This window comes from Chenopodium quinoa, unplaced genomic scaffold (genome assembly GCF_001683475.1).
Source record: "Chenopodium quinoa cultivar QQ74 unplaced genomic scaffold, ASM168347v1, whole genome shotgun sequence".
NCBI lineage: Eukaryota > Viridiplantae > Streptophyta > Magnoliopsida > Caryophyllales > Amaranthaceae > Chenopodium > Chenopodium quinoa.
This window is the reverse complement of record NW_018743070.1, coordinates 390,610-462,698: the sequence shown is the minus strand read 5'-3', so window position 1 is coordinate 462,698 and position 72,089 is coordinate 390,610. Positions and strand designations below refer to the sequence as shown.

At 39.2% G+C, this 72,089-nt stretch overlaps 2 protein-coding genes across 2 annotated transcripts; one reads left to right on the top strand and one right to left on the bottom strand.

The window, feature by feature from the left end:
- Positions 1–15,159: 15,159 nt before the first annotated feature.
- Positions 15,160–17,504, bottom strand: LOC110731432. Its single transcript, XM_021911294.1, has 3 exons — positions 17,354–17,504; positions 16,030–17,204; positions 15,160–15,633 (listed from the first exon to the last, which is right to left on the bottom strand). Exons 1-3 carry the CDS (start codon positions 17,502–17,504, stop codon positions 15,160–15,162), a joined length of 1,800 nt encoding a protein of 599 aa, XP_021766986.1.
- Positions 17,505–37,815: 20,311 nt separating this feature from the next.
- LOC110731431 lies at positions 37,816–39,447 on the top strand. The gene is made up of 3 exons (XM_021911293.1): positions 37,816–38,422; positions 38,528–38,715; positions 38,800–39,447. The coding sequence occupies exons 1-3, from the start codon at positions 37,816–37,818 to the stop codon at positions 39,445–39,447; spliced, it is 1,443 nt and encodes a 480-aa protein (XP_021766985.1).
- The last annotated feature ends 32,642 nt before the right edge of the window (positions 39,448–72,089 follow it).

Here is a 72,089-nt window from a genome sequence, read left to right as displayed (position 1 = left end):
CACGTAGCCCAAGAATGTTGTACATGTCGTGCAACATGATCGTAATCTCCCCAAATGGCATATGAAATGTGTTTGTATATGGCTGCCATCTCTCAACAAAAGCAGAAATCAACGACCAATCAAGTTTTTTAAACATCTTCCCGGGCAAGTGAGACAACCAACTACCATCAATCAACTGGAGGTTCTCCACTAATTGACGACCTCGCCACGTAATCAAGTTAGAACACAACTTTGACCAACACACCGCAAAACACTTCGCTCCTGTTCGATCCATATATATCGTGCCACGTGACCACCAAAACTAGGGATAATTGTCCCATTCTCAGGACCACCCGACATCGGCTCTTGCACTAACCATGCCTCTACAGAGCTGGTAGTAGGCTGACTCGATCCACTACCAACAAATCTCCCATACTGACCCCTATATACCATATGATAATCTTGAGGGCTCGATTCTTCATCCCGGTCACCAGCATGACTAGCCGAGACTTCCTCCTCGCCAGGTGGAGTACACCCGTATTGCTGCTTCCTGAATTTTGGTCTCCCGACCAACCACTAGTAGACCCGTATTGCTGATTGGGATGAAACGGTGCTGAACGAGATGACTGTCTCCTAAGAGACGCATTCAAACGTCGTGATATTGCATGTCGAGCACATAAACCCTCGATCTACATAAAATAAGTGCAAAATCCAATTTCAGTAATAATTACAAAAAATACTACTTGTTTAAAGTTGGACTACAAAAAATAATATTCAAATTAATTCTATTCAAATTATGATCAAAATCTAAAATGAAACTTGCTCTAAAAAACTCCCTCCCCTAAAAATCGGGCTACAAAGATATATAGGAGGAGCGAACAAAATCCAAGCAAGACAGATGCCCAGAGAGGAGCGGCCATGCAATAAAGGAGGCGCGCCCACGCACGCACATGGCGCACCCGCGCTGATATGGGTTTCTTCGATTCTTCTCGCGGCTTCGTGCGTTCGCTAAGGTCTTCGAATGAACGCGCAACATGATGATGATGAACACTAAGAGTGGCAGTTCCAAAAGCACTTGATTGTGGGTTCAACACCCCATCTTCATGAGAGCACGGCTTGAGAGCGCAAGAGCTAGAACTTGGAGCTCATTACTCTCTTCCAACATTTTCACCAATTCTATTTGGCTTCTCATAATCTCCAAAAGTTTCATCTTAATTGGTTCCAAATTAGAATTCATCTCTAATTCTCTCAATGAACCACGAATTTGATTATAAGGAGACTCAAAGCTAGACCCTAAAGATTGGAAAGATGAAGAGCATTGAGGAGCATCATAAGGGAAAGAATTATGTGCAAGCATGCAAGGATCAACATTAGAGATAAGAGTGGCATCATCAAAATTTGGTATGGGGGCACAAGAAGGCATGCAAGATTCATTATTCATGGAACATGCACCATAACAATCATCAATAGAAGCATTTGAATAACCATGACCACGATCATAACTATCTCTAGCAAACCATACATAAAAGTCCCAAGCATCATTGATTGAAAATGCTTGAAATCTACCATTAAACATGCTTTCAACAATGTCTCTAGTTTGCTTACTCAAATTATGATAACAAATCCCACAAGCCTCCTAAAGATCATAACCATGGTAACTAATGAAGTCTCTAGTTTATTAAAGTACACCCAAAATGGCTCATTCTTAAATTGAGGAAATGAGGTATTTCTCATTTTTATACAAAACAAACAAAAATCAAATAAAAGAAAAGTTTATACAAAGACCTAGACTCAAGCAATCAAAACACTCAAACATAGACACCGTTCCCCGGCAACGACGCCATTTTGACGAGGGGTGGAACTAGGTCATTGAAACTAATCCTCCCCCGGTCAAACTAAATTTATAAACACTTAACCAACCTAAATACTAGTATAGAGGCAAGTTAAGGGTCGAACCCAAAGGAACGGTAATGTTCAAGCGCTCTCAATTATGCGTCTAAGCTGGGTCGAAGTCTAAGGAAAAATGGTAAACACTAACCAACTAATAAAATGAAGAACCAAACAAATAAACACTAGGAACGATGATCAACAAGTAATCATGACAATTGTAGCAACTCGGGAATAATATGCAAATCAATGGTTGTGAAGACTAACGGCAAGATCAATCAAAAGAGTCAACAAGCAATCTCCTAGAGGTCAAACTAGCACCAACTACGAGAGACTCTAACTAGGAGCATCACTAATCAAGCTCAATCGACAATTGCAATTCCTAAATCAATGGTCCGTATCATTAGACACTACAATACAATCTAGAATAATTCTCAAGGCCTAATCGAATTACACACATGCCAACTTCCATTAATCACTTTAATCTCAACAATTAATTAACACAATCCCCAAATTAAGCACAATCAATCAATCATACAAATTTCACCATTCCCTAGCCAAACATCTACTTAAACATCATCATCTAGTCACTAACAACTAAAGAAATCACGACTCAACAATATATGAAGAACAACTACACTAATCAACAATCAAACATCAAAATCAAACCAAACAAATATGAAATCAAACAAAGCAATAAAATGAGATAGAATTAAGAATGCTCATTGATAATAATGAAGATCTTCAATACAATTGTCACATTGAATCTTCAATCTCTCAATCACCATTGAAATTCCTCACTTTCTCTCTCTAAAATCTACTTCTAAACTAACCCTAAAACTAGAGAGAGAAGATCTCAACTAAGCTAAAATTATGATCAAAATCTGAAATGAAACTTGCTCTAAAAAACTCCCTCCCCCAAAAATCGGGCTACAAAGATATATAGGAGGCGCGAACAAAATCCAAGCAAGACAGATGCCCAGAGAGGAGCGGCCATGCAGGAAAGGAGGCGCGTCCACGCACGCACATGGCGCACCCGCGCTGATATGGGTTTCTTCGATTCTTCTCGCGGCTTCTTGCGTTTGCTAAGGTCTTCGAATGAATGCGCAACATGATGATGATGAACACTAAGAGTGGAAGTCCCAAAAAGCACTTGATTGTGGGTTCAACACCCCATCTTCATGAGAGCACATCTTGAGAGCGCAAGAGATAGAACTTGGAGAATCCACTTCCTTGTATCTTGAGCTTTCCAATTGCCATGAGCTTGCTCCAAAAGCATCTTCTACCTTAATAAATCACCAATATCAAGACCTGGACCTTGTACAATACCTAAAACCACGAAAATAGATCAAGTAAAGGAGAAAAGAGTAGAAAAACCAACAAAATGCACAAAAGATACAAATTAAGAGAGGAAAGGTAAAACCAAGACCAAATGCATAAAACTAAGCATTTATTGAGCAGGAAAGCTATGAAAAGAAGGTTAAAATAACCTAAATGATCATCAAATGGGTGCCATTTATGAAACCCATCAGGGGGTGAGGAGGTAACCCCCCTAGGGCTACATTCTCCGCTTATGGCCTTAGCTTTGAGAAGCTTAGAGGTAGTAGGCCGTGTGGATTTACTTTGCTTAGTTGCTCATTTTTTGTCTAAGTTTCTAAATCTGTTATTGTATTGTGCAGACAAAGCAATGTCAAAGGTTCCATCTCATAGGAAGCCGGTTGCACACTTTGCAGCCTTCTATCGTTCGTTCGTTTTGGGCAAACGGACGAATGAGGAGTAGCTGCCAGGCAGAACTCCTAAGGTGAAATATATTTCTCTCTTCTTGAATTGAAAATTTTTGAGGACACAATTAACATGTGAATTATTTGTAGGATGGCTCATCCAAGCCTTGTCCCTCTAAACAGCCGGACCCTAACCGGAAGCACATCGCCACCAAACCAAAGCAAAGCCTCCATGGGGGAGGAGGAAGTTACTATCATTTGGCCAAGCTCCCATTTATTTGATCGAATAACACTTGCCACAAAGGGAACCGGTTCTTCAGAATTTTTACTTAACTTATATTGCTTGATTTGACAGAGGTTCTGAAGAGGCCGAATGTCTTTCTGATGGCCAAACGAATACTCAGGACGATTGATCCTGATGACAAGGCGTCTGTCATGGGGGTCGGAACCCTCGACCTGGACACCATTCTGGCACTTCTTTGCGAGGTAAGACTTGTAATTTTTCATTTGAGTAATTGCTAGGCCACTTAATATTGAATTTTTTCTTCTATTTAGGCCGAATATAGGCTATGCTGCGCGTGAGTGGGCTTAGGAAGCCACTTAGCGACAAGTCCAAAGAGGTAAAGGCAGCTAATGCTCGGGCTGCCTCCTCCTTAGACAAAGCTCAATTTAAGATTGCCCAAAATGAGATTTCGACTGTTGATATGATGTATTCCCACGCGTCGGCCAATCTGCAAGTCCAACAAAATTTGGATACGATGAGGGGGCGGATCACCGAGCTCCAAAATGAGGTTCAGAGTTTCAAAGAAAAGCTGGAGCCGCTCAAGGATGCGTAAGACAAAGATGGCCACCTGGAGGGTTAGGTTTAGAAACTCAAGGGCCGGCTGTAAAATCAAGAAACTCAGCTCAAGGCCAAGTACAAGTCCTTGGTCGAGGAGGAGAAAATAACCCTAGTCAAACAAATGATGGTGGATTATGAGTTCATCATGCGAATGGCCTGGGGATCATTGAAGCCGTCCTTTGATTATCAAATTTGGAAGACCAAGTTTGCTGAGGCGAACACTGACTTTAAAAACCGGCTCCTGAGGGAAGCAAAGGAGGCGGCAGCCAAGGGCAATGAGGAGTCTGGGTCCTTGGATGAGTCGTCCTCAGGGAATGACGAGGATCACGAGGAGGGGGAGAAAAATGAGGAGCAGTCGCTGAGCGATGAGGCGGTTGCCAATGCTGAAGACCTCTCCTGATCTTTTTAAGCTTAATGGTAGTTTCTGCGGCCGGTTAGCCAAGTGCTTTGCTTTTCCTTCTTGCGTGCCAAGTAATTATGTCTTTTACAGACCAAGGGGTCGACTAAATCAACAATTTCTGGCTCAGCCAGATGACTTTTGCAGTCGTCACTTTTGACGGCTGTTTATTTATGTTAATAAAGCATTCAGTCATTTTGACCATTTTGTTTATATTGGTGTTATTCTTTAAAATTTTTAAAGCTTTCAATTTTATATGCATAGATTTTTTGGCTAAGTATTATATTTAACCTGTATACTATGCGAATGTCCTTGCTCCTGGCCGGATATCGGTTGGTTTTTTTTTAAAAAAATGGATTGATTGACTTAGAAATTATTGATACTTTTAGGAGTATGCGTGGTTTCTAAGTCAATCAATCACTATGGTGATTGCCCTAAACCAAACGACAGACGACCATGTAGAGCAAACAATTAATGGCTTAAGAGAATCCGGCCTAAGGCCTCTTGAGATCTATTAAAGCCACTAAGTTTTTGGACATAGCTTATATTTCACAAGAATAATCTGTAATCCTGGATTGCCTCAAAGCAATAACAGGCGGTAGAATTTATATATCATAGCCTCTAAAATGAAACTGTATCCGCTTTTTTTCTGTACTAGAACAGTCCGAAAAACTCAATGCTTTTTAAATTTAATGTTAGATTAAATCAAACGACTGCAAACATTGCCTTAACGCAGATAGTAGGGCCGCTTGTTTTTCATAGAGCAATGTGCCACCCAAATGGGAGATTATCTCTTCAACAAATTCGTAAATGAACGTCGCCGGTTATCTGACTCATGTTGGAGCAGAAAGTCGTACTCATGTTGGGGCAGACGACTGTTTAAATAGACTATATTTATCCTTATGCCTCTTGTTTAATAAAGAATAGATAGCTTATATGTCTTTGGGACTTAACTTTTTAACGGTGAGTAGTATTAGGACGAATGCTCTTGTGCAGTCGTCGCTTTTTGGTAAGATTTGAGAAGTCTGCTATTGGGGTAGACGGTCCCGTTGTGAGACATTTCAACGAAATGGTAGGTGAATAAGGCCACCTGCATATTGTGCAGGCAATACCTTATAGAATTCGAACAAGGTCTGCCTGCATATTGTGCAGGCGATGTTCTACTATTTCGAGATTTTTAAGCTTGGTCCGTCGGCACATTGTGCAGGCGGTGCTCTATGAAATCTTGAGCTTGGCCTATCTGCACATTGTGCATTCGGCGCTCTTATAAAATCTTGATCTTGGTCCGTCTGCACATTGCGCAGGCGACGCTCTGTAAATTTTAAAAGACAATTTTGGAAATGAAGGCAGATTTTCATTAACAACTAAGAAATTACAAAATTTTAGAAGTAGTACTTTTTCAAGTTATCTACATCCAAGTTCTGGGTAGCTGCCTACCGTCTGGTGTCTCTAGACGGTAGGTGTCGCCTCTTACTTCTTCATGGATTCGGTAGGGACCTTCCCAACTTGGGGCTAGCTTCCTTTGCTCATTCGCCCTAGCGCCTGCCTCCATTATCTGTAGCAAAAAATCCCCAACCTTCAGAGGGCACTTGTGTACTCTCTTGTTATAGGCGCAAGTCATTCTCCAACGGTAGATCTCATGGCGTAAGGGGGCATTGCCCCTGCGCTCAAGAAGTGAGTCCAATGCCAATCGCATGGCCTCCCATTTTTCCTTTTCATAATACAAAATGATTTGAAGAGTCGGCTCGTAGTGTTCAATGGGCAAGACGACCTCTCCACCGTACACCATGAGAAATGGGGTTTCTCCAGTCACCCCTTTTGCTGTTGTTCTGATGGCCCAAGGGCGTTTGGTAACTCATCCGCCCATAGGCTGCCAGCTCTTTCAATCTTCTTTTCTATGCCGTCTAAGATTAACTTGTTGAAGGCTTCAACCTGGCCGTTTGCTTGAGGTCGGCCTACTGATGCAAAATAGCTTAAGATCTGACAAAGGGTATTTTAGGTCGTTACTAAGACACCTCTATCAAATGATATTTGTGGTCCTAAACATGCAACTAAACGAGTATAGAGGCAAGTCAAGGGTCGAACACGGGGAAACGATTAAGCACTGCTATCTATCTCCTAAAGTTAATCTAGTTCGGTCAAGGAAAATAGTGGATGAATTAATGACTAAAGAGTATGTAAAATTAGTTAAAATAAATGCTAGGGGTAGGGGTCGAACATGCTATGAAGTTAAAGGAGCTAGGCTTAGGGAAGTAGGTTTACATGCAAACCAAGCAACTCATACAAGGCAAAGTCAAGAGTACTCTCTAATCACCTATCGGGATTAAGAGCTTTCCTAGTTAACATGCACTTACACTATCGTCATAAGGCATGCAATACTAAGGTTAGACAATAACTAATCACCCAACGACTATTCCTAAATCACACTATTGTCATGATTTAATTCAAGTCACTCAACCACAACATGCATATGGCCATAAACATGGAGTAGCAAAAAAGTATAGGCGCAAGGAAGATTTAATTGCAAGTATTCCAAACTAGCCTAGCCTATCATACATCAAATTCAAAGCATGTCTCCACCAAACCCCTAGCAATAAGAAAACTACTCACAATCCATAACCCTAACTACAATTACACTAATCAACAAAGTAATTAAGAAATTAATGAGAGCGATGATAATTTCACCAATTAAACCAACAAAGATGGGAACTTTAAGCATATAACAAAAGAATAAAAAGAAGATTACAGATAGTTTCATTCAATACCAAGTGAGATGACAAACACCAATAAAGTTCCAAAATGTTCCTCAAAATACCCAAAGTAGCTAAAATTGATAAATTGAAGATCTACACTAAGATCTATGGAAGAATTTCCAATACAAGAAAGCTAAAATCTATGCTAAGAATGTTCCTCTAAAGAGTATGCTGAAAGTTTCAATATGTGAATAATGAATGCTGCCTTCTCTCTCCTCTTCTCAGCTTTTTAAATCTGATTTCAGGTTACGGACCGCAGCAGACAGGCGTGCCCGCGCGCTAGATGGTGACGCGGCCGCTCCTCAAGAAGCGCGCCCGCTCAAAAATGGGTGTCACAGGATTGGGCCAGCTCAGAGCGCGCCCGCGCCAGGAAGTCGAGCGGCCGCGCCAAAGGTGGCGCGCCCGCGACTATAGTTGCGTGCCCGCTCCAAATTGCTGGTTCAATGCTTCGATCCTTGCTCTGGCTCTTTGTCAATTCGAACCGCAATCAATCTGCAATTACAAAATAGGAAGGCGAAGCGTAATACAACGAAGAGGGAGGGGAGCAAAGCCTACCTAAACCAAATAAAAACACATTACGCAACACATAGGTAGACTGCTTAAATTAGGCAAAACATAATAAAATCACACTAGGATGAACCGAATTATTGCTAAAACTACTAGAAAGAACTACCCTAGGAGTGACATAAACATCACTCATCAAATTCCCCCAAGCTAAACCTTTGCTCGTCCTCAAGAAAAGCTAAAGACAAAGAAGAATAAGACACAATCATTCAAACATGAGAAAGTAGGAAAGAAGGGGAAGGGGAATACACTAACTCACTTTTGTAGGAATCACGGTTGTTTTTAGCATAAACAACAAGCCATTTAAACCCCAAAGTCGCCGATGAGGACGAGTATGCTCTCGTGAGGGTTTCCAAAGAGTTTAACCCGCAACTCTTGGCAACATGCTCAAAACAATTACTAAACAAGGGAGCAAATAAAGAGGAAACTCAACTATAAACACGGAACAAAACATGGAGATGAAGAGCATATTGAAAAGAAAAAAAACATAGATGGATGTCAATCTTTCTAAGCAATAAGAGTAAGCACATTTTTTGATGTTAATGGTTGATTGAAAGATAAGTTATGCTAAGCATAGAGAACTCTAACATGCTCCGCTCCACCCGCATTTTCCATACATTCTTACCGCGTTCCCTCATCTAGTTTCAAATTCACCCTACTAGGTAGCACCTCATGACTCCACGAAGAAGCCGGGACAAAGATAAGACAATGAAATCAAGGGGAACCTGACATCTTACCAAGACATGCTCTCTCCATATGCTTGAAATCTAGCTCCCTCCACCGACTAGTGACTCAACCAATTCTAAGTCAAAAGGACTTCAAAAAGGGTTGTAACGCAGGCTGGGAGGTAAAGGTGAGGGAAAATTTGAAAAATTTGGTAGTTAATCCTAATTGTGAAGAAAAGAATGAGGCCAATTCTCAAAACAACGTAGAATATCTCCAAATTTCCAAACAAAATTACATCTCCCCCAAGCTTATTTAACACAAACTCACCATACTATATACAAGACGCGTAGAGCCTCTCCCCCAAGCTTGAGTGGAGCATTGTCCTCAATGCTTAGACGAGTGGGGTAAATGACATCACTTTTTTATTTATTTATTTTTTACTATTTAAGGTTTTTTTTTCCTTGAATACACACGTGCTTTCCATTTTTAACCATTACCTTCCATCTTTTCAAACCAAAAGCACAATAAACTCTCATGGCTCAAACTTCACAAGTCTAAGGTTAAGAAAAGAAATAGATGGACCATGGGGTTTTTAATGTGCTATAAACAAGGAAGATGGGGCTCAACATGGCTAGCAAGGGGCAAATGCAAATAAAATTACAAGAAAGCAACAAAAGAAGAGAGAAGCCTAGAAAAGCAAAATAGTCACCGAAGAAAATGCCTTTGTCCTCCCTAGATTAGTTAGGTCGCGATCTCGGGTAGCTAGAAATCAAGTTCTCGATTTAAGCATGCCTTGGTAGGGATCCTATGCCGCTCATACAAGAAGTGCTGGAGGCCTGAACAATATAACTCACATCGGGTTACAAAAACGACCTTTAGGGCTTCAAATCCCCTAATGAGGGCAACACCTTCTTACCACAAACAAGTGAATTTGGGTTCGATGGGCCTTACGAGTTCTAGCACAACTACCTTAGCATAGAAATATCCTAGAGTCAACCAATGGCAATCCAAGAGCGCGAAAACTCTTAAACCTTAGGAAGAAAGACGTTCAAGAATGCAAATCCATCAATTATTGCTCAACAATAGACAAAATATACAACAACCACATGGTTTGTTTTGAGCAAAAGAAAAATCCTAAACAAAACAAAAGAGCATAAAGGTAAAAGGCATGCAAGCAAATAAATCCCAATCGTCAAACAAAGATCGTTCGGCATCAATACCAACGATCACCAGATTCCGAAGAATCAAGAGCATACATCCTCGAACCATTCAACTCCAATCTAAACTAAAGCTATCCTAAAGCACACCAAAGAAAAATAAAATGAAAGAAAAGAAAGAAAAGTTAGAAAGATCTCACCGAAATAACGCCCAAGTGAGCATATCCAAAGGGAAAGCATGCGCCCTAAAAGTGGTGAGAATCCAAATAGAAGGAAAACAAACTATATACACAAAAGGGTTAGTCCGGATGGACGAGAAAGAAATAAAATGCAACTCCCATTCGGCGTTTTTTTTATTTTTTTTTTGGGTAGAATATAGTTTTATTTTTGCTTCACTACTCCCAATTCAACATTACCTTACCAATCATCGAACCATATATACACACACCGGTCAATCGCCATGTCCGCGAATATCAGTAATTATCGTCATCATCATAGACACATCAAAAACTCAACAGCCATAGCAGTGAACAGGGGCAAAAACAACCAAACAAACAGTCATGCAATCCAGCAGAATCAGCAGCATCAAGGTACGAGTAAAACAATGAAAGACCGACAGGCACGCAGGTAAGAATCTCAGCCAAGTCACTCCCTACCAAGAGTATATCTCCTTCTCATCAAAATAAACATGCAAAACAGGGGAGATATATACTCTAGGGACGTAGCCTACTGGCCACTAGAGCTAGGCTCACTAGGTGAGTCATGCTGAGGTGGCGGCTCGTCATAGCTGAAGCCACTAGGTGGGCCGAAAAGGCCCCAGCCACCGTCAAAGCCCGGTGGCCAACCGTAGTGACCCCTGAAAAGATCCTCTTGCCAGCTGGGCAAAGGATCGGAGGGAGTGTCCTCAGACTGGGAATACAGAGGGGCGGGGTGATCAGGATGCACATAGGCGTAAGAAGGGTCCCCTCTAAAGTCACACCCGTCGGGCACACGATAATCGTACTGCCCGTCCTCTGGGAAGCTGCGGAGCTCCCTAATAGGCTTGGAAGGACCTTGCCAGTAGGGGTAAGTGGGGAGATTGTTCCCCCCCCCCCCCCCAAGAAGGAACAGGGCCGTGCTGAGGCGGCCAATTAGGGTAGTTCACGGGGGGAGCAATCTCTCCTCTGTCCACAGCTAAGTCATAGAGGGCCTGCTGCTGCCGATGGTGGCCCTGTTGTGACTCATAGATTGCCTGCAATTGCCTAGCTATGTCAGATAGCTGGAATGTACCTGTGGGCTGCTGTGCGTTCGCCTGCTGCTGCTGCTGCTGCTGAACCTCCTCCTCTACCTCCTCCTCATCACCTACCCCTCCCTCATCATCCCCATCAAGCTCGGGCACTTGCCCGTTATCTCTCAAAACTCTCCATATATAATCGGTGGCACGGGTGATGGAGGTAAGGTGGGGTTTGGGAAGAAAGCAATGGTGTCTCCCTCTCACAAGCCAGCTGTAGTAGGCAGGGTTAGCGGTCAGCAAGGTAAAGTCAGACCTACGAAGCTGTTCTAGGTCAAGGTTACCAGCTGTTGTGCAGAGAGGTAACATATCAGTGTGCCCCAACTTAATGGCCAACCTAGTGACCATTGCTCCGCAGTGTATGTCTCCAGACCTCTTACCCTTTGCGATAGCTACACAGGTGGTCATGAAGAGAAAACCTAAGTTAAGCTTACGAGGCTGCTCTCTCCTAGAAGCGATCCACAGAATACACACTTCCTCTTTAGTCAACTTCCCTAGGTCTTGCTTGCTAATAATAGAATATCCTAACAAACGGTGTAGGACCCTAAGGGCTGGGTGGAACATCTCACTAGCTATAGATTTCCTCGTGGTGAATTCATCTCTGCCAGAAATGTGACGCCACCAACTAGTCTCGTGGTATTCTCTAAAGTTTTCGTAAAGAGGGCGGTAGATATCTGCTTCTGGGAGGAAGTCTAAGGCTTGGTTGAATTGCCCTAAGGTTAGCTCATGCTGGGTGTTAAGGAGTTGGAATTTGATCTTATATACATCATTATCAAGATCCAAGGTGTCCACAGAGAAGGAGGAGAAGAATTCCAAGCAGGGTTCTACGTAAGTCGTGAATGAGGAGTTAACAAAAGATTCCATCCTCAAATTCTCAAACAGAAACCACAAGTCGTCATTTATTCCCAATTTCTCCATGTCCTCTCTATGGTAATGCCTTGAGGGTCTGAATTTTCTTTTTTTCATATCATTATAGACGGAGGCATGGTTTTTGTTAATGAATTTCAAAGTAGGAAGAGTATTTGTTGTATTGGGGTTAGGGTTTTGGGACGATTGTCCCGAGTTAGCAGTTTTCCTCTTTTTCCCAATCCTTAACGAACTCATGACTACTCTTTCTTTTTTTTTTCAAACACAAGCCAACTCCGGCTAATTCCAACCACACCCCCACAAACTACAATGTACATGTTCTATAACAATAGTAATTCAACAACAACCAAGTATGTCCACAATTTTGACACCAATTTTCACTGAATCAATAAGAATATCCAGCAATGATTTCAACAATAATCAATTGAATCTCAAAATGAATCTAAGATAATCAAATTCCTTGCTTAAAAATCAATCAAAGGAGAATAATTAACAAAGGAAATTGAATACCTTTACCCTTATGCGAGTGAATTGCTGTTTGGTGTCGAATTGTTGAAGGGAAGAAGATGAACTTTAGTGTGATGGTGAGAAGCGCTGCGGTGGTAATGATGGAGGAAAATGACCTTGAAGGTTGCGTGAAGATGGAGTAAGTGGATTTGAAGGATGGGAAAGTTAGGGTTTGTGATTTTTAGAGAGAGAGAGTGAGTGAGAAGAGTGTTTTCTGTTTTTGAGAGTGAATGGAGAAGTAAGGGGGTTTCGGTGTTGAGGAGTCCTTCACTCGTTTTTTTTTTTCTGAAATCGCAACAGGCGCGCCCGCTCCCGATAGAGAAACACCCGCTCCGGATAGAGACGCGCCCGCTCCTTAACGACACGCGCCCGCGCCTAAGCTGAGGGATTTTTGAATAACTTTTTCAGATCAGACGGCGCGCCCGCTCCTCTTCCGCGCTCAAATTGCGCCCCTTACTGGCGTTTCTAAAGATTTGGGCATCAGATATGGCGCGCTCGCTACGTAATCAGCGTGCCCGCGCCACCTTCAGATGCGCGATCTCTCTTCATTCGCACACAAATCGCGCACCTTACTGACTTTTTCCTCCAATTTCAGCCCCTAGATGATGCGCGCCCGCTCTTGATTTGGCGCGCCCACTCCGAAACTGAGGCGCGGCCTTTCCTCTTCCGCGCTCAAACCGCGGACCCTTCTGTTTTTTCTCATTCAATTTGAGCCCCTAGATGAGGCGCGCCTGCTCCTGGTTAGGCGCGCCCGCGCCACCTTGCAGCGCGACCTCTCCTCTCAATATATCGCTTTTGCTTCAAATCTTCTCTTTTCTCTAAAACACTTCCCAGAACACCTACATCACATTATACAAGAAAAGAGTTAGAGAGATTATACTAAGCGGTTTAAAAGAAAAAAGAATCAAAAAGGTTGGAAACCGGGTTGCCTCCCGTAAGCGCTTCTTTAACGTCACTAGCTTGACGTACTTCACACCAAATCACGGCGACTTAAAAACATCAATGAGATAAATGCTCTGGCTTCTCAATTAGTTGACCCTCATAGTATGTCTTGAGACGGTGCCCATCCACTTTGAACGGAGGGTACTTGTCATTGAATATCTCAACCGAGCCATAAGGAAAGGCTTTGGAAACTTGAAATGGCCCACTCCATCTAGACCTCAATTTCCCGGGGAAGAGCTTGAGTCTTGAATTGTAGAGTAGGACCTTTTGTCCTTCCACAAATTCCTTCTTGGAAATTTGAGCGTCGTGCCACGCCTTGGTTCTTGCTTTGTAGAGGCTTGCACTATCATATGCGTTCATTCTCAACTCTTCCAACTCATGAAGCTCTAGAAGCCTTTGTTCACCCGCACTATGGAGATCAAAGTTGATTCGCTTGATTGCCCAATGCGTTCGGTGTTCCATTTCTACGGGTAAATGGCAATTCTTCCCATAAACAAGTTTATATGGAGTGGTCCCTATAGGAGTCTTGAAGGCGGTCCTATAAGCCCACAAAGAGTCAATGAGTTTGGAGGACCAATCCTTTCTCGTTCTTGCCACCGTCTTTTCCAAAATGATCTTAAGCTCCCTATTAGTTACCTCCGCTTGACCACTCGTTTGAGGGTGGTAGGAGAGCCCTCGCTTATGGGATACACCATACTTATCAATAAGTCTAGCAAAAGTGTGATGCTTGAAATGTGACCCTCCATCACTAATGATAGCCCTAGGGACACCAAACCTCGGAAAGATCACCCTTTTGAATAAGTTCACAACCACCTTGGAATCATTTGTAGGAGAAGCCACGACTTCTGCCCATTTGGAGACGTAATCTACGACTACCAAGATGTATTTGTTCCCATTAGAAGAAATGAAGGGCCCCATGAAGTCTACTGCCCATAAATTAAAAACTTCAAGCTCAAGGATGGGGTTTTGAGGCATTTCATCCCTCCTAGAGATGTATGAGTGGCACATTGAGAGCACATCTTGGAACTCTTCATTAGGAACACATCTTCTCAAAAGTCCATCTACCCCTCTCTTCAACAACATAGGGTCATCCCATATATACTTCTTTGCTTCATGCTTGAGCCTTCGATGTTGTTGAGGAGTGAAATCCGGGGGTACGGCACTACAAGCCAAGTAGTTCACAATATCCGCATACCAAGGCTCCGATTTTGCCTCAAGAGCATATAAGACATCATCCATTAGGGCATCTTCAATTGGCAAACCATCCTCGTATATTCTTGCACCTCCCAACCTAGAAAGGTGGTCCGCCACCACGTTCTCGGCCCCCTTCTTATCTCTCATTTCGTAATCAAAGTCTTGAAGGACCAAGACCCATCTCAACAACCTCGGTTTGGCCTCCTTCTTGCTTATCAAATATTTGAGAGCCGAGTGATCGGTATACACTATTGTCCTAGAACCAATGAGGTAGGTTCTAAACTTCTCAAATGAATGAATAACCGCCAAGAACTCTTTCTCGGTAGTTGTATAATTCCGTTGAGCATCGTTGAGAGTCTTGGACAAATAGTATATAACATGAAGTTTCCCATCCTTTCTTTGTCCTAGAACCGGTCAAATGGCCTCGTCGCTTGCATCACACATTAGCTCGAATGGTAAAGACCAATCCGGTCCTTGGACTATGGGGGCGGTGCAAAGAGCCTTTTTCAACCTACAAAATGACTCATGGCAAGCTTCATCAAATACAAAATCTTTATCTTGCTGCAAGAGAGATGTGAGTGGCTTAGCAATTAAAGAAAAATCTTTTATAAAACGACGATAGAACCCGGCGTGGCCAAGAAATGACCTCACTTCCCTTACATTGGTAGGGGGTGGGAGTTTCTCTATGACCTCCACCTTGGCTCTATCCACCTCGATGCCGGCATGGGAAATTTTGTGCCCAAGAACAATCCCATTCTCTACCATGAAATGGCATTTTTCCCAATTCAACACGAGATTAGCCATCTCACATCTTTCCAAACAACGAGATAAGTTAGACAGACAATTTTCATAGGTGGTCCCTCCAACGGAGAAATCATCCATGAAAACCTATATTTCATCCTCAATCATATCACTAAAGATAGACATCATACATCTTTGAAATGTAGCGGGAGCGTTACAAAGCCCAAAAGGCATCCTACGGTACGCAAAGGTACCATAGGGACAAGTAAATGTTGTCTTCTCTTGAACCTTGGGATCAATCGGGATTTGGAAAAATCCCGAATATCCATCAAGAAAGCAATAGAAGGCATGCTTTGTAAGCCTCTCAAGCATTTGATCAATAAACGGTAATGGAAAATGGTCTTTGGAAGTGTTGGCATTCAATTGGCGGTAATCAATACACATACGCCAACCCGTAACAAGCCGGGTTGGGACTAATTGTTGCTTATCATTGACCATTACCGTCATACCTCTTTTTTTCGGCACTACTTGAACCGGGGATACCCAATCACTATGAGCAGTTGGATAGATGATCCCTGCTTCAAGTAGCTTGGAAACCTCTTTCCTCACAACCTCTTGCATGGAAGGATTAAGCTTCCTTTGTCGTTGCCTACACGGCTTAGCACCCTCCTCTAAATCGATTTTATGCATCCATAGGGAGGGGCTTATACCCTTAAGATCATCAAGAGTATAACCCAAAGCCTTCCTATGCTTTTTCAAGACATTTAGCAATGAGGAGGTTTGCTCTTCCGTGAGGTTAGCATTGACAATAACCGGGGAAGTATCATTAGCATCCAAAATGACATACCTCAAGCCCGAAGGTAGAGGTTTCAATTCTACCTTCGGAGCTCCCTTACCATTGGAGATCTCCTCCTTCTCTACCTTGAAGATTTCATGTGTTTGGAGCATCTCTTGGTCGGTGATTGTCTTCTCTTTCTCATCAAGTATTTCTTCATACAATTGCATCTCCTTTTGATCGCCTACTTCATTCTCATTCAACAAAACATTCTCAAGTAGATCATTAGAAGCATGCATATGAGGGTATCTAAACTCATTCATCAAATTTTCAATTGTATCTATTCTAAAGCATTCATTACTAGAGGAGGGTTGTCTCATTACCTTATTCAAGTCAAATTCAATAGAATCATTGTCAACCTTCAAGGCCATCTTACCTTCTTTGACATCGATGATCGCTTTAGAAGTAGCTAGGAATGGCCTACCCAAAATTATAGGAATTCTTTCATCTTCATCCATCTCAAGGACATAAAAACCCACCGGAAAGGTGAACTTACCAACTCTAAGGGGGATGTCCTCTACTTTCCCTATAGGCAATTTTGTGGACCTATCCGCTAGTTGGAGAGTGATGTTTGTAGGTGAAAGGCTTCCCACATTGAGCTTTTGGTAGACCGAGAAGGGCATTAAACTCACACTAGCACCTAGGTCACACAAAGCCTTCCCCAAATAGATCTCATTGATAGAACAAGGAATGGAAAAACTACCGGGGTCTTGCAATTTGGTTGGTAGCTTACTAGAGAGAATGGCACTACATTTTGCGGTTAGATTAACGGTCTCAACTCCTCTCTTTCCATTCAAAAGGTCTTTTAGAAATTTAGAGTAGTGAGGCATCTCCTTCATAGCATCCACAAAGGGTATAGAAACATGCAAGCCTTTAACTACTTCTAAAAACTTTTCGAATTGGGTATCAAGCTTAGACCTAGCAAATCTTTGGGGAAAAGGCAACCTCTCATTCCTAGGTTGGAGATTAAGGGGTAAAGGGTTTGCTCTTTGGTGCTCTCCTTTTCGGGTTCCTTCTCTTTTTCTCTCTCACCCCTCTCATGCTTTTCGGCACTTCCTTCTAGAACCTCACCCTCTCTTGATGACTCATCCTCAACCTCAAGTCCTATCCCTTTATCGGAACTCTTCTCAACATTTAAATCACTCTCAAGGATCTTCCCACTTCTAGTGGTAATGGCATACATAGATTTGGGGTTGACACCTTGGCTAGGTAAAGAAGAAGAGGAAGAAGGGGAGGATGAAGAACTTGGTTGGGCAATTTAGGAGATTTGGGTCTCAAGCATTTTCATGTGTGCCTTAATTTGTTTCTTTTCCTCCTCTTGACTCTTGTTGTAGCTCTCTTGATTCTTGATGAAATCTTGGAGCATGCCCATCATAGAGCGGCCTCAACTTGAGGAGGAGGTGTGTTAGAAATTTGGGCTTGTGGCCTAATTTGTTCAAAACCGGGAGGTCTATTTTGAGGCCTTCCATTTCCGGAACCGTGATTGGAATTAAAACGTTGTTGGTTGTTGGAATAGTGTTGTTGGTTTTGATTCGAATTGGGCCTTTGGTTTGATTAACTTCTTCCATTGTAATTAGAAGAGTTCCCCTTACCTTGGCCTTGGTTATCATAACTACCACCACTTTGATTCCATTGATTTTGATTCCAACCTTGATTTTGATTCCAACCGCGGTTTTGGTTTTGATTCCAATTTGGCCGCATTCCAAAATTTCCCTCACGGGGTACAAAATTCATAGCATTAACATCTTCAACATTATCATCATCATTTTCTTGGGAAGGGCTTTGATATTCATTAATGGACATGCATTGTTCGGAATTATGGTCATAGTTTCCACATATATCACAAAACATACAACCGGGAGGCATAACATTGTAATTAGAGGGAGAAGAAGTAGAAGGATTCATACCATGGCCTCTCTTGGTAGAAGGAGAGGAAGTATTTTGAGTGCTTGATTTCATGAGCTCCTCCATTTGTTTCGCCATCTTTGCCATTTGGTTGGAAAGATTTGTGATGGCATTGGTTTGCTCGATGGATTGCACCGTTCCTTTTCTTGAAGTGGCTTCCCTCTCACCTTCATACCAATCCTCATAATTCCGGACCACATCTTCTATTATGCTTTCAACTTCGTCCTCTCTCTAGTTCATAATAGGGCCACCGGCCTCGGCATCTAAACTTGTCTTGCTTTGGGGTGAAAGGCCTCCATAGAAAGTTTGAAGAATTTTGTAGTTGGGAATGCCATGATGAGGGCATTGTCTTTGGAGTTCCTTGTACCTTTCCCAAGCCTCACATAGAGACTCACCTCCCCTTTGGCGAAAGCTTTGAATTTTAGAACGAGCCTCGGCAGTCTTCTTATGATTATAGAACCTTGCCAAAAATGCCGTAGTAACCTCATTCCATGTTGTGAGAGAACCGGGAGGCACGTCATTATTCAACCAATGCTCGGATACTCCCATAAGAGAGAATGGAAACATCTTCAATCGAATGTACTATTGGGTTACTCCGTTGATCTTGATGGTGTCACAATACTTGAGAAATTATTTGAGATGCTCATGTGGGTTCTCAAACTTACCACCCGTGAATTGCCTCTTTTCTATCAAGGAGATGAAGTTAGGCTTGATTTCAAAATTGTTTGCTTTGGTAGTAGGAGCTAGGATCCCACTTTGAGAGGTATATGGTTCGGGTGCTCCAAGTTGCTTTAGTGACCTTTGATCACCCACGTTTCCTTGATCACCCATACTTTGTTGATTATGGTTATTGGAAAATGGGTTGGGATTTGAGCCTGTGGGTGATTCACTCTCCTCGCTTGAATTGGGTGAAGATGGGGTAGGGGAACTTCTCACTTCCTCTTGAAGTGGGTCTTCACCTCTCTCTCTTGCTTGTCTCCTCAATTGGGTTAGAGTACGCTCTAGCTCGTGGTCTATGGACACCAAAGGCCTAGAGCTATTAAGCCTCCTGTGCATATACAAATCTAAGCAAAAAGTGAGCACTGACAAGACATGGAAAAACAACAGAAAGAAACGAATGAACTAGTCTCAACAAGAAAATATACACACAATGGAAACCGTTTTCCCGGCAACGGCGCCAATTTGACAAAGGGTATTTTAGGTCGTTACTAAGACACCTCTATCAAATGATATTTGTGGTCCTAAACATGCAACTAAACGAGTATAGAGGCAAGTCAAGGGTCGAACACGGGGAAACGATTAAGCACTGCTATCTATCTCCTAAAGTTAATCTAGTTCGGTCAAGGAAAATAGTGGATGAATTAATGACTAAAGAGTATGTAAAATTAGTTAAAATAAATGCTAGGGGTAGGGGTCGAACATGCTATGAAGTCAAAGGAGCTAGGCTTAGGGAAGTAGGTTTACATGCAAACCAAGCAACTCATACAAGGCAAAGTCAAGAGTACTCTCTAATCACCTATGGGGATTAAGAGCTTTCCTAGTTAACATGCACTTACACTATCGTCATAAGGCATGCAATACTAAGGTTAGACAATAATCAATCACCCAATGACTATTCCTAAATCACACTATCGTCATGATTTAATTCAAGTCACTCAACCACAACATGCATATGGCCATAAACATGGAGTAGCCAAAAAGTATAGGCGCAAGGAAGATTTAATTGCAAGTATTCCAAACTAGCCTAGCCTATCATACATCAAATTCAAAGCATGTCTCCACCAAACCCCTAGCAATAAGAAAACTACTCACAATCCATAACCCTAACCACATTTACACTGATCAACAAAGTAATTAAGAAATTAATGAGAGAGATGATAATTTCACCAATTAAACCAACAAAGACGGGGAACTTTAAGCATATAACAAAAGAATAAAAAGAAGAATACCAATAGTTTCATTCAATACCAAGTGAGATGACAAACACCAATAAAGTTCCAAAATGCTTCCTCAAAATACCCAAAGTAGCTAAAATTGATAAATTGAAGATCTACACTAAGATCTATGGAAGAATTTCCAATACAAGAAAGCTAAAATTTATGCTAAGAATGTTCCTCTAAAGAGTATGCTGAAAGTTTCAATATGTGAATAATGAATGCTGCCTTCTCTCTCCTCTTCTCTGCTTTTTAAATCTGATTTCAGGTTACGGACCGCAACAGACAGGCGCGCCCGCGCTGCACAACGGCGCGCCCGCGCGCTAGATGGTGACGCGGCCGCTCCTAAAGAAGTGTGCCCGCTCAAAAATGGGTGTCACAGGATTGGGCCAACTCAGCGCGCGCCCGTGCCTATAGTTGCGCGCCCGCTCCAAACAGATGGTTCAATGCTTCGATCCTTTCTCTGGCTCCTTGTCAATTTGAACCGCAATCAATCTGCAATTACAAAATAGGAAGGCGAAGCGTAATAGAATGAAGAGGGAGGGGAGCAAAGCCTACCTAAACCAAATAAAAACACATTACGCAACACATAGGTAGACTACTTAAGTTAGGCAAAACATAACAAAAGCACACTAGGATGAACCGAATTATTGCTAAAACTACTAGAAAGAACTACCCTAGGAGTGACATAAACATCACTGATCAAGATCCCCTGATCTCCCTACCAAGTCTTGAGTTGAGGCATCTCAAACTGAGGACCATTGTCAAAAACCATAGATTAGCCACCCCGAACCGGGTGATGATATTCCTCCAGATTAAGGAGATCACGTCCTTTGTCTTGATGTTTTTGACCGCCTCCGCCTCTACCAATTTAGTAAAGTAATCCACAGCCACTAAGATGTAGCGCTTGCCGCCTGGTGCAGCCTTATAAGGCCCAAAATGTACATGACCTATTTAGCAAATGGTACTGGGATGTTGATTGCAATCAAGTCAGTAGCCGAACGATAAATTAGCTTGCCAAATTTTTTACACTTATCGCATTTTTTAACCAAATGCATGGCGTATGAATCAAGGGTGGGCCAGAAGTAGTGTCGCCTGGCTCTGACGGCCAAGGATCTGCCTCCTATGTGAGAGGCGCAAAATCCCGCATGCAATTCTTTGAGAACTTTTATCCCCTTTTTTGGGGTAACATACTTCAATAGAGGGTTCAAAAAACCTGCTTTAAAGAGCTCTCCTTGTACGGCCGCATCCTGGGGTGAATCAGGGAGCGTGTTGTTTGTCAGATATGCCCGAATACCATCCATCCAGGTAGAGCTTTTGTCAAGTACTCCAATGTGCTCTTCATCAGATTTACTCCATTTTTCCATAACTTCCTAGAAGATTGACAGAGGCGTATCACAGGAGGCGGAGGATGCCAATTTTGACAGAGCATCCGCCTGGTTGTTTTCAGACTTGGGCACATGACTTAGATGAAATTCTTCAAGTGTCCCAGCTTCAACCTTGTCTGCCTGCAAATATTTGATCATGGCCACATGGGTGGCTTCATATCACCATGGTATTGGCTTACGACCAACTGGGAGTCAGAGCAGGCGTCAATCTTTGTTGCCTCTGCCGCCTTGCACATGCAGATACTGGCTAGCAAGGCTTCATATCCGGCCTCATTATTTGAGGCCTGGAACTTGAAACGTAGTGCATGCTCGTACTTGTCCCCTTTAAGGGACTGATACATAACTTCTGCACCATAAGCGTTCATAGTGGAGCTCCCGTCCACATACACTTTCCAAACCTGATTAGTATTATCCGGCTCAGTCGGCCTTGTCATTTTGACAATAAAGTCGGTGAATGCCTGGCCCTTTTTTGCTTTCCTTGGTTCGAAAGTGATTTCTAGTCCTTGAAACTCAATAGCCCATTTGAGAATTCGGCTTGATGATTCTAGGGTCGTCATTGGCCGCTTCATCTGTTGGTAAGTGTGGACCACAACCGGATGTGCCAAGAAGTAATGCTTTAACTTCTTGACAACTATGTAAAGATTAAGGCCAAATATTTCGACCATGGGGTATCGAAGCTCAGCGTTCCTGAGAACGTGGCTAATGAAGTAGACCAAGAGCTGGATGTCGTCTTTTTTAGCTAAGAGAATGACACTGAGGGCATGATATGAGACAACCAAGTACATATAGAGCGTCTCTTTGGGTATAGGGCTTACCAGCCTTGGCAAAGAGTGAAAATGTTCTTTCAATTTTTGAAAAGCCGCCTCAGCATTATCATCCCATTCAAATCTAGTCTTCTTCATGATCGCCTAGAAGAAGTAGAGGCACTTGTCACCTGACCGGTTAAGGAATCTCCCCAACGCCAACAGGTAACCTGTTAGCTTTTGTACTTCCTTAACAGTGCGGGGTGACTGCATGTTGATAACCGCCATTATTTTTTCTGGGTTGGCCTCTATACCCCTTTAGTTAATCAAGAACCTGAGAAACTTCGGAGACTCAACACAAAGGCACACTTCTTAGGGTTAAGCATGGCCTTGTGCCGCATGAGTGTGGCGAACGTTTCTCGGAGATCAGCAAGGTGATCAGGCAGTTGCTTGGATTTAACTATCATGTCATCAATATACACCTCTATGTTCTTCCCAATCTGATTAAAGAAGATCGTATTAATCATTCATTGGAAATTAGCAGGCGCATTCTTCAAGACAAACAATATCACAGTGTAACAGAATAACCTTTTATTAGTGACGAATGCCGTCTTTACTTGATCTTTTTTCCACAGGGGACTCTAGTGGAAGCCTGAGTAGGCATCCATAAAACTCATCAAGGCATGTCCGGCTGTAGAGTCGACCAGGCTATTGATCTTTGGAAGTGGATAATTATCCTTGATTACATGGGTTCCGTCTGGATGAGAGGGCCTCTTGACGGGGTCCCATGTACAGATTGAGAATTCCTCAGTGACGAGGGGTGGACTAGGTCGTTATCTAATCCTCCCTAAGTCAAACTAAATTTATAAACACTTAACAAACCTATTTACGAGTATAGAGGCAAGTCTAGGGTCGAACTCAAAGGAACGGTAATGTTCAAATGCTTTTGATTTGGGTGCCTAAGCCAGGTCGAAGTCTAAGGATAGAAGGTAACAATAACAACTACTAAAACAAACAACCAAACAAATAAATTAATAGGGAATGGGATCAACAACCAATCATGACAATTAGTAACAACTCGGAAATACATACAAGTTAATGGTTGTGAAGACTAATGGCAAGCTCAATAGAAAGAGTCAACAAACTATCTCCTAGAGGTCAAACTAGCGCCAACTACGAGAGACTCTAACTAGGAGCATCACTAATCAAGCTCAATCGACAATTGAAATTCCTAAATCAATGGTCTGTATCATTAGAAACTACAATGCAATCTAGCATTATTCTCAAGGCCTATCGAATTACACACATGCAAACTTCCATTAATTGATTTAATCTCAACAATTAATCAACACAATCTCCAAATTAAGCACAATCAATCAATCATAAAAGTTTCACCCTATTCCCAGCAAACAATTATTGTTACATCATCATTAAATCCACAAACGACTATAGAAATCAAGATTCAACAATATATGAAGAACAAGTACACTAATCAAGCATCAAACATCAAAATCAATCCAAATTAACAAGAATATTAAACATAGCAATATAAGAGATAGAGTTTAGAAATACTCATTGATAATAGAGAATATCTTTAACACAATTATCACCATTAAATCTTTAATCTCTCAATCACCATTAAAATTTCTCACTTTCCCTCTCTAAAATCTACCCCCTAAACTATCCCTAAATCTATAGAGAGAAGCTCTCCACTAAGCTAAAATTATGAATTCCGTCATTACAAAATCGTTTTACAAAGAGGTATAAATAGGAGGCGCAAAGAAAAAACCGAGCAAGCAAATACCCAGGGGAGCGCGCGGCGCGGGCAAGGAGCCGCGCCCGCGCCGACAAGTGGTGCGCCCGCGCCCGTGTCTTGCGCGCTCGCGCTTCTCTGGGTTTCTTCGGCTCTTCTTGCGGTTTCGTGCATTCGCTAAGGTCTTCGAATGAACGAGCAATATGATGATGATGAACACTTAGGGTGGCAGTCCTAAAAAGCACTTGACAGTGGGTTCAACACCCCATCTTCATGAGAGCACGGCTTGAGAGCGCAAGAGATAGAACTTGTAGAAACCACTTCCTTGCATCTTGAGCTTTCCAATTGCCATGAGCTTTCTCCAAAATCATCTTCAACCTTAGTAAATCATCAATATCAAGACCCGGACCTCGTACAATACCTACAACCACGAAAATAGAGAAAATAAAGGAGAAAAGAGTAGAAAAACCAACAAAATGCACAAAAGCTACAAAATAAGAGAGGAAAGGTAAAACCAAGATCAAATGCATAAAACTAGGCATTTATTGAGCATGATAGCTATGAAAAGAGGAAGAAAACAACCTAAATGCTCATCAAATGGGTGCCATTTATGACACCCACCAAGCTTACCTTTTTCTCATCCTCGAGCATAACAAAACCAAGGGAGAAATGATGACCTTATTCAAACAAACAAAAGAAAAAGAGAAGAGACAAGAATATACACTAACTCACTTTCGTAGGAATCATGGTCAATTTTAGCAACTAAAGACAAGCCATTTAAACACCTAGATCGCCCTAGAGGATGAGTGATGCTTTCGTAAGGGTTTCCTAAGAGATTAACCTGTAACTCTCGTAATAATACAAACAAGGAAAAGCATGAAAAAGAAACAAAAATAAAAGGAAAGAAAACAAATGTTCATGAGTGGACTTTTTGTAAATGTACAAGCATAAATGAATGAAAATCTTTCTAAACACGTAAGGGAGTGCATGTTCTAAGATATGTAAGGTTGATTGAAATATAAGATATGATAAGCATAGAGAGCTAATGAAACGCGATTCACTTTCATCTCAAAACATTTTAGCACATTCTTCCAATTAGCTTTAAATCTACTTTTTAGTGAGCGTCTCTATAGTTCCTCGAAGGAACCGAAAAAAACAAATAGATTTGAGGTTTCTCGACATCTCCGACTTTGCATCCCCTTTCCTTAGGCTTTAACTCATAATGCCCTCCCCCGATATGTGACTCAACGACCTCTAGGTCGAAAGGTATTTCCCAATGGTTGTAACATAAGGGAAAAAGGGTGAGGGTAGGCTAAAATTTAAAAATTTTGTGGTATCCCTAATAGTGAAGCAAAGAAGGGCCGTTCTTAGAATCATAATCAAGTAATCACCAAACAAAAACAAATTAACACCCCAAAGTTTATTCAAAGCTATAACACAATCATATATACAAAAAGCGTCAGACGCTTCCCCCCAAGCTTGAACAAAGCATTGTCCTCAATGATTAAAATAGGGAGAAAGATACTTACATCAAATTTTTTTTGTATTTTTTCATTTTTCACTTTTTTTTTGCCAAAGCATTTTGAATTAGCTTTGCTTTTTCTCATTTTATTCATTATTTACTTTAATTATTGTCCTATCCTCTTTTAACTTTGGACGGCGTTTTCACCTTTGCATTTGAATGTCCTTTCCTTTTATTTTTTAACTTTGGACGACTTTTTCATTTATTCACTTGCCATTATTCACAATATATACACAACACAAGTTTTCTTACATAAAGAAACAATATCCAAACTCATATACCACAAACTCCGAGAACATGATCATTTGCTTCACAAAAACCAAAAATGTAACAAAAAGAAACAAAAGGCTCAAAGTAAAGATGTGGCTTGAAAAGAAGGGAAAAGGCTCAAATGTTTAGCAAGAAGGCAAATGTAAACCCAATGAACTAAAAATAAAGAAGATTATCCTAGAAAAGAAAAATACCACCCCGAAAAGATGCCTTTGTCATCCCTAGATGGTTCGGTCTCGTGTTTGAGAATTATGAGTCAAGATTCAAAATTAGGTCCGCAATAGTCAAGGATCCATGCTGCTCATGCAAGATATGTAGAAGGCTTGAAAACAATGAAACCTCACAAGGTTGTAGCAAAAACTCACTATTAGCTTCAAATTCACCAAAAGGGAGCAATTGCAAATTTTCAAAAACAAATAGAATCCGGCTTCAAGGTCCCAATAGTTCTAAACGACTACCTTAGCATACTCTATCCTAGAATCAACCAAACATACCTCAAACCGTGCACACTGTTACCATTTAAGAAGAAAAGAATTCAACTATACAAGTCCAAAAGTATTATATCAAAAACAAGAACAAAACAAAGATACATTGCAAATTTGCCTTGATAGAAACAAAAATCTTTTTGGGATTTTTCAAAATAAAGAACATGAAAATGCATATACAAATGTGCATGGCATATATGAATCAAAATCCCAACAAACAAGATAGAATACCCTCCCCCAAGCTTGAATGAGACAACATGCTCAAACATAAATCAAATATTCCACGAGAGGGGAAAACAAAGAGATCAATCAACAATACCAACACATGTCCAACAAGTGATCAACCAATGGAGAAAAAACAAGGAAAGATATTACCGGATTTTAGGTGGGTGTAAATACCTGCAAATGACCCAATTCAACCTTTCAAAGCCAATTTCCTCAAGAATTGAAACTTGCTTTCGATATGCTAGAAAAATAGGAGTCAATCTTCCTTGATTCTTGATTCAAACTAATGTACCAAAGTATATCAAGTCATGTACCTAGTAAAAGGCACACAAACATTTCCATGAGAGAAAATCTATTCTAAAAAGAAAAGAAAATGAAAGCAATAAAACACAGGTTACTTCCCGAGAAAAAGGCTTTCTTAAGGTCCAAGCTTGACCGCTCTATTAAAATAGTATTGCAACGATCGCAAGAGCTTGTCAAATGCACTAATACACATTTCGTAAGAGAGAAGGTAGACAAATGACGGGAAGAGAACGTGAAACAAGGATAGTGCACGCAAGTGAGGATAGAGATGCCAAGAAAAGGAAGAAGAAGAAACAAAAGAAAATTTAACAAAATATGAAGTAAAAGAAAAAGAAGAAGAAGAAGAAGAAGAAAAAGATGGCAAACTCTCCTCAAAATATTTTTGGGTGGCAACATCACCCTTTTCCTCAATTGGGGACAAATGAGCCACATACAAATCATCATAGACAAGAGGGTCCCCAATTGGCTCATTGACAAAGGAAGGGAGGAATATAGGAGTGTAGGGGATATGGTTTAAACTCCTTGAGAAAGGGACATGAGAGGAGGAAATAGGGGCTATGGTCTCAGTAATGAACTCTTCCTCACCACTATGCCTTAAATCACCTATAAGAGCATGGAAATAAATCATAGAATCCTCAAAAGAAGAACACTCACGATCACCATCTCCCTCAAACATCCAACTCCAAAGAGGAACCACATAAGCTCTTCCAATACAATCATGCTAAACAATTCCCTCAACTTCCTTAAAGCCCAAAGTCTCAAAACCATGCATGAATGGATGCAAATTCATTTCAAAATCATCTCTCTCCCATGAAATATTCTCAATGAACTTACTTAAAATGCTATGGGTATTCCTTTGACACTCAATAAACACATAGGACATAACCTCAAACAAGTCCAAATACTCATGGATAGAAGAGTCACATTCATACACTTGAGACTCATCACAATCAACAAAGGAAGGGAAGTCTAGATTAAAAATATCATCAAAATCATCATCACTCCTATGCTCAAGAATAGGATCCTCATACACTTTTGGTTGCTCGTGAATATCATCATCATCATTCTCAACACACACATTGGATTTGGAGTTTTTATAAACAAGCATCAAGAGTGATATTTGGCGTTCTAGCTCTTCACTACTCCTTATTCTCTCCTCCATTAGAGCTTCCCAATTAGCAATAGGAGATTCAAAAGGTGTAGAAAGTTGAGGCTCAACAATAGAAGAAGAGGTACAACCAAGATTGGAAGAATTAACATTAGGATCATAAGCATATATATCACATTGGGGAATGGGGGCACAATCAAACATATGAGATTTGTCAACTCGAGCATGCACCTCATTATTATGAATAAAAGAGGAAATAGAATTGAATGCATTTGTTCTAGGTTCACTAATGGGATCATGTGACAAATTATGGGAAATCATGCTAACATTAGAAGAATCAACACAGTGCACATCAAAATTAGAAACATGATTACCCCAATTATGAACATCCCAAGAAAACCAAACACAGAACTCCCAAGCATCATCAATTGAAAATGCTCTAAATCTACCATTATGCATACATTCAACTTCATTCCTAGTTTGTTCATTCAAACCAAAATAACAAATCTCACAAGCCTCTCAAAGACTACAATAATGATAGTCAAGAAATCCCTAAGTCTATGGAAATATTCACAAAAAGGCTCATTGTTATTTTGAGGAAATGAGAAACATGCCATTTTTTTACAAGCAAGAAAAAATCAAATTAAAGACAAGTATATACAAATACCTAGACTCAAGAAATCAAAAATACTCAAACATAGACACCGTTCCCCGGCAACGGCGCCATTTTGACGAGGGGTGGACTAGGTCGTTATCTAATCCCCCCTAAGTCAAACTAAATTTATAAACACTTAACAAACCTAAATACGAGTATAGAGGCAAGTCAAGGGTCGAACCCAAAGGAACGGTAATGTTCAAATGCTTTCGATTTGGGTGCCTAAGCTAGGTCGAAGTCTAAGGATAGAAGGTAACACTAACAACTACTAAAATAAACAACTAAACAAATAAAGTACTAGGAATGGGATCAACAAGCAATCATTACAATTGTAACAACTCGGAAATACATATAAGTCAATGGTTGTGAAAACTAATGGCAAGCTCAATAAAAAGAGTCAACAAGCTATCTATTAGAGGTCAAAATAGTGCTAACTACGAGAGACTCTAACTAGGAGTACCACTAATTAAGCTCAATCGACAATTGAAATTCCTATATCAATGGTCCGTATCATTAGAAACTACAATGCAATCTAGCATAATTCTTAAGGCCTATCGAATTACACACATGCAAACTTCCATTAATCGATTTAATCTCAACAATTAATCAACACAAACTCCAAATTAAGAACAATAAATCAATCATACAAGTTTCACCTTATTCATAGAAAACAACTGTTCAAGAATCATCATCAAATCAACAAACTACTATAGAAATAAAGATTCAACAATAAACAAAGAACAACTGCACTAATCAAGCATCAAACATCAAAATCAATCCAAACTAACAAGAATATTAAACAAAGAAATAAATGAGATAGAGTTTAGAAATGCTCATTGATAATAGAGAAGATCTCCAACACAATTGTCACCATTGAATCTTCAATCTCTCAATCACCATTGAAATTCCACACTTTCTCTCTCTAAAATCTACTCCTAAATTAACCCTAAAACTAGAGAGAGAAGCTCTCCACTAAGCTAAAATTATGATCTAAAATTTTGAATTCCATTCTTACAAAATCGGGTTACAAAGAAATATAAATAGGAGGTGCGAAGCAAAAACTGAGCAAGCAAATACCCAGGGGAGCGCGCCCGTGCGGGCAAGGAGGCGCGCTCGCGCCGGCAGGTGGTGCGCCTGCGCCCGTGCCTTTCGCGCCCGCGCTTCTCTGGGTTTCTTCGGCTCTTCTCGCGGTTTCGTGCGATTGCTAAGGTCTTCGAATGAATGCGCAATATGATGATGATGAACACTAAGAGTGGCAGTCCCAAAAATAACTTGACAGTGGGTTCAACACCCCATCTTCATGAGAGCACGACTTGAGAGTGCAAGAGCTAGAACTTGGAGAATCCACTTCCTTGCATCTTGGGCTTTCCAATTGCCATGAGCTTGTTCCAAAAGCATCTTCCACCTTAGTAAATCACCAATATCAAGACCCAAACCTCTTAAAATACCTACAACCAAGAAAATAGAACAAATAAAGGAGAAAAGAGTAGAAAAACCAACAAAATGCACAAAAGCTACAAAATAAGAGTGGAAAGTTAAAACCAAGATCAAATGCATAAAATAGGCATTTATTAAGTATGAAAGCTATGAAAAGAGGAAAAAACAACCTAATTTCTCATCAAATCGGTGCCATTTATGACACCCATCACTCACGAGATATTTTGAAGCTATCATGATAAGTTGACGTGGATGTCGACTTAGACACCTGCTGGTTCTTCTTTTGATCGATGTAATATCGAGCATCAGAGAATGTCTTTTTGCTACCATCTCGGCTGTATATGCCAGATGGCCTTTCTTGTTACCGTTTTTGGGTAACAAAGTCTTGAGAGGTCGATTTGGGGTCAAGCCTTCTCCTTTGGAGCAGGGTGAGGAGTTGGATGATGGTCCCTGACCGACTTTTATTTTCCGGCCTAGGCTGGTTTTTTGGCCGACTGTTCCTTCCCAGGATCAGCCGCCTGCTTGGTGATTAAGTCTTTGCTTTCACCTTTGAAGCTGCTTATGAATTTCATGAGCTCATCTCGGGTGACTGGGGCGATCTTGTCGCCTGGGATGGATCAGCCGGCTGCCTTGAGGGTTTGCTTGTCTCTCCAGGGGACCTGTTTGTACCCGCCTGGGCAGCATTGTGCTCCTCCCTGTCTTTATGACAGATGCGTTTAGAGATGAAGGACCCATCGTGGGCCACATAAGTTTTGATGTCTCCATCGTCACTAGAGTTATGATCCAACTGGACCTCTACATTTTTCAGAGGCCGGTTGCAACTCTGGAGGCGGTACAAGTAGATCTTGTGAAGCCATCTTTGAGGTACTCTCCCCACTGACGGTGCCAAATGTTTCGGGCATTTTTATGTCTCTTAGATGAGTTACAACTCGAAGACTGGAACCGACAAGGGAGCCTATATCTACAAAACAAACGGAGCTCCAAATGGTTGGAGGTCCGCCTCGGAAGATTAAGTTAGTACGGATTCGGGGAAAAACGTGCGGAAAGTAAGTATCTTCTCGGATTTCGAGATCAGGTATTATCTATTTTCGGGAGCAATAAATGTCTTAATGATTAAGACGTAAAGTTCAAAAGGGCCCAAATTATTAGGGGGAATCTCCCTATTTATAGGGTTTTAGAAAAGCGTGCCCTGTCATAGGGTTTGTTGACCAAGGAGTAAGGGGAGCGCCGTTTTGCGGTTCACCTTGGGATTTGGGCCTTGAAGGCCACCATTCATAGGAGGCATATAAGAGAAACATGTGTCATAATCTGGGGAGTCCATTTGGACACTTCTTGGAGCAACACGTGTTACCCTCTCATTGGTCCACTTAATGGGGTATAAATACCCAAATCACAAAGTGACCCTACTTAAGGGAAAAAGTGACCCTAATCAAGGATCAAAATTACCTTAATCATGGAAAAAGTGACCCTAATCAAGTGCAAAAGTGACCCTATGAAAGGAAAAAAGTGATCCCAATGAAGGAAATAAGTGACCCTAACTCAGTAAAAAAGTGACTTTAATTAAAGTGAGGGCTATGCCCATTTGAAGTTATAAAAACGATTGTTAGTACATCAACAATGGTGATAAATGACACATACCAATACGCAAGTATTATGTAGGCTTTACGGGGCTTGAACCCACACCATGTACCCTGTTGTACATTACTCTACCAATTAAGCTAATAGCCTTGAGTAAAACACTTTCATATTTCATAGATGCTCCACCTGTCACCACAATCCACCCACCAATGTTAAAATAAAACACAAATGCATTGCTTCCAAAACTTGACTTAATTGTTTTGAAATAAAAGACAAAAGTGACTGTAATCAAGTGCAAAGGTGACCTTAACCAAGTAAAAAAGTGACCCTTTCTTGAAAGAAAAAGTGACCTCAAATGAGTATAAAAGTGACTTAAATTTAAAAGTTACCCTAACGAATAGGGCTATGATGCAGTAATTAGAAGATACTTATAATAACCAACAATGGTGACACACAAAATAAACCAATAAACAATTATTATGTAGGCTATTCGTGGCTTTAACCCACACCATATACATTATTGTACATTGCTCTACCATTGAGCTAATAACCTTAAATCAAACACTTTCCAATTCTAACATAACAATGGCAAGACAATCCACATATTAAAGGAGACTCAATATCTACTATCTTTAAAACTTGGAAGATGCAAAGAGTTAGCAAATGGGAACATTGATTTCTCAAAGGAATAGTGCCTTGACCATATTTTACTTGCATGTTGTTTCTATTTGCGAAATTGCCATTGCTTTTGTCTACTTCTTTAGTTTTTAATTCTGGTTTATACATTGAGAATCATTAGGTGTTTTTGCATGAGAAATTATCTTTTTTTCCTTGTTTTAAGGCATGTGTTTTTTAGGTGGGTTAGATATATTTGTAGTAGATATTTTCACTGTGATCTCATATATATACATTCTCTATTTGTTTGAGTGGAGAAGGTATTCTGTTTCTCGAAGTTGTTCATCTATGTTTTAATTCCTCTGAGCTCGAAGGTAATTTCCAATTACTTATCTATTTCTAATTTCCAGAAATCTATTCATTATATTTTTCGAGTTAGTTTTCTAGAGGTTGAAATTGATTTCGAATTTTGTATTTGGTTAAGTGTTTGTTGATTGTTTATTTTTATATTTTGAAGTTAGGGGGGTTGGGAATTTCTATGATTATTGCATGCACTCTGTGATATTTAGCGAGTTCAATCGTGAAATTGATTTTGAATTTTCTATGATTTTTGCATGCATTCTGTAATAATTAGGGAGTTCAAGGATGAAATTGAATTTTGTATTTTGTTCACTGTTTCTTGATTGTTTGGCATGCATGTAAGTGTTTGCGGTAATTATTATGTGATTTTTGTGTGATGGTGTCTTGAATTTTCATTCTGAGGTTCAAAAATTGGTATGCATGGATATTTAAATTAGTTGAATGCATTGTTTAGCACATGAATATGTGTACTTGATTTAAAGTGCTAATAATTTATTTAAGATTTCATTATTATGGTTTGAGAGTTGGCATGCATGTATGTGTTTTAATTCGATTGGAATTTTCAAAGAGTTGGTATGCATTTGAGGGTTCTTGATGGTTTAGAATACTAATATTTATAATTGGGTATAATTTAGATGAATAAAATTGCAAATCAGTGATAAGTATATAAGGAGGATGCTATAATCGTGATTAGTGATTTATATTCTATACTTATATTGTAACATTGTGATGATATAGATGATATGTTTACTTTTGCAACTAAAAAGAACAATTGACAATATTAGCTCTAATTAATTTGTTTATCATGAATTAACATTAGATCTTTATGTGGTGGTGAAGAGATTCTGTTCACTGTTGTGGTTGTTCTCGAAATGTATGGGTTGAAGTTGACATGATTTTCTTTATGATTTGTTGATATTTAGCTTTTTGTTTATGATTTTATATGACAGTTGGTATATTTTGAGGACTAAATTTTTATTTATTTTGTGATTGTAGCAAATCTAGAACACTCAGGTTTTTGTATGTAGTTTATGTGGAATGTTAAGGGTAAATTAAGGTGAACTTTTTCTATTGGTCCAAGTTAATAAATGTAGGAAATGAAGGTGGTATAATATTTATTGGTCTATAGAAAGAAGTTTGAAATGGCTTGGGTGTGATAACTTTCATTGTATCTTATTTGGGTTGACCTTAGTCTAAATTGGTTGATCATATGTTTATTATAGGTTATGGATGCTCCACTCACACAAGTAGTGATTTCATTTCGTCCTCTGTTGAAGCAAATTACCAGATGTTTGAACTTCCCTAATCCAGAATACCAATATCTCAATCTTCGGAGAAGCATTGCTTGTGTGGCTATTAGGAGTGATAGTAGTGATGTTCCTGTTGTTTACCTCGATGGAGATTCGGAGAGTGTAGATGAATCGTGTGAAATTGCAGCTAGAAAAGCCGTGTATGATCTCATGAAAAAACATGATATAATTGTCGATGATGTAACATCCTTACAGAAAAATATGTTTGAACATTGTGGACGATTGTATAATTATAAAAAAGAGGAATTGGAGGGAATTGAAAAAGAAGAATCTAAGGTTTATTTTCAAGGAGGTATTTCTACTGAATCTGGTATCAATCAGAGGAAAGTTGTTATTGATTTTATTGAAGTGTTGAGGTATGTTATAAAGTGTGTTGATATAAAGTGTACTTCAATTGAAACTATTGAGCAATTTCCTAATCACTATATTTCATGGTTTAACATCATCCATCATAAGAATAGTTCAGGATTTTGGTGTTTGTTTAGTGATTATTGTACAAGCCAAGATGCGGCTAAGCAAGATCTTGTTATGAATGTTGTTGACTATCTCATTGATGTGTGTAATCTTGAGATAGTGGATGCTAATTATAGGGCAACGACTTGTAGGTTTGATGTTGTGTTTTGTGTTTTGGAAAGGGAAAGTTTTTAAGTGCAAAGGAGCGAGTGTTAGGAGTTATAGAGCCGTTGGAACCTTCAACGGGACTTGTAGAACAAGACTACTTAGCTGGTGTAGGGAAGGAGTCTAAAGGAGCAGTGCCTATTCCACCTGATGTAACTTTCAATAACACTGATTTTAGGTTTCGAGTTTCAGAATCATCGGGAATCGCTGATTCTAGTAGTGATGTGTTTTCAGAGGTGGCAGGCTCAGGAGATTTACATGGTTGATTGAAGCGTATAAGGTTTCAAAGGATTAGACTTTTTTTTTTGCTCTTTTAACTAAGTAAGTTTTTGCTATAATCAAAATGTATAAATGTTTTGTGAATGTATGTTGTTGTTGATTAAAGTGTTTATGTATTGAACTCTTATTAGTACATATATGGGGGTTTGTATTCGGACATATGGTTATGTAATTGATGTAATGGATCAAATATATTCTATGATAATGAATTTTTTGTGTCGACTTTTGTTTTACAAGCTTCACTATTAGCTGCTTTTAGACTTTAACCAAATTTACATTAAAGGTTTATTGCTTGTTTTGTTATATCAGTTCAGGGGATTCAGATCACAAGTTGTGTGCACAAAATTTATTGAATAGTTGATATAACGAGAATTTCAAGGACAACGTATCGTGGATTTTTCATATAGTTTCGGAAAATGAGTGAGTTTAACTTGTTGTTTAAGATAATTTTAAAGAATAAATTGGTTTATAATCAGGACGTTTGGGTATTAATGCTTATCAATTTTATGTCTGTTATTGATCATCTGGATCGCTTAATACAAGCACCGTCGACATCAAAAAATTATAAAACTAAACGTCTAAGAGGTTTGGAAATTGGAAGTGATGAAGTAGAAGATGCAAATGTATAAAAAAACAAAGATTAGAGTTCAACAAACAAGTAATTTCAATTTTTTTTTGTTAGTGCTATGTACTTTATTCATTTTTCTGTATAGAAGTGATTTGAACATTAATATTAACGATTTTCGTGTTTATTATTGTAAGCACCTTTGTCAACGAAGAGCTATGAAAGTAAACGATGTCCAGATTTAAAAGGTGAATGTGGTAATGAGACACAAAGGTATGTAGATGCTGGTTATTTTAATAATCATCTCAGAATACAAAAAATATGGTATATCATTGTTATTATTTTGATTTTCAAAATTTGTTTGAACGTGTGTGTAATTTCTATTTTAAAGTTTACAAGAACATTTAAATGAAAAGGCTACAAGAGAAACAAGTAAAAAAGTTGAAGTGACAAGTAATTTCTTAGTCATCTTTTTTGGAATTACGTATTTTTTAAAAATGAACATCAAAGAGAAAGTTCAATATGCTAATTTTAAGTATTCATATTTAATACAAAGGTTCCAGATGCAATAATTGGGAAGAAGATTCCTACTAAAGCTTATAAGCTTCCTGCACCAACTTACTGTCACAGATGTTTGGCTAAAAAATTTGCCTTTGAAGCACTTCACTTTTGTTGTGATGATGGGGAAGTCGTGTTGTTGTGAATGATTATCCTACGCAGCTTGTGTGGTTATTAACTTCTATGGATGAAGAAGCAAAACATTTGAGGAAGTATGTGCGACTATATAACAATTTGTTCGCTTTTACTTCAATAGGCGGCGATTACAACGCTAAGACAAAACAAGGAATATATGTTTTTAAGTTACATGGCCAGATTTATCATAAGATTTCCAGTTTAGTTCCTGGAGAAAGGGGCCAAGAGATTTAAGGAGGTTTGACTTTCGTTGACTTTCTCTCTTCTCTCTCTTCTCCATGGTTAGTCGATTTTGATCGGTTTCTTCATCAATCTTGATCTTCGATGGCTAAGAAGAAGAAGCAGAACAATTCTACACCTCAATTAGTACATCATAGGAGCTCTACAGATACAATTTTGCAGAATTTGCAAAACTCAAGTACTACTTTTGTTCCAAGCCCGATTCAGGAGGTAGATGAGCTTGTCACTCCGGCGCCGGCATTAGTCAATCCGTCTTGTGGTTCTATTCCCCGGAGTAATGCTGAAACTATTGCACTATTTGCTGAAGCCATTTCTAGACCAGCATCTTCGATTTCCAATAAAACAGTACCTAGGGTTTCTAGGTTTACTATTCCATTGGATGCTGGAGCTGCTGCTCATCGATCTGAACCAGCTGTTCCCGATTCTCACTATGTACCTCCCTCGGAACAGAACTTTCACAAGGATGGTGAAGATCAAAGCTCATTCTCTGGAAAGTTGGCTGCTAAGGGAGCTCCCCTGTTCTTTGTTGCCCCGGTGGTTCAGAATGGGAAGCAGGTAGCTCAGCTTCAGGATTCTAAACTTTTGGAAGGTAATAAGAAATGGTCTAATGCTTTAGTTTTCTATGTTGTTGGTCATTATCCTACCATTGCTGCTGTTCATCGTTTTCTAGCTCAACAATGGCATGATGTGAAGAAACCAGACATTTTTTGGCACGACGATGGGTATTTTATCATTAATTGTTGCTCAGTTAGTGATAAGGATGCTATTCTTTGCTCTGGTCCGCATATGTTCATGGGAAAACCAGCAATCATTAAACCTTGGAGTCCTAAATTTGATTTTGGTGCTGAGATTTTGAGAACTGTTCCATTATGGGTTAAGTTCCCAAACATACCTTTAAATTGCTAGGGTCCTGAAACTCTTAGTCATATTGGTAGTTTGCTTAGTATACCAATTTGTTCTGATGAATGTACTACAAGACAACTAAGAGTTTCCTTTGCTAAAGTTCTAATAGAAATTGATGTTACCAAGCCATTTCCTAAATCTGTATTTGTGGAAATCCCCTCGAAGGAAACTTTGGAACTTAAGGTATTCTATGAATGGACTCCACCCTTTTGCTCTAAGTGCAATAAAGTGGGCCATGATTGTTTTTTCAAAGTGCCAACAGCTCCTAAGCATTCAGTGACTGCAGCTCCCAAGCAGTAAGTGACTGCAGCTCCTAAAGTGCAGCAAGTCTGGGTTGCTAAGCCTAGTCAAGCTCCTGCTCCTGTTGTTGATGTTGATGCTTTTGTTCATGGGCAATATGTTATCACTCCACAGGTTCATACTTCTCAAAACTCAGATGAGGGGTGGAGAATAGTTGGAAGGAAGACAAAAAGTCAACAAACTAGGGTAAATCAGCCTGCTTCTACCTCTAATGCTTTTGTTTCTTTATTTGCAAATGAAATGGATGGTGCAGGTGGTTTCACTATAAATCCAAGCGGGGGTGAGGGTAATCCCCCTTTGGTGTCATGATTTACTCTATCTGGAATGTCAGGGGCCTGAATGACCATGGCAAAGTTGCCTCTGTAAAGAGGTTGCTTCATTCTCATTCAGTTGATGTTATTGGCCTTCTTGAAACAAAAGTCAAATCAAAAAATGTTTTCACTTACCAAAAGAAGTTTGGCTCTTCTTGGCTTTGGGTGTGCAATTATGATCATTCTCCTAAAGGAAGGATTTGGCTTGGTTGGAATGCAGATAGAGTAACTGTCAATGTCTTAAAGATTCATGAGCAGTTTATACATTGTAGTGTCCTTTTTAAGGATCTTTCTACTCAAATTCATCTCACTGTTATCTATGGGCTTCATTCTATTCATGATAGGCTTCCTATGTGGGAAGGGATTAGGAACATCTCTATTCAGCATTCTCCATGGCTCTGTGTAGGTGATTTTAACTCTGTTCTTCATACTTCAGACAGGCTTCATGGTACTAATGTCACTGATTATGAGACTAGAGATTTCCAGAGTTTTGTTGATGATTTGGACCTCACTGAGGTCAAGAGCAAAGAAACTTTTTACCCTTGGTCAAATAAGGCTCACACTGGTCCTAGAACTCTTTCTAGGATTGATAGAGTCTTTGGTAACCAAGCTTAGCTGGCCTCTCATGGGCATGTTGAGACTGTCTATCTTCCCCCTTCTTTATCTGATCACAGTCCAGTTCTTTTGGATATTTGTCCTGCTCCAGCTGGGAAAGGTAGACCTTTCAGGTTTCTAAACTGTATTGCTGATCATCCTGATTTCCTTGATACTGTTTCTCAGGCTTGGTGTTCTGGTGGTTCTGTCTGGCAGAAGCTTAATTCTGTGAAGTCTAGTATCAAGTCTCTTAATAGCAAGCAGTTTGGCTACATTGTTGAGAAGATTGATCAAGCTAATGTTGAGCTGGCTAGAATTCAGAACTTAATGGCTTAGAATCCTGATGATTTGGATTTATATGTTAAAGAATCTGATGCTATTAAGGTTGTCAAACACTGGAATGATATTCAAGAAAGCATCTTCAAACAAAAGTCTAGGATCAACTGCATTAAGCTTGGAGATGGCAATTCCCATTATTTTTTCTCTGTGATGAAGAATAGAAAAGCAAGGAACAGAATTGACTCCATCTTTGACTCTAACCAGGTTTTGCTTAAGGATTCGGATGCTATTTCTCATGAGATTATCTCTTTCTATAAGTCTCTTTTAGGGACTCAGGCTCCTTGGCTTCCTGTTGTTGATCTTGTTACTATGAGGAGAGGTAAACAGCTTAGCTCTGTTTCTCAGAGCTATCTCATTCAGCCTGTTTCTCATGCTGAAATTGATGCTGCTCTTAAGGGAATTGATAGCACTAAAGCTCCTGGTATTGATGGCTTTAACTCCTTTTTCTTTAATAGAGCTTGGCATAGTGTGAAAGATGTTATTTATGCTAGTGTTATTGATTTCTTTACTAAAGGGAACTTGCCTAAGCAATGGAATTGCACAACTATCACTCTTGTTTCTAAAATCCCTAATGCTTCCCATGTTAAGGATTTTAGACCTATAGCTTGTTGCACTGTGGTTTATAAGCTCATTTCTAAGGTCATAACTGCTAGACTTGCTGCTATCACTGGTGAGGTCATTGATGATGCTTAACCAGGTTTCATTCCAGGCAAGCACATTGGTGACAATATCCTTCTTGAAACTGAGTTGATCAAAGGTTATGATCACAAATTTATTTCACCTAGATGCATGGTTAAGGTGGATCTGAAGAAAGCCTATGACTTAGTTGAGTGGGGATTCTTGATTACTGTCATGCAGGAGCTTGGTTTTCCTCAGAGATTTATTAACTGGATCTGGACCTGTCTTACTTCTGTCTCTTATACTATTCTTATCAATGGTTTCCCTGCCCCTCCCTTTGAAGCTAAGAAAGGTTTAAGACAAGGTGATCCTATGTCTCCCTTTCTTTTTGCTATTGGTATGGAATACTTTTCCAGATGCCTTGATGAGCTTAGGTTAACTCCTGATTTTAGCTTTCAGCCTAGATGTGAAAAGTTAAACCTAACTCATATGATATTTGTTGATGATCTGTTGATGTTTTCTAGAGCTGATAGTGTTTCTATTAAGCTTCTCTTCCAAGCTTTCTTGAAATTTTCTGGTGCTTCAGGGCTTTCTGCTAATCTTGATAAAAGTGAAGTTTACTTTGGAGAAGTTTCTGTTGATGTTCAAACAGAACTCAAAGAGCTTCTTGGTGTTTCTCAAGGTTCTATTCCTTTAAGATATCTTGGGGTCCCTCTCTCTTCTAAGAAGCTTACAATTGCTCAGTGTAGGCCTTTGCTGGAGAAAGTGACTGCTAGAATTCAAGGGTGGATGGCTCCAGTTGGTTAAGAGTGTGATGTTTGGTAATCAGACATATTGGGCTCAAATCTTTATCTTACCAAAGAAAATTCTGAAAGAGATTGAGGCTAGATTTAGATGCTTTCTTTGGACTGGCTCCTCTGCTCTTGCTAGGAAATCTTTGGTTGCTTGGAACTATGTCTGTCTTCCTAAAGTCTGTGGTGGCTGGAACTTGCTTTCTCTCCCTGAGTGGAATAAGGCAGCTGTCACTAAGTTACTTTGGGATATTGCTCACAAGGCTGGTAATCTTTGGGTTAAGTGGGTCCATATCTATTATTTCAAGCATAAAGATTGTTGGACCACTCTTATCCCTGCTAAATGCTCTTGGTTTTTGAAGAAAATTCTGAGTTGTAGAGATATTATGAATGATCAAAGGGCATGGGATGGTTTCATACAGGGCAATAAGATGAAAATCAAGAAGCTTTATGCTGCTATTAGGCCTCAAGTCCCTAAGGTTCCTTGGAAGAGGGTCATTTGTCATAACTTGGCAACTCCTAAAAGTGTGTTTATCTTGTGGCTAGCTTTGTGGGATAGGCTTGTCACTAAGGATAGGTTGCTACAATGGCACATCTTTTGTGATCCAAGGTGTTTCTTTTGCTTGAATAGTAATGAAAGTGTTCAACACTTATTCTTTGATTGTGATTACTCTAGACAGGTTTGGAACAAGGTTTTGAGTATTTTACATGTTTCCAAGCTTGTTTAGCAGTTTGATGATGAGATTGAATGGTTGAAGAAAACCTGCAGAAGTTCCAGAATGAAAAACAAAGTGACCCAAGTTGCCTTCACTAAAACAGTCTATGGTATTTGGATACAGAGGAATGCAGTTTTGTTTACTAGTTGTTGCAAGCCTATTGATGTTCTAGTTAAGGATATTATCTTTCACTCAATTTGTAGAATCCCAGCTGGAAGCAAATACTTGATTGTGTAATTTTTTGCTTAGTTAGTTTTGACAGGGAGCTGCAGGTTTGCTGTTGTTCTGTTTTGGTTTCAGGTTACTGGTACTGTTCTGAAGTCTGCAGTAGCCTAGGTTCTGTTTGCTGCAGCTTGGCTTGTATGGGGCTGCTCTTGATCTGCAGCTGCTCTGTTCTGGCAGGTTGCTGTTTCTGGTCTGCTGCTACTGCTGTTCTGGTCTGCTGCTGCTGTTGCTGGATGACTGTTGCTGTATGTGGAAGCTGTTTATGCTTGCTGCAGCTTGATTCAGGGTGGCAGCTGAGTTGCTGTTTCTGCAGTTGCTGTTCTGGCAGTCTGTTTTCTGCAGTTGCTGGTTTAGGTGCTGATGATGCTGTTCTGTTGCTGTTTCTGGTTTGCTGGTTCTGTTCTGGTCAGCAAGTTTGACAACAAGGTTGTTGCAGCTTGGGTGTTGGTGTTGCCTTTTTGTTTTGGCAGCTGGTAGTTTGTTGTTTTTTTCTCTTGTTTTTTTAGCTGCTCTTATTTCTTTGCTTGCTAGTTTATGCTAGTTTTGGTGTTTTCAGACTGCTCTTTTTGCTGGTTTTGTCTTAGGTTCTCTTGTCTGGTCCTGGCTTTCAGAACCCTTCCTAGAAGGTGGCTGTGAGCTTGAGTCCAGTAGGTGTCCTTGTTTCTCTCAAGCACCCTTCCTAGAAGGTGGTTTGGGTGGATTCTTGGACTGTTGGTGTTGGTTTGGCCTTTTTGGTCTGTGGTGTTTGGTGTTGCTACAGCTTAGCTTCTTGTAAGTTGTAACTTTCTTATTTTGGCAATAAAATTCATATTTTCCAAAAAAAAAAAAAAAGAAAGGGGCCAAGATACATGTAACTTTATTTTTATGATGGGCAACAAGAACTAGCTAATCGTCTTAAATGTTTTCCTGAATTAAGGGAGAGTATTTTGACAATATTAATGGAGGTTTCTAATTTAAACCCGTATGCCAAGGTTTTTCGATCTTTGAGGGGAGTTACGATTAGTGATTTGACACATATTTTGTTGAATAAACTACGGTTCCTCATCAGCGTGTTTATAATGCTCCTACTTAAGATGTGGTTGTTGTTTGAGACTACTTCTTCCAGTGAATCTGAAAGTCCACATATACTGGTCACTGGTCAGAATAATTCTTCTCATACAATCAAACATTATTATGGTTGCTATGATCTTCTGCAGTATCCATTACTATTTCGATATCGTGACTGTGGGTGTACAAACTACTGAAGATTTTTTAGAGGAAGAGGCAAGACGTATGAGTTCTACATCTTTTTAAACGAAAATTATTAAATACATATGTTTTTATATATGACATATATTTTGATTTCTTTTTTTATACTTTTTTTTCAATTGCTGATTTGTAGGTGCAAAGGAAGCTCATCTAAGGCGGATAAGCATATTTCAGCTCGATAATACTATGCTTATAAACTTCAGTGTCGCCCTGGAAATTTATTAATCAGAGTTGGAAGATGTTTTCAACAATATATTGTTCATATGTATGTCAAGGTAGAAAATACACGCTTGGATTTCTTCTGAAGGAATCAACAGACAATAAGGGATGATCTTTATCAGGGTCTTCTTGATACTATTGACTGTGGAGAAGTTTGTGCAACAAATGTTGGTAAGAAAGTTATGTTACCTGCCACATTTATCGGTGGTCCTCGTGATCTTAAGAAGAGATACTTAAATGCTATGTTGTTAGATCAAAAGTTTGGCAAGCCTAATCTATTTATAACAATGACATGCAATCCCAATTCGCCTGAAATTAAACAAGAACTTGCTATTGGAGAAGAAGCACAAAATAAGCCAGATATTGTTTCAAGAATATTTAGAGCAAAGGTTCTTGCTTTAAAACATCTAATTCGAAAGAAAAAGGTATTTTGAGAAGTAGCTGCAATGATTTATGTTATTGAATTCCAAAAAAGAGGCTTAACATATGCTCAATTTCTCATTATATTGAAATCTGAGTTCAAAATCAAGTCCCCTAATGAGTTTGACAAATTTTTCCGTGGTGAAATTTCATTTATTGAAAATGGATACTTAAGGGAAATTGTGATCAAGCATATGATGCATGGACCATGTGGTCATTTGAATTAGGAATGCCCCTGTATGAAAAATAAAGAGCATCGTGGGAAATGCAAGTATGGTTATCCAAAACAAAAATGTGATGAAACAAAAAGTAGCAATAATGGATATCCTTTGTATCAAAGAAGAGAAACATGTGATACTGTTAAAGTTCGGGGAGTTGAAATGGATAATACATGGGTGATTCCATATAATTCATATCTTTTAGCACATTTCTCTTGTCACCCGAATGTTGAAGTTTTCTCTACTGTTGAAGCAGTTAAGTATCTATATAAATATGTTTATAAAGGGAATGAAAGGATATCTTTCAATGTTGTTCAGACAAAAGATGGTGTACCTGTGCACAATGAAATTGAACAGTTTTAATCGAGATGGTGGGTTTTACCTTGTGAGGCTGCATGGTGTCTTTTTGGTTTTGATTTATATGAAATATATCCTCCAATTCTACCTCCTCCTGTACATTTACCTAACTCTCAGCTCATACAAATGAGACCTCATGAACAACTTACAACGATTGTTTCAAATAATAAACATACTAGAACTTGTCTCACAAAATTCCTTAAAATAAATTGTAAATCAACTTTGGGTACAGGTTAGTTGTACAATGAATTTTCAGAGCACTATCGATGGGATGCATCAGATAAAATCTGGTATAAAAGAAAAAACAAAAAAAAAAAAAATCAGATTGTATGGTTAGCATTTGTCGGGCCTTCGGAAGGTGAAAGATATTATTTGCGGCTGTTGTTTCACAGTGCGAGAAAACCTAAGTCGTTTGAAGATCTACGAATAGTCAATGGTTACTTGTGTGATACTTTTCAGCAGGCAGTAGTTAAGCTTGGATTGATAGAAGAAGATGATGCAATTGAGATGTGCTTAACTGAAGGATGTGCCATTCAGATGCCTCATGTGATTCGAAAACTGTTTGCTACATTGCCCATCTTTTGTCAACCTAGCAATCCTTTGTCTCTATGGTCGAACTATTATGTTTCTTTGTCAAAAGATTTCCAATATAAATATTGATGAGTGACATTTATGTTACTCTTAAGGAGTAGTTTTAGAGTTATTTCCGTGTTTATTTTCCCTTTTATTCTCTTGTTTTCTTTTTAATAAAGTTTCTAGTTTATTTCTTAGTTTTTGTATGTTTTAATTTAATTTCTTTATTTAATTGGTTTCTAGTTTATTTTCGCATTTTATTTGCTTTCGATTTATTTTATTTCGTTCCTTTTCTTTGTTACTTTCATAGTTTTAATTGCTTTATGTTTATTTTGTTATTTTATTTTACTTTCTTTGCTTGTATAGTTTTTGTTTAATTTTTATTACTTTTAGTTTTATTTATCTTATTTTTATTATAGTTTATTTATTTCTATTTTATTTATTTTATTTTATTCTTTTTCCCAATTCTATTCTCGGTTTTGTGTGTAAGGTCTCGGGTTTCATGTTAAGTGAGTTCGGAGTTCGGGGACGAGACAAAGTGTGTGCACTTTACTTTGCTGGCTGCTGCTCCTTATCCTACACCACTCTTTCCCCCTCTAATCTTTCTTAACCTCCACCACACCAAAACACCAACATCCACCTACAACCAACTCCCCTGCTGCCACCACAACCAAATCAGCCCACCAATTCACCTTCAGCCACCCAAACCAAACCATAGCAACCACAGTAGCCACGCACTTGAACCACCATCACCCACCAATTCCACTCACCCTCACAACACAACCCGCATCTTTACTCAACCACCAGCCCACACTAATCAGCCACCTGTCGCTCACCCTTCGCCAATCCCCAACCTTTCCTCTGCTCCCTCTTCACGCAACAACAACAACCACTATAACCCACCTTCATTTACTACCGCAATCAACCACTTTCAGCCACAACAAACCACCGTCTGACCCACAACATCTAAGCGCACTCCCTCCTCTTGCACCACCGCAACTCAGAGAAGCAGCCACAGCAAACCACCGTCTGACCCGCAACATCTCAGCGCACTCCCTCCTCTTGCACCACCGCAACTCAGAGAAGCAGCCACCGCAAACCCAAATCAACCCATCTCTCCTCTCTTTGCCCCTAAATTGCAGCAGCAACTTCTCCTACCACAACAACAAATCGCACAGCAACAACCCTAAATCAAAGGAAATTCAATTTCAATCGGTTTCGAACAAACCGCATAGAAGTTCAATCGAAATGCCAAAAAGTGTCAAAAGAGTCAGAAACATTGGATATTTTCTTATTTGAAGAGGAGCGGTCGAACAAACCCATGGTTCGACCGAACCAACCCCATAGTTTAGTCGGACCATCGTTCTCTTTTGATCTATCTTTGCTCGAGGACGAGCAAAGGTTTAGCTTAGGGGAATTTGATGAGTGACATTTATGTCACTCTTAGGAAGTATTTTTAGAATCATTTTCGTGTTTATTTTATCTTATTTTCCCTTTCTTTCTCTTGTTTTCGCTTTAATAACATTTCTTGTTTATTTGGTAATTTTGTCGTGTTTTAGTTCTTTTCGTAGTTTTTATTAGAATTAGTTTATTTTCGTATTTTATTTGCTTTTGATTTGTTTTATTTCGTTCTTTATTTTTCCTTAAAAGTATTCTGATTCAATTTTATTTATTTTAATTAGTTTTGAGTCGGTTTCATACTTTTATTCGCTTGTATAGTTTTTGTTTAATTTTTATTAGTTTTAGTTTTATTTTTCTTATTCTTATTATAGTTTATTTATTTCTATTTTATTTATTTTATTTTATTCTTTGTCCCAATTCTATTCTCGATTTTGTGTGTAGGTGTTCGGGTTTCATGTCAAGTGAGTTCGGAGCTCGGGGACGAGTTCAATTGTACACATTTACCTAAAGAGTTTAGAACCTTGAAGCCAAGGGTAATAATTAAACATGTGATGGGTAATTATTCAACCAAGAATTACAAAGAGGTGTAATCAGTAAAGAGTTTACTCACCTTGAAAATGTAATGGTTGATGATAAGGCCAAATTCCGGTCAATTATTGCACAAATAAAGGATCTTGGAATCATTTTATTCAATAGGGATCAATTAAAATTGAATAAATGTTTTAAAGTTGCCAAAAATTAATTCGGTTATGGTACTTTAAATTTTATTAAACATAATTGAATTTTGCGTTTACTTATAAGTAACATCTCGTTCTAATTTTATTTTATATATAATCTCCTCGATTGAAAATAAAGTTGAGAAATGTTCTCAAAAGGTTAAAAGATTATCCAAAAACCTATATTCCAATTTTTCTAAGATGGTTCTAAAAGGCAAGTTTTAGAAATCCATGTCACATGTCTAAGGTTGGTTTTATTCACAATGTTTGAGTAAAATGCCAACACATCTTCATTTTGAAATAGTGAGGTGGGAGGTACAAACCCTCTAAAAGACAAGTATAGAAGTCCAATAAAATCTCTTATTTTCAATATGATTGAATATAAGAAAGTGATTGGAAATCTCTATGATCAAAAGTTGATCAAAATGACGCTATTCTTCATCCACTTTATATAAGAGTTAAATAGTTGATTAAACTCTAATATGAATAATGATTGAATAGACTTAGCAAAATCATAAAATGTGCTTAAAGTAGTTAAGCAAAGGATCATTCTGAACCTAAGAGTAATGTTCTAAGTGGCTCAAATGGATAAAGGTTTAGGAACATATGAGGATTACATTAAGAAGTTATAGGCTAAGAAATGCAAACAGATTGCTACTTCTCAAACCTAGACTACTTACATGCTAAGAGTTGTTATGAACAACAAATGTTTCAAATTAAATGGACCAATTCAAATTGATTAGAAACTACCTCATTGATGGGCGTTATAACGGTCGCACATTCCACGCTTAATCAAACACATTTATTAACAAACACCTAACAAACCAAGCATAATGATAAGTAAGAGTTCGGTCCACAAGGAACAGGATATGGTTGCTAAAGATCTTAACACTTAAGTTAATTCGAAGTCTATGTCAATTGGGGTTCGTCAAGTAGACAAACAAACTATGATTCTAAATCGATGGATTAAAGACACTAGGGAATGGGATCCACTCAACCAAGGCAATTAGGAAAACAAGGAGTAAAATAGACAAGGTATAGCAAGGACAATATGTAAAATCAACCTCATGCAATGAGAAAACAACTCACACTACTAAACTTAGATTCCTCATTAGTCTAGCAATAGATGATACATAATCAAATTGCAATAAGTAAAGACATACTTAATTTACATTCTCATGGCAAACTAAGCATATCATGCTATCAAGCTCCTATGTCAAGGGTAGCTAATCCTATCATGAAGAACTAACAAGCAATCTCATATAATAAATTTAATTGCAATAAAAACATCAATGCTTCTCCCACATTTGCATAATTAACCCAAAAGGTTGAGCTTCACCCAACCCCTAGCAAGAAGACTACTCACAACTCATGTTTATCAACATGAAAACAAGTATTAGGGTTCTAACATCTTCAATAATTGGGGAAAAGTGATTAACAATTGAAATAACTATCATCCAATAACAAATTATCAAGAACTAAGAAGATTTAAATATCATTCAGGAACAAATAAAACCAGAATTTGAATGGAGAAAATTAGAAAGAAGTTACTAATTGAAGCTTGGAAATTTTGAATACAAAGTGTCAATTCTTGAGGATGAATCTTGAAACCAACTATTACAATGATTAATTTGATGAAAACTAAGCTAAATTAATTAAAAGGAATGTTTCAAACTAAGAGAGATATCTGAAAACTAGGCTACTATTTGCTGCCTCTCAAATGAGCTAAACGGGAAGTATTTATACTTCCCAAAAAACATAGGGAAATCTGTCAAAAGAAAACAAATTCCCAGCGAGGAGCTCCCACTCCACAAAGAGGAGCGCCCGCTCCGATCTGATGCACGCCCGCTCCTCCTGCTTCAGTGGATAGTTAGACTTGAAAGTAACAATGAGGAGCGCCCGCTCCTGGTCAGGTGCACGCCCACTCCCATATTCTACAACATAGGCAGTCTTCAAGTTCAAAGGAAGGAGCGCCCGCTCCTCACAGACTCTGCATTTGGGCAGAATGTTAATGAAGTTGGGGAGCGCCCGCTCCAGGGGAAGTGCACGCCCGGTCCCACTGGAGCGGGCTCTCCCTTCTTTGTCTTTGAGCCTTGAAATTTACTCCATGATTTGACTGCCTGTCAAATTGAAATATAATACCTGCAAAACATGGACAAACACAAGCAAAGAAGGGGCGAGGCCGAGATGCAACATTTTCATTCAAAAACGGGTTAGAAAGAGGGGAAAAAGATTACAAAATAGGGTTTAAATCAACACAATAAGTGGTCAAATAAACCACTTATCACTCATATAGTTGGAAGGTAAAAGAATGGAAATGTTCCAATTTAAGAAGTATAGAAATTGATTTAACACATTGCTACTTCTTGGACATATGATGTCTTGTTTAGTTCTCTCTCATTCCGAATGAGGTTGAACTAAATGAAGAAGTATGGCTAAAGGAGAAATAAATCTACAAGTTTAGAAGCAAATGTTGCTACTTCACAAGTGGAATCTACGAGTCTTGAAGCAAAAGTTGCAACTTTACAAGTAGAACCTATATTTCACCTTACCTTGTTATTGGCTAGAATTAAGTAAATGTTATTCATTCTTACCATTATCAAAACACCATTCAATGTTAGTAATGACTAAGCATCGAAGATTCAAAAAACGTGGAATAAATGTTATTCAATGCTTCATTGAGTCATAATGTGTTATGAATTGATAAATAAGTTTAAAGTTCTATATGATAGAATTAATTAAACCATTTCTATATATAAATTGTCTCTAAAATGTCAAATAATTCGATCGAAAATGAACATTGCATGCGAAAGATCTAAAGTGATGGACTTTCAATATCATTAGATTATGAATCCATTGATATATGTAATTAGCATTCTAATTTGAAATTTTGAAAAGTCACCATTTAAAGAAATGATGATGCGAACTCGAGGTCGAATACATATCGATATACGAAAACCAAAGGTTTAAAGGCTAGAGATGGACAATGAAACTTCATTTGTGATACGATCACTACTTGTGCTTAGTTGAAGCATAAGAGTGAAAACTTTAAAAAGTTCAAAATGTTCAGTATGAAGTTCAGAATCAACTTAACAAGATAATGATTACATTACAATATGATTGTAATTGTTAAAATTTAATTCAAGACATATACTTGGAAACACATTCAAAGTATTGCGATATGATTTTAATAATAAGAATTTAAGTCAAGACCTTGATGAACATCCAAGAGTTGTGAAATCGTTTTACGACAAACTCCGAAAGAAAACCTTGTGAAGTGTTTATGAAGGGAGCTATCAATCTATATAAGATATATTTTGATAATGGATGAAAATTACCTATCTTCCAACCATTGTTCAAGGGATATACTTTTAAGATAAGCTACAAAACTAAACAAAGAAACATAGGTCAAATCAAAATGTAGCAAAGCTTTCATATGTGATAAGGATAAGAAAAGTTCTTATAAACATTGCTTATGATTTAATACTTTGAGAAAGGTTGATGAAATTAAGGTTTTGAGTGATGATCCTTATGCAATTCGCAAAGGATGCATCATGCATGCCATGGACTATATTCATCTATTTGATTCACGTGTTTTTAGAACAAGTGATGATATATTTTAATCAAAATCCAATATAACGTTGGAATACAAATTAGAAATTCCAGAGTTCCTTGCAAAAGGCTGAAGAAAAATTATTAGTGTATGGAGATGAAAATGATTATAAGATTTAGAAATTGCAAAATTCATGTTTATGAGAATGTCTCATTAACTCTACTTAGTAAACCCCTTCCATTTCCAAAGCATGAGAAAAATGCTAATGAAACTGGATTGAGTCAAATGATGTAATTAGAAGTTGTATTTGTTTTTGGAGAAAAACAAGTTACATGTGTAAGACATTCATTTGCAGAATTATGTTTATCAATTGAAACAAAGTTTCAATCTTATTTAATCGTGGTTTCAAGATTAAATAAAATGTCCAAAATAATTATGGATTGATGGGCTCATCAGGTTAATTTATTTAAATAACATGATGAATGAAACCACACAGGTGAACTAAATTCATACATTATTTAAGTTCCTAGATCGGAATCATTAGAGTGGATATAAATGATTTCCTAAATTGGACTAGCATGTAAGATTGATTGGATAGCGCAGTTTCATGGGTTATAGGAGCGTAGTGAAGCTCGGTTAATCACATGGGTATGCATGAATGATGCATGATCAAACTATAGACCTACTTTTAAGTTCAAGTATAGAACTTCAGGATATATTAGTGGATTCCTTTGACATGAGTGGAACATTGATTTCATTCAATGATTGATGTAACTGTGTACATTCATACGTCTTCCCGTAACTGGAGATTATAAAGGGTGTTTCCTGGTTACCTCATGATTTGAGTGGGAGCCTTGGTTTCCACAAGATTGGATTGAGTCTACCTATTTAATTAGGAATGTGTCTTGGCCCCTTAAAGAGGGAGAATTCAGAAATTGCATGGCCGTGCTCAAATGGATTACATAGTAATCATTTATTTTGTAATTCTAACTCAGTTTTCAAAAAAAGATTTGTAGATTAATATGATCACGACATGAGATGCAATCATATTATCAAATCGAAACACATTGACTTAAGGAATTTGAATATTGCGCACTTGTCTCGGACAAGTGGGAGATTGAAGGAATTGTGTCTTCGATAAGTGCAATTACTAGATATATCAAGGATCACTATTATGGAGATAATAAGTTCGTTCTTTTGGGTCGTCATTATCTGTTGCTAAACTATGATCAATGATCTTTGGGCTAGTCAAATAGTCCAAAGCCTACTAGAATGGATCCTATGAGGTCACACAACAAGGGTATTGGGTTAAGCATGTAAGAGGCCCATTAATAGGCCTCATGAGCAATTAACTAATCATGAAATGGATTGGGCTAGCATAGTTAGATTGGAATTAGGTTTTGGGCTTTTGACATGGGCTCTTATTTAGAGATGAGATCTATAAATAAGATCCATGCCTAGGGTTGCTAGCAAGCAGTCATAATTCACACAATGTATTTTGACATCAAGGCAACCAATCCCAAAACCCTAATTCCTCTCTCTAACTCACGGCTATCTTTCTCCTCCTCTCGTTCGTACGGTCGGCCACCCTTGGTGGAGCGTGTGGTGGTTCGGGGTGGTTCATGGTGGTTCGTTGCTCGCTCTTCTCCGTAGAAGGTCAATTGAAGGGTTCAATTGCAATAACTAGCATTAGTGGAGGTCTTAATCTGTGCCCGTGGACCAAGTAGAGGAATCACGCTTGAGGTTCTTTATCTCCCATTGTTCTTGCTCGATCGCACGTGGAATCACGCTTCAAAGGTATTGTTTTGGGTGTTTTTGTCCGTCGGGAGAGTTACGTCACAAAGTCTGGTCTGACGTGAGTTGTACTTGCAAAACAAACTGTGACTCTTGGCGGTTGGAGCTCCGCCTCCGACGATCAAGTTAGTAAATTGAATAGGAGTAATAAGATGCGGAGATTTAGGTGGGTATCTGCTCAGATTCCAAGCTCAAGATGTCTCTTTCAAAGAGTAAATGTGTAATAAATGGTAAAAACGTGTCTCCAAATGGAGGAAATCTCCCTATTTATAGGATCCTTGGGAATTGTGCCCCTGATTAGGTCATCAAGACCTAATCATTGGAGGGCTGCGCCGCATTGCGGCTTTCTCGGGATCTGGGCCATGAAGGCCGCCTTTTTCCCATTTCTCTGGAATGACACGTGTTAAACAAGGGTTGGTCTATTTTGGACTAACCCTAAGGTGACACGTGTCACTTTCTGGTTAAACCACATGGCAGGGTAAAATTACCCCAAACAGGTACGATTATATGTAATTTATGTGTTATGCATTAGATCTTGGGATTAGGTACTGTATGAATATGATTCATGTTTTTCCGCTACGTAGTACCTATAAACTCCAAGATTCAAGAATATTGATTTAGATGTGTATGGGGTTTTTTTTTTAATTATTTATATCGTAATTTTTTTTATTTACGAGTATATTGTAATTTTTTTTATTTATATTGTAAATTTTTTATTTATTTATATGTTATAATTAATTATATTTTTTTTTGTTTATATATTGCAAAATTTGGATTATATTGATTGAAATTCGTCGATTTAATTGTGAAGTTGTTATTTATCTTAGTTTGTTTAATTGTTACGTGAAAAAAGACAAAAAAAATAGTATTTTGGGCATTTTTGGCACCGGTTTTAAATAGTTCAGCCCAAGAACTTAACTATACAGTGGCCCAATTCATTGATAGGGATTTGTGGTTGCCAACAACTGGTGTCTGATTTGCAAGTGGACTTTCTGTTGTTTAAGAGACAAGATGGTATATAATTTTTTTTTACATTATTTTTTTTTCTATTTTAAGGGACGACACCATAAGAATCTGTGTTTTTAACGAATGATATACACGAATTCTTGTATTGTGTGGAAAAAGTATGCCTAAATTAGTTTGTATGTAATTTGACAAATGAAAGTCAAGCTACACATATGTTTTTACTTAATTTGGGGTTGGGGGTTACCATAATTTATATATTTTGAAGATTATGGTAGGATATATAGTAAGCTCGCTGTTAAATCATACATAAATTATGAAGAGTAATCAACCGGTGCCAAAAACAAAGACTAAAAAATTTTGGGGCATTTTTGGCACCGGTTAACCGGTGCCAATTACCGTTTTTGTCACCGGTTCAAATCGGTGGCTTTTCATGCTAGTAATTGGCACCCCCCACATTGGCACTGGTTCAAAACCAGTGGCATTGAGGGGTTTTTAACCAGTGCCAATTAAGTTTTTTCACGTAGTGAAATAAAAAGGAACATAATTCTTACTTTGGTTCTATTTGCTTATAACTATAAAATTAATAAACCAGCTAGTAACTTCAAGGGAAAATAATAAAACAATAATTAAATTAAATAGAGTTAATTTGGGGCCAAACCCTCAAACAGTTCTACCTTTCACGCCTTGGATTAAGGACAGAACCACGAGTAAAGTATGGATTCCTTGGAGTGCTTGAAGGGGGAATTTTGACAGATGAAGGGTAGGCTAGTATTTAGGCTACAACATAGAAGAGAGAAAATGAGAGTTAATTGATGCCCCGTACATCAGAAATGAGGGGGTATTTATAGAAAAAATGAGTAGAGGGAACACACGGAACCCTAAAAAGATTAAAACCATAAAAAATAGCACCGCGACATGGCAGAGAACACCGTGACACGGTGCTAGGCACCGCCAAACGGGGGAAAACCCCGTGGCACATTGGAAAACAGTGCGACGCGAGAAATATTTTAGGTACGATAGAGAAAACGCGTGAGGGTATACACGGAAAGGACACGGAGATGCCCCTTGTCACAGCACGGGCACTGTTTAACGGGGATGCACATCGTGGCGTGACATTGTGCCTCGTGATACGGTGCTTACTGCCGTGACGCGGGAATATGTAGTCCATTTTTTTGTCTAAATTCATTTTTGCCCTAATTTCGTTCAGCCTTTTTAAGTGGCACTTAATAATTTCGGGCCATTTCTGATTTATTATTCATTAATTGGGCCAAAATAATAAAATAAAAAGGTTTGGGCCAAAATAATAAATAAAACAAAAAAAAGTTTTGGGCTGAAATTAAAAATAAACTGTGCTTTAACTAAACACCAAGACTAATCCATGGATTATTAAAAACTGATTTTAATTAAATACGATTTTTTTAAGCACTCTCGGGATTAAATACTGAACCCGACCAATAATGGCGGTGAAAGATTGTTCATCATCGGGTTTGGTTTCGGGGAGACATTTTTAGGTTTCTACAGAAGCCCCCACTTTGACTGAGTTTGTAGAAACGTCAGTTTCAAAAACGATAGTCAAAGTAGTCGATAGGGATGGAGAATTATTTAAGACGTTCTGCGATCCTAAATCACTCTGTATACGCCGATACTTGCAGAAAAATGTTATTTCCACTTAGAAAAGAGTAAAGGGATAGAATACGTATCTGACACTAGTGTATCAGTGACAAATGAGTTTGGTAGCTTCCTATGCTTGAGGAATCCACCGGTTGACGTTTCGCTGAAACACTTTCCATGCGTGAGGAAAGTCGACTGATGAGCTTGGTAGCTTTCTAAGCCTGAAGAAACCTACCGGATGGATACTTTCCATGCCTGAGGAAAGTGGACATATGATATTGGCGTTTTTCTATGCTTGAAGAAATCCACCGAATAATACTTTCCATGCTTGAGTAAAGCCGACTTGGAGGTTTTCTATACTTGAAGAAAAATCCAACGATAATGCTTTCCATGCTTGAGGAAAACCGACTTGGCGGTTTTCTATATTTGAAGAAAAATCCACCGATAATGTTTTCCATGCTTGAGGAAAACCGACAACTGATATAATCGCTAAAATTTGCAAGTGTACGATGATTCAATTATCCCTGAATCGTGGGCCGCAGATGATTTACCTTCAAGTCGATTATCCGACTATATTAGGTGTTTAAAGTGTCGAAAATGCAACCCTAATTCTTGTTAGGAGTAAATCGGTAATTTTAGAACCCTTTAAATACCAATTAGAATTTTCCGCGCAATTTCGGTGAGAAAAGAACTATCCAAAAGTCGCGAAAAATCATTCCAACTTAATCAAAGATGCTAAAATACTGCCAGAAGGTTAAAGGAGCGTGCGGGACAAACAAAAAGGCACCGCGCCACAGGGTGTAATCTCACGACACGGTGGAAATCTTCGTGATGCGGGAATTTTTTTACTGAAATCGTCAACACGCCACGATTAATTCAACGTGTCACGCGCAGATTTACCGTTACGTGGTAACGAGATTCGTTGCACGGGAACGGAGGAGCGCAGCAGTTACTTTTTGGCTGTAAATTCGAGCTGCTGCTTTCTCATTTTCACACTTCTTCTTCACCATTTTCATTCTCAATATCCTTCTATTCTCACTTCTCTTTTTTTACTCTCCCCGGTCACTGTGCCACGGAGCTCAGTACCGTCGCTCGTCAGATCTCACCGTGACACGACACCAGTGACCATGACACGGAGTCTGTTCTCGGTGCACAGCAACCTGTTTTGCCGTTATCTTGTCGTTGCTGCTGTCAAAAGTCCACTGCTGCCGTCAGAGTCTCATCGTGACACGGGAAAGTTATACCGTGTCACGGATCAAACCACCGTGCCACGGTGGTTGTGGTGGTGAGTTACAACATTTCTCCGGTTTTTCGAGCTTTTGGAGCTCAAATCTTCATTAATTTTGCTCTGATTTTTTTCTAGTTTCCTCATTTTTGATTTCTCGCAAGGATCCATGTAAGTGTCCCTTGCTTATGTCTTAAATCATGTTGTAAATTCCATACTGCTTGAAACCCTAAAAAAATCGAATTGGGGGTTTTTTTTATTTTGAGCTTCTATGTCAAAAATTTTGCCATGAATTAACTTGTATATGAATGTATGTTTGTTTGTGAGCAATTTGAGACCAAGTTTGTGTGTTTTGGTGAGGAATTGAGCAAATCACCATTTTTTGGTACTACTTGTGTGAAATGGTGTTCTTGTTGTTCATGTTATTTTTTTCACTTGAAATGGTGATATATTGGTTGTAGATCTTGTAAAATATGCCATGATGTGCCGATCTATTGTTCTTGTGCAATTTGGAAACATGCTTTGTTTTGTGTATGTACTATATTGTTATGGAGAACATAGTATCATGCAATTAGGAGAACTGTAGTATTAGTTCGTTATGAAGAAACTAAATACTAGAAATAATTCCATTAATTTGCTAATTTTTATCCTTGAGGTAAAAATTCTGCGTATAATAGAAAATGCAACTTGAGGTAGCTGTTAAGCCGTTTTTAACTAAATAACTTAGGAAATGATGCTAATTATTTAAATTTTTATTTTTGTAATAGGATGCCTAGACAACGGGATCGCGATCTTTCTACTCGTGGCCGGTGCCAGGTTTTTCGGGAGGACACTCCCACAGTTCCTCAGGGCATGGACGACGCTGCCCTAGAGACCGAGCCTCGCCCTTCTTCAAGTAGGGATTGGTGGTTTCCACCTCTGTGGACATCAGACGAGTTGGTTTTCTTCTGTGAGAACCACGTTTCTCACCGTCCACTTGCCAGCATAGTCGATGGCACGCTTCGCTATCATGGATCTTGAGCTGGAGATTTAATTCTCCGGCTATATGGGATTATCACGAGGGATCCTGTTACGAACGCCTTTTGGGAGTCTGCTGGTTTAGGAGATTTCTATTCGGCGGTCGTAGGATTTTGTAGCCCCCAAGGTTGTGGCCTAACAGTTGTTCATGCATTGTTGGAGTATATTTGGGATACTACCAACACTTTTCACTTTTCTTAGGGGGATATGACAGTGACCCCCGTGGATTTTAGCATGATCAGAGGCCTATGCTTTACCGAGCGGGTCGTACGGCAGATTCCTGACCTCACTTGGGGGCGGCTGAGGTAGCAGATTTATTAGGTCCGGTCATTAAGCATATCAGGACTCATCCGATGCCTCGAGGTAGTCCTAAGAGCAGGCGTTCAGAGTTGGCTTCTGTTTTGGCCCGTGGCTTTGACATGGATGAGACATCACCTGAGCAGCGAGTGCGGATCTTTATTTTGATTCTCATTTCCGTGACTCTTTCTCTTGATAGGAGCTCACGTGCGCTCGTTTTCTACCTTCCTTCTTTGGTCAGGATCGGCGAGATAGGATCCTATTGTTGGGCCAGCCTAGGATATGCTGATCTACTCTCGTCGCTGCGTCATGGCTGTAGGCAATTGAATGACCAGGCCCCGAGAGTCGTAGAGGTGACGATCTTTCTTCTTCTTGTTTTGTTTTAACCTATTTAACTCATGTTCCTAGAGACTACTTTTCATTGCACTGTGGTTCTATGAGTACTATCCGGGATTGGCCCCTTAACGATGTCGGGGAGCGGTCCATGACTTCCTTATTGGAGCCAGCTGGCGTGACCGAGGTGAGTCACGAGTGGAGTCCGTCCCTATGCTGCGCGGTCTTCTGCACCGAGGCACCTTTTCCGTTGGTGTAAGAATTGATTTTGGAGCATGTTATTCTCTACCTTGATGTTATTTTCGACGTTCATTGTAATTTTTTATAGTTTTTAGGTTGCTGTTGAGATCCGGTATCGGCCTTGGGTTGGGATGACTGATATTCCTGAGGACTTGCTTCCTTCTTTGGCTCCTCCACCCATCTTCCCGAGGTATGAATTCTATTTAGAATTTTGTCGCTAGTCTTTGTTTAAACCGTCGAATAACCTGATTATTCGATCGTATTTTCAAACGAGTGCACGCCGTAGGGGGAAGATTGAGGTCCTGCCTCAATCTGTCAGTTACCCGAGGCCGATCGGTATTACTAAGGATCATATTGCTGATGCGCCAGAGGGTTTCCGACAATCACAGGAGTCTCTTCCTGATGTGTTCGAGCCGGTAAGCTTTTGAACACGTTATTCATCCTTTTTAATACCGCTTGTTGCTTATTTTTCTTTGATTTTTTCTCAGCCTACGCACTCGAACATGATAGGATTCATGAAGCAAGTTGACGCTTTGAAGTACTGCATCATCAAGCTTTGACGTGGTGCGAGTTGTCAGGGTAGTTCTGGCGATGTTCTCGAGGTATATTAACCTTTTTCCCCATATTTACCATTTGTTCCATTTGCATTATTGATATCTTTTCGTTTTGTGCTTTTTCGGAGCGACGGAGGTCTCACTCGCTCTCGAGGTACAGAGGCTCGGACGAGGGGGATCCTAGTCGTAACAGACAATCTCCTGAGGTTCGTCGGCATTCTCAGTCTTAGCAGCAACCTCGGCCTTCTTAGCCGTTTCAGGAGGCTCAGTGGCAGCAGCCTTAGCCTTCTCAACCATTCCAGCATTTTCAGGGTCAGTGGCAGCGGCCTTCATCTTTCCAGCCTTCACAGCCTAAGTTCAGGCCAATCATTACCCTTGTGGACTAGGGTTTATACCCAGTTCCATTGTCTGGGGCGCTTCCTCCACCGGTGCAGGGCATACTTTCAGTTCCACTGTTTGGGACGATGCCTCTAGCGATGCTTCCTACCTCTTGGATTCAGTCTATGATGTTTGCCAGTTGGACAGGTCCTACTTTGAGTTTGTCTGCTACTGGAGCTATAGGGACTAGTAAGGATACCACTCCTCGTACCCGGATTATGGAGGGACTCTTTGGTCCACCGTTTCCGTATTCACAGGCGGGAGATGACACTGATCCTCACTCTTCTAGTTCTATAAATTTTGGACCGAGGGTTTTATTATGTACTTTGGTTGATGAAACTTAACACTGTTTATGCATCATGATTTACTTTGTATATTTTATTCAGAGCTTATGCATTTATTAGTGTGTATTAGTGTGTGCTTGAGACTCATTGTGTGTGATTGTGTATTTATTAATGACGCGAAAAAAAAATGGTAAGTGGAGGGTACTAACCTTCCCCAAAAGAAAAAAGAAAATAAAAAATGGGTTAAATTTTACAATTTCCGCAAAAGAAAAAGAAATAAAAAAGAAAATGGGATATGTTTTACAACTCCCCCAAAATAAAAAGAAAAATAGAAATAAAAATAAACGTGAAAATGGGACAAGTTTTATAACTCCCCCAAAATAAAAATAAAAAATAAAATAAATGGAGAGTTTTATTAGGAATGAAACTCTCGAAAAATAGAATTAGAAGATAAACGGCGAAGGCAAAACAATAAAAATCTGGATAAAAATAGGTAATGGATAAAAATATGAAGACGCGTGGGCACCACGACAGGACATTGTATACCAATTTGCGGCAAAGCATGCCGTGTCGCGGTAGTAATTCCCATGACACGATAGAATTTCTTGTGTCACGGTGCACGTATTCTACAGCGGTGTAGTTTTCGCGCATGGAAAGATAGATTTTGAGTATTTGGCTATAAAATAGGACCGGTTTATTCGTGATATGCATAATTACGAAACATAAGATAATTAGAATTTCATATTTCAATAATAATGTCTCAGAATTTTGATAATACATTGCGCGACTGGTCTTATTCGTTGACCAATGCTGACAAAAGAGAGCTAGAATTGTTTCATGTTATAGGCTTATTAGCCTTGAGGCATGTAGCAATTGAACATGATTTTCTTAGGGCAACTTTAGATTATTAGAGTCCTGAAACACATTGTTTCAAATTTTATTATGATGAAATTTGTCCCCTGCAGGAGGAATTCGGTGCCATCTTTGGTTTTCCTGCCAGAAATCTCATTGCAATGCCTACCCTACGTGAGTATTATTACAAAGACTTTGAACGCCATCTGAATCTGACAGATCTAGATTTAAATAAAATTGTGTGTGGTAATGAAGTAGATTTAGAAAAGCTTGCAAATTTGTATTTTAATCGTCCTGTCTCTGAGTCTTATCATGTATACCATAGAAGGGCTTACATTTTTTGCATGTTTAGCAAGCTTTTATTTGCAAATGGTAGGGTAGGACATGCTTGTTTAGCGTCTTTGCTTAAACATGTTGAATCTGGGAGATCTCCTATGCCTACTTGCCTTGGAGAAACATTGCGCGGCCTTGACGAAGCAAAAGCTGACCGGGAAGCCATCAGGAAGGGCTCCATAGTACTTTTTTTTTCGGTTGATTTTTTTTATTATATTGCAAATTTGGTTGATGGAGCGTTTAGAACTTTTTGAAGCCCCCGACGATATTGAAAAATATGGTCCCAATGATCTGGTTCGTAGGAAGAAGAATTACTCTGGGAACATGTCATATGATGATTGAAAGATTTTCTTTGCAAAGAGAGAATTTTCCATTCGGTGGGTGGTGCCTTGGTGGAGGCTTACTAGGATGGTTGGCACAAATGATACTCCGTATTGTCGCGTTCCTAATATTTCAAAGCTGACTTTTTATTATCCTTGTCGATTGATGCGACAATATGGACTTGAACAAGTAGTTCCACGCTATAACGATAGTCCTCGTGAAGTATCATTGCATGAAATTAATATTCATAAGTACGAGACTTATTGGATCGGAAGATCTTTGTTGACCGTTTCTGCGAGTAACCAAGTTCCTCCTACCTTATCTAGTGCATACAAGGCATGGTTGAATCCTAGAAGTAGAAGGGATCGAGTCGGATCACACAAGTTTGATGTGAAGGGACGTCTTGGAAGTAAGAAGGCGCCTCCTAAAGATCGTCTAGGCGCGAGAACACAAGAGATTGAGTTTAAGACTCCTATAATGCCTATAAAGAAAAATTATGTGAAAGGAAAGGGTAAGAAAAAGATGGTTTATAGAAAGAAGCAATCGAAGAATTCTAAGAAAGGTGAAAGGGGTGAAGGTTCAATTAGATGTGTGACGGTTCAGGCTACAAAAGACACATTAATGGTGAAGGCCGGCCTAGTTGAAAAAGAGAAGGAGGTTCCTAAAGTGAATAAGGATTAGATCAATATTGCTTTGCTTATATGATTTAAATTTTTAATTGTAAAATAAGGCGCATGATGCCAATAATTGTAGTCACATTTATTATAATAACATATTTATTTTCGCCTTAAATAGAAATTACCATGACTTTTTTTTTTGTTATATAATTTTTATTATCCGAGTCAAGAAGTCGGACGCAATGGAAGAATAATAACAATCGTCGAACAAATATTAGTAAAACAATAAAATAACAGAATCTGCAAAGCCCAGATTTGCCGCACCACGGAAAAAAATCCGCTGCGTCACGCAGGAAAGTACCGTGACGCGGGGAATGTTTTCCATATTTTATGTTTTTTTTCTTTTATTTTTTGCTGGAAATCCACCGTGCCACGGTGAAAACTGGCGTGACACGGTAACAACCTCGAGCGTGGTGGACGCTGATGTGGCACGAGATTTTTTTTATTGTCGTGCCATGGGGTATTTTGGCGTGCGACGGTGGCGGCTGCCATGGCGGTTGGATGCTGAACTGGCGCAATGTATGATTTTCCATATTTTAGCTCTGTTTTACTGTCTTGTGTGTTATACTTGGTCGACGGAGGAAGAATTTTATTTTTTTAAAGTGGTCAGGCCCCCTTGAGGGGTTGCCTACGTATCCTTAAAAAAGGAATCAGGCCAAACGTAGCTCTATCGGGTCATGAACCCATGCAACTAAGCATAAAATTTCTTGAGTTGATCCAAGTTGGTTAAATTGTGGAAACCGTTACCGTCCATGTCTAACAATTGTGCCGCTCCACCAAACAAAATGGATTTAACAATGTACGGACCTGACCAATTTGGTCTAAATTTTCGTCTTGGATCCAACACATTTTTGCGAAGTGCCTTAAGCACCAATTCACCTTCCTTGATGTTTCTAGTCTTGACTTTTTTATTGAAATGTCGCGCTATACGCTGTTGGAAGGTTTGGACATGATGCAAAGCTGCCAAGTGTTTTTCGTCAAGTAAGACAAGTTCATTATATCTTGCTCTAATCTAGTCGACTTCATCTAGTTGGCTTTCCAACGTGATTCAGAGAGAAGGGATTTCGAGCTCTATTGGTTGTACAGCTTCAACTCCATTGACCAAAGAGAAAGCGGTAGCCCCTGTTGATGTACGAACAGAGGTTCGATAACCCCAAATGGTGAAATGTAGCTTACTTGGCCATTCTTTTTGTCATCTTTTCGATGACTGTTTTAACATTTTTGTTGGCTGATTCAACCGCACCATTTGTTTGTGGCCTGTAGGGTGATGATATGTGATGCTTGATATGATATTTCTTTAATAGTTCTGCACACTCGACTTGGAAATGCGTTCCACTATCACTGATCATCATTTCATGAGGTACCCCATAGCAGCATATGATATTTTTCTCAATGAATTGAGCTACATGTTTTGCTATTAGCTTAGCATATGAGGCAGCTTCGACCCATTTAGTGAAGTAGTCAATCGCTACAAGGATGAACTCATGTCCCCTTGTCCTGGTGGCATTATCTTTCCAATGATGTCGATACCCCAAGTAGACAAAGGCTATAGAGAAGTATATGTGTAGAGAAGCGAAGGTGGAACGTGCTGCAAATTTGCATAGACTTGACACTTCATACATTTCTTGACGTATTCGTGACAATCTCTCTCCATAGTAGTCCAATAATAACCTTGACGTTGAATCTTTTGGACTAACATCTTAGCATTCATATGCGTTCCACATATACCGGCATGAAGGTAATCCATGGTTTTGTGTACTTCTTTCTTAGCTATGCATAAGAGATTTCTCCCTAGTGAAGTCCTTTTGTGGAGTTCTCCCCTGATGAGCACATACTGTGGGCAAGGAGCCTCAAAGCACGGTGTGCCCTTTTATTAGTGTTAGGAGGGTATTCTCCCTTGGTCACGTAGTTAAGGATATCTGTATACAATGGATCTTCATCTTCTTCTTGTGATTCTTATTCGTCATCAAGTGCATGAACGAAAGCCGGCTCTTATCTTCATTGTATGGTCAATGGCATTCTAATTGTGTATGTTGGAATTCGCACCATTGATGCTAACTTAGCCAGCGCATCGGCAAACTGATTTTCTTCTATAAGCAAGTACGTATATTCCACTTCATCTAGTTGCTTCGTGAGAATTTCCAGATGAGCTTGATATGTAGCGAACTTTCACTTCTCACCTTCCATATCTTGGAGATCTGGTTAATGATTAGTGACGAATCACCGTAGATTCTAAACTTCTTAATTCCCAAGGCCACTGCTGTTTCTAATCCCAAGATGCATGCCTTCATTCTGCGGCATTGTTGGTGACATCAAAGTCAAGCTTCATGGAAACTGGGATATGCTCTTCATTGGGTGATACGAGCAAGACTCCTACACCACAACCCTTTTGGTTTGAAGCTCCAACAAAATAGAACGTCCAACTATCATCTTCAGTCATGAGTACATCTTCGTCAGGGAAATCATACTCATCTTCTTCTTTCTCAACTTCTTCTAGTAGAAAATCTGCTAAGAAGTCGAAAACCGCAGAACCTTTGATGGCTTTTTGTGGTACAAATTTCAAGTCAAACTGAGCAAGGTTGACTATCCACCTTGATAATCTGTCATTGTGTGTTGCTTTTTCGAACAAGTACTTGAGAGGATCCATCTTTGACACGACATGCACTGTATGAGTGAGCATGTAATGTCTTAATTTTTGCGCGGCCCACACAAGCGTGAGACACAACTTTTCAAGTGGTGTGTATCGCGTCTCATATCCTTGAAGCTTCTTGCTGAAATAGTAAATTGCATTCTCCTTGCTTTCGATCTCTTGTGCTAGCATTGCCCCCATCATTTCTCCTGTGACCGTAAGGTAGATTCAAAGAGGAAAGTCAGGCATTGATGGCGCTAGCACGGGTGAGTTTGCCAAGTAATCTTTGATTTTGTTGAAAGCTTTTTGGTAATCATCACCCCATGTGACTTGAACATTTTTCTTAAGCTTCTTGAATATAGGTTCACATATCGCCGTGAGTTTTGATATGAACCTACTTATATATTGCAGCTTTCCAATGAACCCTCGAATTTCTTTTTTAGTCTTGGGTGGTGGCATGGCCATGATTTCTTTGACTTTTGTATGATCTATTTCAATCCTACGAGAACTGATCACATATCCAAGTAGTTTGCCTGAAGTAACTCCGAATGCACAATTTACTGGATTTAATCTCATGTTGTACTTGCGGAGTCTTTTAAAGAACTTGCGCAGTGCAATGATGTGGCCTGGGCGATCCTTTGACTTAACGATCATATCATCAACATAGTCCTCCACCTCTTTGTGCATCGTCATGTAACAATGTTGTGGATGCTCTTTGGTAGGTGGCACCCACGTTTTTCAACCCCAATGACATTACCGTATAACAATATGTACCCCATTGTGTGATGAATATGGTTTTCTCCATGTCTTCCTCGGCCATTAATAATTGATTATATCCGGCGTAGCCGTCCATGAATGATAGGAGTGCATGGTTTGCTGTGTTATCGACCAAAATCTCAGTGTGAGGTAGAGGGAACCCATCTTTCGGGCTTGCCTTATTGAGATCCCTGTAATCAACACACATTCTGAACCTTCCATCCTTCTTTAGAACTGGAACCACATTAGCTATCCATTATGAATACTTGGATACTTTGATGAAACCTTCAACCAATTGTTTTCTGATTTCTTCCTTGATTTTGAGAGCCACATCTGGTTTCATACGGCGCAACTTTTGTTTGACAAGCTTCATACCTGGAATGAATGGTATTGTATGATGAGCTATATCCCTGTCAATTCCTAGCATAACTTGGTATGACCAAGCAAATACATCAACAAATTCACTAAGCAAGTTAATTAGCTCTTTGGGTTCGTCTTGACTTAGTGTTAATCCAATTTTCATTTCTTTGTTAGTCGTATCTTGGAAATATTAACTGTTTCTGTATCTTCGATGATTGTTGTTTTATTTTCGTGTTCTTCCATTGCTTTTATTATATCTTTGTCATTTTTATCATTAGTAAAGCAATATTAATAAGGGGTAGGGGAATGACACGCATTGTAAGAAAAGGTACTCATTTTATTGAATTCATTGGTCATTATTAAATCAAGGAGGGCAAGGTCAGCTGCGACCACGCCGGAATTATTTGGGATAGAAAGGGGAGACTCAATAAGAGACTCGGCATTAAGGGGAACTACATTAGACTCTATAGCAGAAAGGGGGTTGGCCTCATAACCTAAAGGCTCGTCTACAGACTCAGACTCGGAACCAGACGACTAAGACTCATCAAACATAGGACCTTCGACAGCGGTCACTTCCAACTTCTCTCCACTTGGCGTAGTGATCTTCACCGTCTTAACTCAAAGGGGTCAAAATCTTTGCTTGATATGACAGCATAAATGATCTCGGAATCGTCATTGCTGACAGGCTTGGGTTCATTCTTTTCTAGCCCAGAAAGAAGATTAATGTTCATATTATTAGAGCTTGGACTGGCTGGTTTTTTTTTTTTTGGAAAATATGAGAAATATTATTACCAAAAGGAAAAGTTACAACTTACAAGAGCTAAGTTATAACAAACACCAAACTCCACAAGACCTGAAAAAAACAGGACAACCAACCACCAAACAGTTCAAGCTCAATCTCCTGCCACCTTCTAGGAAGGGTTCAAGAGAAAGAGACAAGAACAACCTGAGCTCAAGTTTCCAGCCACCTTCTAGGAAGGGTTCTGGAAACTAAGCCTAGGAACACAGAACAAACACAAAGCAGGACAAACCTGCAAGCAAGAAACACCACTCATGCAGACTGTAAAAAAGAGAACCTCCACCTAGACTCAGCTGCAAAAGCAGCAAGACTAGACAATAGAAGCTAAACACCAGTTCATAGATAAATAGCCAAGCTAAGCACCAAAACAAGGTGCTGACCTAAAAACCAACACTAACAGCAAAACAAACAAGAAACTACATCAAAGATCAGCAACAGCAAAACAACAGCCAGCAACAGCAGCAGATTTCAGCAACAACAACAGAAAATAGCAACAGATTCAGCAACAAAATCAAATTCAGCTGACTTGCAGCAACTGCATCAAAGATCAGCAAAACAACAGCCAGCAACAGCAGTAGATTTCAACAACAGCAACAGAAAACAACAACAGAATCAGCAACAGCTGACTTGCTGACCAGAATAGCAACAGAACAACAACAGCACAGCAGAACAGCAGTCAGCAACAACAGCAAATTTCAGCAACAGCAACAGACAACAGTAACAATAGCAGAAACCAGCAGTAACATGGAATTCAGCAACAGTAACAAAAAAACAGCAAGAGCAACAAAAATCAACAACAACCTTCAGGATTCAACAATAGAGCAGGAAAAAATCATAATTCGGCAACAAAAACCAGCAACAGCAGCAGAAAAACAGAACAACAGAAGCAGTTCCCTGATAAACCCACTAAGAAATCAAGTATTTGCTTCCCGCTAGGATTCTACAGGCTGAATAGAAGATAGTATCCCTAACTAGGACATCAACAGACTTGCAACAACAAGTGAACAAAACTGCATTCCTATAAATCCAAATACCATATACAGTTTCAGTGAAGGCTACATGGATCACTTTGTTTTTCAATTTGGAACTTCTGCAGATTTTCTTCAACCATTCAATCTCATCACCAAACTGCTGAACAGGATTGGAAACATGTAAAGTAATCAACACCTTGTTCCAAACCTGTCTAGAGTACTCACAATCAAAGAATAAGTGTTGAACACTTTCATTGCTATTCAAGCACAAAAATTAGACTGGCTGGTTGCTTAGTTGTGAAGAGCTCATCGCCTTCGTCAACGAAGTCACAATCAAGGAACATCTCGAAACCTGGCTCACGCTTCCCATTGTGGACGAAAGGCTCGGGGAATTCATAGCATGGGAAGTTTTCCCCTTCTTTGATGTATTGGCCATTGAGAGTGAAAGGGTATGGGTCCATGGCCATTTCCGTCTTCAAGGTTTGAGTATTATTGCGAGCCTTCATTTTCAAGAGAGCTTGTTTCATATCTTCTTTTGTTAGCTTAAATCCTAAGCCAAAGGTATCCTTCTTAGGTGCACCAGGATGGCCCCATAGTTCATCCATTTTCTTTTTGAGTCCGAGGGTCATTCCAGGGAATTGCCCTTGCTTCTTCAAAATGGCATTGACATTAGTGTTTGAATAAGGATCAAAGTCGAGGTAACACTTTTCTTCTTCGCCGATCATGAGAACATCATCCAAAAAAAAACCCCAGAGATCTTCATCTTCTTCGTCATGTTCAACATGGACGATGGGAGTATCAATAACTTGTATGCGTATAGGGGAGGCATCAATGGTAATTGGGACCCCTCCAACTATAGCTTTCACCTTTTGGTGCAACGATGATGGGATCGCCTTTGGCTCATGAAGCCAAGGACGACCTAACAGCAGATTGAAAGAAGCCTTAATGTTCACCACTTGAAACTTGGTGCGACGTTCAATGGCTCCAGTAGTTATATTTAGCATGATGGTACCCACGGCTTGACGGCGAGTATTATCGTAAGCACGAATCCCTTGAGTAGAGGGGATCAATTCTTCATCTTTTATGCCCAACTTCTTTGCAGTACGGAGTGGGCATACATTGATTGCAGAGCCGTTATCAACCAGGCTCATAGGAACATTCATCTGCCTAGACACCACAGTGAGGTGAAGATCCTTGTCAGAGAAGGAAATTAGATTACTGGTACTCGGCAATTCAGTAGTGAGAAAGTTGACCAGTCCTTGAGGAGTCATATCATTACCGACTCTTATTTTCACCAGAGCATTCATTGCAGCCTTTCGATGCTCGTGGGAGGTGGCCAAAAGCTTCCATACGTTCATTTCCACCTTAGTCTTTTGTAATTGTTTGATCACATCGTTGTTTATAGGGTCAATGGGATCAACTATTGGTTGTGATTGCGGTGGATGTGGAGGTGGACTAGGCTGTTGCAACCGTCCATTCCTGGTGAGAACCTGGACCTCAAGGTCTCCCCAAACATCTTCACTAGTGCCAAGAGATGAACAGGTTGTATCTTTGAGATAGACGTCTTCATCGTCACTATCCCAAATTCCATTCACTTCGTCATAGTTTGAAACAAATACAACTTTTGATAGAGGTCCATTCACAAGTTGAATGAGTATTGACGGATCAAAGGGGACTTTATCTCTCTTGATAGCCAAAGCATCAGAAAGGGGACCTGTTTGAATATTGGACCTCTTTCCCCCTAGAGGGACAGGAAGTTGATTATCATCAATCAGGTCTTGGATCGCATCCTTCAACCTCCAACACTTCTCAGTAGTATGACCTTTGCAATGAGAATTGGGGTCATAGCTAGCAGTTATGTTCTCTGGTCGAGGTTCTAGAAAAGGTCCAATTGGCATAATCAGTCCTTGACTATGCAAGCGATCAAAAGCAGCATCGTATGTCATTCCCAAAGGCGTGTAAACCCTCCTTTTCCTTTGGAATCTCTGAGGGGAGCATTAAGAGCTAGCACATCATTGAAATTTACATTGTTGGTAGCATTATTAGTCTTGGAAGATGAAGAAGAAGGAGTGTAGTTCTTCTTGTTTTTCCAAGTATTGTTGTTATTATTGTTGCTACCAGCAGTCTTCATTAGTTCATCTTCGATATTGATCCCAATATCGTACACAGCTTCGAAGGTATTAAAAGGCAGAAACTTCAAGTGCTGCTTGTACTTATGAGTCAGATTTGCAATAAACAGGCGAACCATCTCTTTCTTCCTGGGAGGATCCACCAAGAGTGCAGCTGTTTCTCTCCACCTACTTAGATAAGTAGTGAAGCCTTCATTCTCCTTTTGTTTGAGAATGGAGAGTTCACATTCAGAAGTCTTGGCTTGGATGTTACACTTGTAGCGGTTCATGAAGCTTTCTGTAACATGTTTGAAATCCAGAGAGTAGAACCACTGTTGACAGGCATGCTCCAAGGGGAACACAGTAGGGAAGAGTGTCACATCTAATCCCTTAAGAGCCATGGTCGCAGAAAAAGCCTTCAAGTGGAACAGCAAATTATCAGTAGGCTTGAACTTAGGAATGTCAGCAGTGGAAAACTTTTCGGGAAGTTTGTCCCATATGGACGAAGAGGTAACAGGTTGCTCCACATAAGTGAACTCCTTAGAGATCTTACTAATCTGTTCTTAGATCTTGTCCATTGCAGCGTCAGTGACATTGTTTTGATTGTCTTGCTCTACCGTGTTGACCCTGGTGGTGAGTGTTTGCATCATGTTATAAAACTTCTCAATGGTCCTGTTAATGTTCTCAATATCCTCCTTAGTAGCCATTGGTTGAAAATAGACTGAAGACGGACTTTGTGGAGATAATTGTGGTGGTTTCCTTGTACGCCTCTTTGGTATAAGAGGTTGTTGAGGTATTGACTTGAACCGTAACAATCTACCCCTGTTTCTTGACCAAGTGTTGTGACATCGAAACAAACACACCTTTAATGACTTGGATTAACCTTGACCTATACGGAAAAGAACAAAAAAAAATTTTGTTTTTCGAAATTTGCTTTATTTTCTAAAAAAAATGTATGGGAGGATACCATCCGACTTACTCCAAAAAAAATGAAACAAAAAAAAACGACACAAGACCACCCTAAAGTACAGTCATGAAATGGTGCATGACTAACGGAAAAGTGTGTGAACTTCACACGACATGTGAATGATTAAGTGAGGTTATGGACACGTTTTATGACCGTACAGCTAGACAAGACATCAAACCAGACATACAGACCACAAAAGCACGCACAAAGACCAAAAAAAGACTAACTGGAAAAAATCTTGGGCACCGTGTCACGGTGCTGACTATCGTGACACGGTACAGTGCACCGTTAGAAGGAAAACTGCACCGTGTCACGACATTGCACACAGTTGCGCGGCAAAACTTTCGTGACATGGTGCACAATTCCAGGCCTAAACTTGCGTAATTTCCAGGTTTTAATTAATTTTAAGTCCGTACTAGTTACTATGTGGAAATAAAAACCCTCGGTCATATGTTAAACAAAATTAGCAAACACATGTGGGTTAGACCCAAATAAACCACGTAGCATTTAGTCATGATGATGTAAAAAGAGTTCGTAACCTAAGTTCAAGATCTATGTTCACCTATTGGTCAAGCTTTGGGTGTCAAAAGGGTACCATGGTTAAGAGTTTGGACGCGTTAGCAAGGCAGCCTCCCTTGAGGGTGTATGCCAACGGGCGGCTCCGCGAGTTTGTGATGAAATCGAACTCGACTCCATGGTTTGGGTGGATTTAATAATTTGGATGAACCCTTATTGCCATGAGCGTTTTTGGGTTGATAGAGCTTAAATCCCCCAGGGCTAAGACTTATGTAGAACACACACGTTTTTTTCAAAAAAAACCGAAGGAAGTTGACTATGAAAAGAGAAAATAAGGTATGGGAGAGAAAACGTGTGAAGGGTTTACGCGGAAAGGACACGGAGATGCCCCGTGTCACAGCACTGGCACCGTGTCACGGGGATGCACACCGTGGCGCGACATTGTGCCCCGTGAAATAGTGCTTACTACCGTGACGCGGGAATCTGTAGTTTATTTTTCCGTCAAAATTCATTTTTGCCCCAATTTTGTTCAGCCTTTTAAGTGTTGATTGATAATTTTGGGCCAATTCTGATTTATTATTTATTAATTGGGCAAAAATAATAAAATAGAAAGGTTTGGGCCAAAATAATAAATAAAACTAAAAAAGGTTTGGGCTAAAATTAAAAATAAACTATGCTTTGACTAAACATCAAGACTGATCCATGGATTATTAAAAACTGATTTTAATTAAATACGATTTTTGTAAGCACTTTCGAGATTAAATATTGAACCCGACCAATAATTACGATGAAAGATTGTTCATCATCGGGTTTGGTTTCGGGGAGACATTTTAGGTGTCTACACATGACAGTCAACATTTGTGTCATTTTGACAACAAATAATCACTTAAATTAATTTGATATCAAAACACTAATTTATATAGAAAAAAGTAAACAACAAACATCAAGTCATGTAAAACTTTAGCCTTACAAAACTATATATGTTTTAATTTCAAAATCATCAAAAATGCAAAAATTATTAAATTATTGAAAATAACAAGTCCAACACTTCTGCCTGCAATATAAATACATCAGGAATCATTATTCAAATTTATATTTACATAAAAAAAAACAACAGGATTCCGCTGCCAAAGCTCGAATACAGCACCTTCATCGACTTGAACTTCGTACTCATCGATCAATACATTAACTTCATCCTTAATAGAACGTTGCACAATTTTACCATCATAAGTCTTTATCTTCAATTTCACTTTGAACTCATAATCATAAAGTCAAACCACGATATCAGTTGTTTTCCTGATTCTACGAAAATGTACTCTAGCAAAGTCTAAGTGAACATTCTGCAACAGAAAAATAGTATGTTAATGAAAAATCGAATTATGATTGACTATAAAATTTTGCAGTGTAAATTTGAATACCATTGTACTGAAAACTCATGCAATAATTCCTTTAGAATGGTAACACCCAGAAAATACAAACTGGAAATTTGCCCCTTCACATGTAGCTGATATTATATTTACCCAAGCATTCGCCTCAATCATCGAAGTTGATGAACCTTGAATCAAAGGCTTACTTCTACGTTTTCTAACCATCCTTTTGAAAAAAGCTCACAACAGCACAACAAAAAGACACACAAATGCTTAATTTATATATTCATAAATTCAACTCATAATAAAAGTCTTTAAACATAAAACAAATTCAATCAATAAGAATAACATCTTTAATATAATTTTTGACTTAATAATTCATGCAACTTAATGATATACTAAACTAAAGGCACAAATGTAGAAATTCTATTTCAGACTTTGAAATTTTCCATACAACATAATCAGAAGCCATTAAATTTTAAAATAAACCAAATATTTTCAAAGGTTGACATTCTATACCGGACATTAATTTCAATAGCTCCAACATCATGCTAGCAAAATCTTGAAGTTGACCTATCACTGACAAGGGGAAAACTAGGTCGTTATCTAATCTTCCCTCGGTCAAACTAAATTTATAAACGCTTAAGAAACCTAAATACGAGTAAAGAGGCAAGTTAAGGGTCGAACCTAAAGTAATGTTCAAGTACTTTCAATTATGCGCCTAAGCTAGGTCGTAATCGAAGGTAAGATGTAACACTAACAACTAACGAAACAAGTAACCAAACAAATAAAACACTAGGAACGGGGATCAACAAGTAATCATGTCAATTTAAACAACTTGGGAAGAGCATGTCAATCAAAGGTTGTGAAGACTAATGATAAGAGCAATCAATTGGAATCAAAGAGCTATCTCCTAATTGTTAAG

Excerpts from the sequence above, each read along its gene's own strand:
- LOC110731432 (XM_021911294.1), bottom strand. The coding sequence starts at position 17,504 with ATGTATGCCATTACCACTAGAAGTGGGAAGATCCTTGAGAGTGATTTA. Across the intron at positions 17,205-17,353 it reads TGCCGAAAAGCATGAGAGGG|AAGTAGTTAAAGGCTTGCAT; the intron begins GTGAGAGAGAAA and ends AAAAGTTTTTAG. Across the intron at positions 15,634-16,029 it reads CAACTGCTCATAGTGATTGG|GTTTTCATGGATGATTTCTC; the intron begins GTATCCCCGGTT and ends GATGAAATATAG.
- LOC110731431 (XM_021911293.1), top strand. The coding sequence starts at position 37,816 with ATGATTTACTCTATCTGGAATGTCAGGGGCCTGAATGACCATGGCAAA. Across the intron at positions 38,423-38,527 it reads TAGGATTGATAGAGTCTTTG|CTGGGAAAGGTAGACCTTTC; the intron begins GTAACCAAGCTT and ends GTCCTGCTCCAG. Across the intron at positions 38,716-38,799 it reads AGAAGATTGATCAAGCTAAT|GTTGTCAAACACTGGAATGA; the intron begins GTTGAGCTGGCT and ends GATGCTATTAAG.